The sequence below is a fragment of the Brienomyrus brachyistius genome, chromosome 1, assembly GCF_023856365.1.
Source record: "Brienomyrus brachyistius isolate T26 chromosome 1, BBRACH_0.4, whole genome shotgun sequence".
Classification (NCBI taxonomy): Eukaryota; Metazoa; Chordata; class Actinopteri; order Osteoglossiformes; family Mormyridae; genus Brienomyrus; species Brienomyrus brachyistius.
The window spans coordinates 41,863,833-41,935,921 of record NC_064533.1 but is presented as its reverse complement, the minus strand read 5'-3'; the positions used below and the strand labels follow the sequence as shown (position 1 = coordinate 41,935,921).

General features: G+C 42.3%; 1 protein-coding gene across 1 annotated transcript; it reads left to right on the top strand.

Moving 5' to 3' along the window:
- The first annotated feature begins 23,205 nt into the window (after positions 1-23,205).
- LOC125716504 (uncharacterized) lies at positions 23,206-66,985 on the top strand. Its single transcript, XM_048989289.1, is given in 6 exon segments — positions 23,206-23,440; positions 23,443-23,641; positions 23,710-23,765; positions 23,768-23,808; positions 60,758-61,203; positions 66,955-66,985. Coding segments are annotated over 6 exon segments (1,008 nt in total).
- The last annotated feature ends 5,104 nt before the right edge of the window (positions 66,986-72,089 follow it).

Below are 72,089 nucleotides of genomic sequence, written 5' to 3'. Positions count from 1 at the left end.
TAAGAATTCTAATGACATTTGCACAGTAAAATCAATCGTCAGGTCTGTCAGTGGACAATTTGGTAACTCCAAGTCATCTCAGCAGGTTTTTGGAATGTTAGTGGAAAAAAGAAAATTTGGAGGAACCCCCAAGATGACATAGGGAAAGCATGCAAACACACAAAAAACCAGGTCAGGGCAGAGACTGATCCGCGTTCAAGTCTTCGCCTGGGTTACATGTGTGTGGAGTTTGCATGTTCTCCCCATGTCGTTATGGGGTTTCCTCCGGGTACTCCGGTTTCCCCCCACAGTCCAAAAATATGCTGAGGCTAATTGGAGTTGCTAAATTGCCCGTAGGTGTGCAAGTGTGCGTGAATGGTGTGTGAGTGTGCCCTGCGATGGGCTGGCCCCCCATCCTGGGTTGTGCCCTGCCTCATGCCCATTGCTTCCGGGATAGGCTCCGGTCCCCCCGCGACCCAGTAGGATAAGCGGTTTTTAAAAATGGATGGATGGATGAAAACAGACCTGATGACTGATCCTACTGGTCATACAGTATGTCATTAGAATGAATTTTTAGAGTGGATCAAGGAACATTTAATTTGGGTTATCTGGCATGAAAACACATTTTAAAAGTAGTTTCTTGCATTTTGTTCTCCACTTTTTTTGGAACATTAACTTGGAAGTGTCATTTGTTTGTAGGGGATTTTCTAAATATGTCCACATATTCTCTGTATGATACCTGTCAAAACCTGGGTTGGTGAAGGCAATTTTCTTCTGTAATTCTGGGTAGAGTGCTGACCTTTGATTTGGGCTGTTTTATTTGAATGGTTCGCCCCATGTCACCTGAACACTTCCTGAACAAGACCACTCCACTGAGTTGGGGGGGTGACAAGGATACCTGTGAGTGATGTATCGGTGACACCGGTCATACCATCTAAAACACTGTCTCTACATTTTAGTATTTAAATCATCACTGAGGTTATCCCAGAGACATTTTCCATATGGTACATTTATATAAAATTCTGTGTACAATATCTTGTATAATAAATTGCAGTAGAACAATTAATTGACTACCTGCAAGAAAATGATCCTTCGCTATACCTCCTGCTATTAAAACTTCAAATGACTTCCCTTTAGCAACTGTATGGTCATGTGCCAAAAATCTTCAATCTTTGAGGTATTTTGGCTTGGAGATATTTAAGTTATTAAATGATGGAGACATCAGTGGAGTTATTAATTGCAAACACTGGCTTTGATTCAAACCATTGGAGTTCTTAAATTCCCTATGGATCACAGGAACTCTATGCTATTCCATCCTAACCGCATTGCCAAAGTACAGTCGATCCAGTGAAAATCAGGATTTTATGTCTTTGTATAAGAAAATTTGTTTGGAAAAATCAGCCCTAAAAAAATGCTGTTGCAACTCCCATCTTCTTGGGGCACCGGTAGGTCCTTATTCCTGTTTGAGAGACAAGGCCCATAAATCACTTTGGTGTAAACTAAATGGCCTTTCCACTTTTGATATATTTGCAATTCCACACATTCTTTAGCAACAATCTCAGAGGCCTGTCCAAGCTTCTGCATCTGCCCAGCTGAATTGATTCTGCTGTTGACTTTTGTGATAACAATGCAGAGCAATAAAGGAACAGTCCCTGTTTTTAATATGGATCCAGAGTGCTGTATGGCATGCTTGAAACTTAGGCTTTGCATAAATCAGCTGCGCTATACACTTACCCTGAACTGAAGGTGTTATCACCTATTCATTGGATGGTGCTGTGGCTCAGCAGGTACGACCATAGTCTCACACCTGGGGGCTGATGTCTGATTCCTGTCTCTCGCTTAATATTTGCAGTTTTGTGAGGCTTTATGAATCTTTCCTACATTCCAAACTCATCGTAGGCAAACTTATGTCTCTGTAAGCCCACAACAAATAGATTTACACAAGGGTTTAACCACTTTTAATAATAGTGGACAATTTACTTATACAATCACATGAGGGAGACACCTGACAGCATTCAAACTTCTCCACCCACACGAATAACTTAACACCACAGCACATCTCATAGTGATAAGCAAAGCAGAACATGGCAGTACCCCTTCTGGTTAAAGCATATCTAATGGACTTGCATCCTGTCCTAGGTGTCCAGTTGCCTTGTTTGCTATGGTTCACCATAACTGTATGAAAGAGGTTATAGGGCAGAATAGGCAGAGCTTAGCGGAGAGCTCTGATGACATCATAGGTGGGAGGGGGGCGTGTTCCTTTATGCTGTGAGATGTGTTTGACAGATAGGACCACGTGGGTGTATGTACCGTTATCGCAGATATCTGATCACCAAAGTCTTGGCTACATAAAGATGATGAAATGGAACATTCAGTTGGATAATTAAATAAGAAAAACCTAACTCATGTCACTATTTCTGGCCTCCTTCCATTGAATATATAGGAGCTGTCATTTGTATGCATGAGCCATTCACACCTGGCCACATCCTCCCCCCCCCCCTTTTATGGTGCTGATGCGGATGTATCTGGATCACGTTTCACATTGCTTTGTTCATCATATTACCATGCAAATGCAATTTGTGGTAATGCGGCTATTGAGAATGTGAATAGCGATCTTCAGGTGAGGGCAGTGCTACACGCCCCGATGCAGGTAAAACAATATAAGGTGACATTGTTTACTTTCTTTGCCTATTTAACCTAATTTTAAAAACTTTAATACTTCCGACAATTGACGTTTTGAAAAGAAGACAGATTACGGATTTAGTCTGCGTTTTTTCATGATTCTACATGAAGATTTCAGAAAGTTATGAACTGAAATACACAAGAGATACGCGGCATTGGCAATGATGCTCTCCCAGAGGGTTAAACTATTTATATTTAATCAACAGGTTTAAAGAAGAAGAAAAACTTTAGCAATATTTACCAATGTTTTATTTTGGTGTTAGGTATAAGGCGGAAGAAAGCATTTAACCAACAAACTTTAAGGAAGAATTACCATTGACCTGTCTTTGTGGCGGCTGTAGTGGAAATCAGCCGGATACCCAGCATGCACTCACTCAGCCTGTGGCGCATGCGCATAGAGACACGGCCCCCATATACCCCGTATGCACTCTCTTTCACCCTGTAGCGCACGCGCATAGAGACACGGCCCCCACATACCCCATATGCGCTCTCTTTCACCCTGTAGCGCACGCGCATAGAGACACGGCCCCCACATACCCCGTATGCGCTCTCTTTCACCCTGTAACGTATGCGCATAAAGACATGACCCCCACACAATAATCCTTTATTGAAAACAGCAGAGGCAACTAGTTTTTTGAATTTTAAAGTATGTATAAAAAGCAGTGTTAGAGGGTTATTTTAAAATACATATAAAATGTAATCCACATACGAAAAATACCCCTCCGGTCTTATCGATAACGACACATTAGTTATTGTGCTGGGAGCCCCATTAGCCATGTGTGGCCATTAGCTGTCTGACCTGGCTAAACTTGTAAATGCATAAATTCACCCTAAAACTTATTGGCTAAGCTTTATTTTACTCATATAAATAGCGCATTTGTTTAAAATAACACATTAACAAAACACAACTGATGTTTTTTTTTACCATTTAAAACCACCAGTCCCTCTTTCATCTCTAGGTAGAATAGATTTACGAGCCCGGTGCAACGTTAAAATCATGCTGCTAAAAGTTTTATTATTCCTAAAAATGCATTTAAAACAGTACATTAACAAACACATGTATTTTTATCTTTTAAAGACTAACGAAACAGTTTTGCTGACATACCGGGCTGCCTTGCTGTTTCCGTGAAGCGCCATTTGTTTTCACTATGCGGCTCCATGTAAACAGTTGGTCTTATCAATCATAATACATATTAGCTAAATGTGTGACAATGCCCCAGTCAGTGAAAATGTGTTCCCTACCCCTAGTCCCCAGAGGGTTAAGTGTTTTTTTCTTTTAAAATGTGGAAAGTCGGGACACGTGTCAATTCGGACTCCTAACAACACGTGGCTGCAGCCTGACACCCTTTATAGAAGGTCTGTACATGTATGAGTTAGTTTACATTCATCCTGCTAAGTTATATTATTCCTTAAAACATATTTTAAAAATAGCACATTAATAAATACATATAATGTGTTTTTATTCTCTTAGAGTTTATTGGTCCCCTATCTGACAAAGACATGTTCCTCATCAGCATAATGATACATACACCCACGTGGCCCTACAGTATCTCTCTAACATATCTGACAGCATAAACGAACAGGCCCCCCTCCCGCCTATGACATCATCAGAGGTCCTGCTAAGCTCGTGCCACATAACCCCTTGTGTGCTAGATTATTAGTAAACTTAGGTCACCTTCTTTTTCTTAGTAAGGTTAGTACATCCAGGGATGGGTACAATGCTGTTTTTTAACATGGCTTTAAAACAGACGATACTAACGACATTGACATGAAATGTACTGAAATATACACTGAATCTTCTCACTGCAAAATGATTTTAAAAAAAGAAGATATAAATCAGACTACATATCATAATGTCATTTTAGATTTTATTACTTATCTATGGAATTACTTATTAAAATATTAACTGTTTCTCCTTAGAACAGCAATTGCTTCAGGGGTTACAACAGTCCACGACTAGTTAATGACACTCTCTCGAACACTGAAATTCCTATAGGAATTGAACCAAATCATTTATACTGTATGACATAATTCACTTTTAGGCAGGTTACATTTGTAAGCACATTTCCTGTTGGTAGTTTTACAGTAACTTTAAAAGATTCAACATGCAAGATTTGATTCTGCATTGTCATAGTATATGACAGCACAACAAGATTGGGTTAGCAACTCAAAAAGTACAAGACATAACAAAACAAAGGTATTTGTTTGAATCATTTTTAACAGTGCATTAAATATAATTCTATATAAAACTATATTAAACTATTCGAAATTATATATAGATACATGAAACATATATACATATATACTTGAAACAGCGGGTGAAATTAGGTGATATCCAAATTAGTTCTTTGGTTACACAATTAACAACCCATTAAAGAGTGCTAACCGAATGAAGACCAGAGCCCTACAACAGCTGCAGACCCTTGTAATGGAAGTCTGGGGAGGATTCAGTGATTCAACATTCATCCATCTGGAAGGTGATGAAAGGAACTTCACATGGCAGTCCTGAGAGATCGGGGGGAAAAAATCAATGAGGCTTCAGACTCAGAGATACACCAACACACAAACATGCATGCCCACACAGGGAGCAATGACGTTTTAAGACGGATGGATGTCTTTTATTAAGCTAGTCATTGTAATTACTAGCTTAATAAAAGAACAAATTTTCAGCCACCTGAACGGCCTATCTGGGGGCCTGTGCAAGTTCAACAGTTCTTTCTGCAGATATCAGATAAATACAAGATACCCAGGGGGCATTTAAATGCATCTATCTCACTATGTGGGTGTCGTTTGTAAAGGTACTAAACATTTTTGTACTTGCCACTTTTTCAACATTTAGTGCAATTTTCTGACATTTACCTAAAAGTCAATAGTGTTGTGGATTTTTTTGCTTTGTAGATTATGTTCAAAATTGTTTATCATATGTAAATATAAATGGTATGTCTATATATAAATATTAATGTAAATATAAAAGTTAAATATAAATCTTAAATGTTAACTTATATCTTGTATCGCTCTGGATCAGGGCATTTTATGGCTAAATGCCATAAATGGAAATGGACTACTGCTTAATCTGTCTACAAAATCTGAAACCGTACAGTAGATGCTCTGTAATAGTGGTGCATTTCTTTGCTGCTTACTTCAGTTTTCTGTTTGTCAGATGAAAATCACTAAACACATTACATGAAACATCGCACGTTTGCGTGTCAGTATTTACCAATATGCGAACGAGCAACACGTAGCCGTGGCTGATAACCGCAATAGATTATCGTCCTCATAATTCCTGCGATTAGACTTGCCGTTTTGCAAGCGATTTCTTGATATTTCCAAACAAAACGTTCAGGAGCAGCATCTTATGAACTGCCGCCACCAAGGAAAGCATGGTGGTAAATATTTAAGGCCAATTTATATAATACTACTGATCCCCCTCCTGCCCAAAAATACATTCATAACTTCCCGATGTCACAGTGGAAGGTGTATATGAAGTTTCTCCCAGCTGTGTAGCAATACCATGTAATGCAGCGCGAACACTGCCAAAACTACACGTTCAATAGCCTCTAAGTGAGCGGATTTCGCCATGTTGACCTGCAACCACTTAGCAGATGGGTGTGGCGAATTTGCATATGTTCTCAACATTTAGAGTCTACATTTAACATTTATATTTAACATGCGGCATGGTGGTGCAGTGGTTAGCACTGCTGCCTCATGTAACGCACGGCTTGCCCGATCCTCCTGTGTGCCACGCCTCCTGATTCTCCACGTGTGCTTCCCCGATCTTGCCCAGCTGTGTCCTATTATTTTCGCCCAGTCTTGTCTATTTGAGTCCACGTCTTGCCTTGCCTGTGGTCCGTCACTGATGTTGGTTTGGTTGTGTAACTCTGTCCAGTCCGTAGCCCTGAATAAATTCCCCGTTACTCCGTCTTTTGGCTGCCAGCTTCTTCCTTCCCTGCCTCCTGCCTGCCAGCTTGCCCGTCCGCCCCCACCAACCCTGACACCTCACACCTCTGGGACCCAAGTTCGAGTCTCCGCTTGGGTCACATGTGTGTGGAGTTTGCATGTTCTCCCCATGTCGTTGTGGGGTTTCCTCTGGGTACTCCGGTTTCCCCCCACAGTCCAAAAACGTGCTGAGGCTAATTGGAGTCGCTAAATTGCCCAAAGGTGTGCATGTGTGAGTGAATGGTGTGTGAGTGTGCTCTGCGATGGGCTGGCCCCCTATCCTGGGTTGTTCCCTGCCTCGTGCCCATTGCTTCCGGGATAGGCTCCGGACCCCCCACGACCCGGTAGGATAGGCGGTTTGGAAAATGGATGGATGGATGGATTTATATTTACATTTACATTTAAGTTTTACATTTAATATTTAGATTTGTTAACATTTAAGATTTATACATTTATATTTACACTTAACATTTATATTTAATATTTACATTTAATATTTATATATAGAAATACCATTTATATTTACATATGATAAACAATTTTGAACATACTCTACACAGGGAAAAAATATCTGATGATCCACAACATCATTGACTTCTAGCTAAATGAAAGAAAATTGCACTAAATGTTGAAAAAGTGGCAAGAACAAAAATGTTTAGTACCTTTACAAATGGCGCCCCATAACGTGGGGCCTTGCGGTACAAGAATGAATCAGTGTGTTTATATGTTATAATCTGGCAGTGAGCTTTAGGGTTAGCAGCCCTACTACTGAGCTGACTCCAATAATTATGCCCCATCACTGCACACTTCGATAATGAAGAACGGTGTGCTGGGAGATGAGCAATGTAAATATGTAAATGATGATCAGATTTGCTCCCGCGACCCAGTAGGATAAGCGGTTTGCAAAATGGATGGATGGATGATCAGATTTACCTTTTATGGGGGGGTGCAGTCATGTCATATGAGACTTCTCAGAAAGAATTGTTTATTATTGGGTTAAACATCCATTTTCCAAACCGCTTATCCTACTGGGTCACGGGAGTCCGGAGCCTATCCTGGAAGCAATGGGCACGAGGCAGGTAACAACCCAGGATGGGGGGCCAGCCCATCGCAAGGCACACTCACACACACCATTCACGCACACATTCACACCTACGGGCAATTTAGCTAATCCAATTAGTTTTTGGACTGTGGGGGGAAACCGGAGCACCCAGAGGAAACCCCACGATGACATGGGGAGAACATGCAAACTCCACACACATGTGACCCAGGCGGAGACTCGAACCCGGGTCCCAGAGGCGTGAGGCAACAGTGCTAACCACTGCACCACCATGCCACCCCATGGGTTAAACATGTGGGAAATTATATGAAATATAATATTCAAAGATGTGAAAGATGAAAGCCACACTCGCTTCTGAAGCCATGTATCACTTCTGCCCAAGAATTCCAGGAATGTTGGCACAGCCCATTTTGTACGGCTCATCAGCCAGCCCTGCAGACCAGATTTGCTTGACCTCCCCAGTGTGGCAATCATCCACAATCTCCCTTCTTCTGTACTCCTTAAAAAGGCAGTGCAGTACAGATGCCGTGGAATGCCTGGTGGGGGCCTGCTCTGCACAACGTGCTTCCTGTCCTCTGGAGAAAGTCACCGTGCTTGTGATGTCAGCCTCTCAGCATGACAGCACCGCTACTGACACATGAAAATCGTAGCAACAAGACTGGTGAGGATGTAGCTCGTTGCTCAAAACACACTCACATCAATGCAAAGTATGCATCTCGCAGCAGGCACAGTAGGATCAGAATTATGCATGATTTAATCTAATTATGCGGTCAGGAGGAAAGCCATCTCTATGGCAATAATGTGTCACAACGAATGAGAAAAAGGCTGGTCAATTCACATGGCATTTTTAGCATGACACGTAGCTGTCAGACAGCCACCCAACTTAACAGAGGTGGCTGTGTGGTATGGTAAAAACTCACACTTTCATTATGTTTCCTGTTCTCTCTAACAATTAAATATTTTTTTTATATTTACCGTGCAGTGCAATTTACTGAACATTTGACAACCTAATCTGATAGATATTCATTTTAAAAGGTTTTCTTCTCTCTGCAAGCACTATTTATTGCACTCGCCACATGCATGTACCACTTACATTTGACAGACATTTTAATGAAACCTCTACTTATTTCCTTAATTCAGCTCATTGTTCAATTACCTGAAGGGGTAGATGGTAGCAAGTAGAGAGGCAATTCAATGAATAGGTTAAAGAATTTTAAGTGTTTTCTGTGCATATGTGTCTGGGGGCAGATGATTAAACCATTGCAATAAGTTTACATGAGTAATCTTTAGATGTGTCACTGTAGTTTGTCATGGAAATGAATCCCAAAACCAGGCATAAAATTGACACCCCAGTGAAATACCTGCAGTCCCGTGCCTGAGCAGATCAAACCCTGTTGGCAGTGAGGTTTTCCAGCCTCCGAAAGCACCGCCGTGTCTCAGCCTTTGGATCTCGGCATCTCGCCAGTTTTTAATTACGGGGCGGCCCAAGAGCGACACCTGACAGGAATCCACCGCCTGCTCTTTATGTGAACTGCGAAAAGCGATAGCTGTGTGTGGGTATGATCACTTCTTAATTCTGAAGCAGGAAGCTTCTCTCAAGAAAGCTTGTTTTTATGTACCCACTCTAAAGTGTTTCCCGGCTCTCTCTGTCTTTCACATGCTTTGCCATTTATGCATTTCCTTTGTACCTAATACCTATAATCATTTATCATTTGTCATCATTAACATAAAAAAATTAGTCTGCTTTATCTCAAAGTGGAACAGACCTAAAACCTCACTCTGTGGAAAACTCAAAAAAATACGTCTGTTATTCAAACTCAATACTGATTTTCAAACTTTCGACTTTTGTGGAATTAATATAAATATAGGTTATACAACACTAGAGCAAAAATGGGCGATACTATTTTTGACCAGTGACCCGAATTCAGGGGGCTCTTTGTCAAAGGAGACAGAATCCAGAATTGTAGAAGGTTGTGAACCCTTCTCCCTGCCCATGCAGTTTCCGCTAGTTTACCACCCCCCCCAAATTAAGGTCTTTGCAAATGGCACTTCAGAGCGGAGACTTCAGTGAAGTGCAACCCTGCAGATCCCTTCCCCACCACTGTGCTGGATTCAGTAATACACTCTGTTGCAGGATTTTGTTGTGGAGGCTTCGGTTATGACTGCATTGCTGCTGCATTGCTCTGATTTACAGACAGTGGCTTACTCATTCAGAAGTGTTATTTTTAGCACTGAGCCTGTGCTGAAATCTCCTCCATTTGAGTATTTGTGATACAGAGCAGTTGTTTATGTGGGAGGTGTCTTTTGTGTGTGTGTGTGTGTGTGTGTGTGAATGTGTGTGTGTGCTTTTACACCTGCCTATTAAGTTCCATGTCGTCAGCACAGAGCACAAACGCTGATTGGAGCCACAGAGTCTTTCTCGTTTCCAAAAACACGCTGTACTCTCACACTTTAGTCAAAATGCATAAAATCAATTAATAGGATTATTGTGTTTCTCCTAACAAGCAAAATTAATGGCATATTAAAATGTTGGCAGTGAAAAACATCATCTGTTGATGTTATAGTTAAAATGTAGAAATATAAAGCCTTCCCTCATTGGCTTTGGACATTTAAAGTCATCACAGCACTTTGGTGCATGCTTATATTAAGAATGCTGATTTGAGGACATGCATTTGAAGAGAGAGCCATAATTGTGCTACAGAAATTCTTTTTTCCGCGGCTAAAAAGGAACAAGATAAGGGCCATCTTGAATGTTGTCAAGCAGAAAGAGGGAGATAAGCGCACATGTTTCATTGGGCTGTGCTGTCATTCCGAAGGGGCACCACTACCTACAAAAAATCCAATACCAGCCTTTATCTCTTAAACTGGATAAGGAACTTTTTCATTTGTAAATCAACTGTTAAAGATTAGCCAAAAAAAAGATTTCTTTTTTTTAAAAAAAAACTTTGCCATACATCTGACTCCACAGCCACTATGTACAATAGAACTCTGGGTATGATATACATTTTTTTAAGTGCCAGAAACCTGTAATTAAAAAAAAGAATTCTTTCAAGTAAGCTGCTGGCAAATTTCAAGGAACTTACCTGATGTTTGATGCTGAGCTTATTGTAATAGAAATGTCAAATGAATTACTTTGCTTTAAAGTGGGACTGGACTTTTCGCCACCCCTGAGCCTGCTCCAAGCTTCGAATCAGAGATGTTTCTTTAAATTCCGGCTATGTTAAAGGTTTGTGACAGACTGGCACCTGACTCTCGCAATAACCCCAATACAACCCAGTATTAATGAGACAAGGTTTAAGTCCTGTCCTGACTGAGCTGAGCATTAATGACACTACTGCAAAGGCAGTGTAAATGCATAATTAAATAAGCATATGCACATGGCTGATGCTGGAAGTTAAAATCATCAGATTGAGTTTCTTTCCACAGGTGAGTACCCCAGGTAATGGATTCATTCTCCTAAAGTCCCGACAAAGAGGGATATTTTTATCCTAGGAAATATATGGCACAAGCACACAAAGAGACCACACACAGAGGTGAGCACAGAATTGTACCACACAAGTTTGGGCATTTGAGGTTGTAATGCTTACCACCACACGGATCATAACCTCTCTTAAACAGCTTATTTTTTATCCATAATTCTTATCCAGTAATTAAAAAAAAATATTTGTTATATTCTGTTATGGGGGTGACATGGTGGTGCAGTGGTTAGCACTGTTGCCTCACACCTCTGGGACCCAAGTTCGAGTCTTCGCCTGGGTCACATGTGTGTGGAGTTTGTATGTTCTCCCCATGTCGTCGTGGGGTTTCCTCCGGGTACTCCGGTTTCCCCCCACAGTCCAAAGACATGCTGAGGCTAATTGGACTTGCTAAATTGCCCGTAGGAGTGCATGTGTGAGTGAATGGTGTGTGAGTATGCCCTGCGATGGGCTAGCCCCCCATCCTGGGTTGTTCCCTGCCTTGTGTCCATTGCTTCCAGGATAGGCTCCGGACCCCCCGCAACCCAGTAGGAATAGCGGTTTGGAAAATGGATGGATGGATATTCTGTATTCTGTGCATGATGCATGAATAAAGTCAAAGAAATCCTTTATTGATGGACAAAATAGAGCCCGTCCTCTTGAGGTTTTAATATTGCAATGTGTTGCAGTTCTGTAGTACATGTTAGAGAGGGCTGCTGAACTGAAGCTTCATGAAAAGTGAAACTTCAGAGAGAACACAATAGAAACAATCAAATTTCTGTTTTCTCCAACAATTAAAAATCCACCTTAAATAAGAAATCTGTCATCGTCATTCAAACCTCTCTCAGAAAATCAGTATAAATCATTCACATTATGGATTTTCTGTAACCCTGTGAATCATTTAAGTGCTTTTAGAAACCATTGTTGTCTCTTCTGTAACACATCCACTGATTATTTTCATAGTGAATTTGTGTAATTAGCAAAACTTTTTAAAAAAGTATTATTATGTGTATTTTTATGTTCACTCTGCAACACAAGTGTTGGGAAATTGTCTTCTGTAGGTGAAGCAAGGAAGAGGGACAACTAGTGACCAGCAGGAATGTTTTTATCTTCTCAAAGAAGACAAGCCAAACACCAAAAGATTATTGACATATGCAACACAAATGATACATTTGTCTGTATGCTGTGTCCCAGGAAGGAGAGGTCAGCTGCTTTCAAACTCAGGAGTTGTCTTCTGTGAAGGCATATTACTTTGATTGTTTGGAGTGTAGAATACTTGGGGAGCCGCTATTTTTCAGCCTGCCCAAGCTTTTCCAAAGGCCTCTCAATATGAAGCATGCTGACTTAGGATAGACGAGTCCAGTTCCATGCTGCTGATTCTGATTAGCATTAAATGCTCAACTTACTTTGATAGTACATGATGGCATGATGGTATTTATGACAATGATGATATTTTCTCAAACCCATTTGTTGTAAACTTTAAACTCAGTGTGTATGTACTTGTATCGGCATGAACTGGTGTCCTGTCTATGGTGTGTCCTGCTGCACTCCCCATGGGAAAACTGCAGGTTTTTCTGGTGTCTGATGTATTTCCATCCATCCATCCATTTTCAACCATTTCCAACCGCTTATCCTACTGGGTCGCGAGGGGTCCGGAGCCTATCCTGGAAGCAATGGGCACGAGGCAGGGAACAACCCAGGATGGGGGGCCAGCCCATTGCAGGGCACACTCACACACCATTCATGCACACATTCACACCTACGGGCAATTTATCAACTCCAATTAGCCTCAGCATGTTTTTGGACTGTGGGGGGAAACCAGAGTCTGATGTATTTCTCTGATACATAAAAAAATTATGGATGCTGTGATGTTTGGGACACAATTATTACACCAGTTCAGTGTTGTATGCATGTCCTTCTGTTCAGGAGGAGTGAAACCAGTAAACTAATCCTTATGTTCTGAGCATGCTGTCCTTAGTTGGCCATGTATATGTGTGCATGACCTAGTACATCACGGTGATGACCTTCCTAGTTGCCAAAGGGCTTTGCTCAATGCAGTGTTGCAGTTTTTGTATTCTGTTAGATATTTTGGCCTTCTCTTTTAATCTCTTTTACATTTCCTCCCCTTATTTTTTCAAAGAAGACCTTAGATTCCTCCGTGGTTCTTTGATGTCTCACGCCAGTCAGCACATCCTCTACAAGCCTTGCTGCCCGCTGTTGTGTCAGCAGTCTCAAGCCTGTTTATCTGTGCCCTCCATTGAAATGGGCGCTGGCAGTCTTCAAAAGAAGGTATGATTCCATGACATGAGATGTCAAGTAAGACATGGCTGTGAAAGGGCCCTGTCTCTTCTTTTTGAGAACTTCTCAGCTGGGTAGCAATGTCTGAAATTGTTTTCTTTGACGTACTTTCCACACTTGTGCATAAAAATACAGCTCTGCCCAAATATAAGCAAATAACATTAACATTTCGAGGGAGAAAAAAGTTTCAGTATCCCTTATGGGTACTCCACTAAAGTATCATGCAATAACTTGCCTTTAGTTTTAAAAGCCAATTGTGCTAGCTCCCTTTATTAATCTGATATTAGTCTCCCTGGATGTCTAAACCCTTGTCCACTCTGACTCCTCCGCATCCTTTACTACCTTAACTTCTGGATCTTATTTAAGGGTCTTCTGCTTTCTCTTCACAGCTATGTTCCCCTGCATCTGAATCATTCATAGCCCTTGAGAAGTTTATGTTTTTCATTTGATTTAAGACCTGAGACTAAACCTCTGATTCAATACACTTCTGTAATCTCTCTTGAGACAAGTATATTTATGCCACACATATACTGTGCTGCTGTTGTAATGTTCAGGTAACACTTGCTAATAGTTTGTTTGGTTATTATCTCATGGAGATTCATTATTTTTAGTACAGGTACGAGAAAAGAGAAACTGTGTAGGTTTCTTTTAACTCAGGGTTCCCTGCTTGGAGTCCCTATACCTCCTTACCTGATAAAACAGATGTGAGTAAAATGCCAGTTCCCAAGTTCCCAGCCTTGCCGAAATATGACTAATGATATGGTCAACAGCTGCTTCACATTTTATTTGGATCAATTCCATGCTGAAGGTTCCACTGATGGTGGTGCACTGTGGGTTCCTCTCATTCCTCTCACTCTGTTGTGGTTGCTTCATTCTGCCCTGTTCTCTCCTCCTTCTAACTTTGTCCCACATGTTTTCTCTGTGGGCTTTAATTTGGAGCATCTGTCATCTCTGTTGCCAATATATGTACTTGTAAGTCCCTACTGCTGCTCAAGCAGGCTCCTCTGCTACCATCTAGCCACACTAATTACTCCCCACAAGGTTGAGTCTTAAGTCCCACACTTCCTGAGTGACAGTGAACCCAAGTTGTGTTACTGTATAACACACAGAAAATGTGCATTTGTTATGAGTAGTTATGTGTTTATTTATTTAGATTTTTTATAGGCCAAGTATCAGTCCTAGTGCAAATTAGCAATTCAGATCCTTCTAGAATTTGCTATTGAAATCATGGCTGCAAACCATTCTGTCTACCATTCATTATCTGGCTCAGCAACAACTGTTGGCTATTTTGGCAACCAGTTCCCCTAATATCATCTGAATCCCAAACAAACATGCATTATCACAGATGTCTCCATGCGTATAAAGAAAAATGGCATAAATTGTTGCAATTATATCAAAATTTCTACCCATGAGATAAAGATGAACCATAAACTAATTTTGATGTTTTTTCTTATCTTGTCACAAATTCTGAGATAAATATTATTTAATTATCTTTCCCAGTTCTTTAAGGAAGCTACAAGAGAAATTGATCACAAAAAAGGCCTACAGTGTGATCTACTTAGATTTCCAGAAGGCCTTTGATGTTGTCTCCCACAAACAGCTCTTGCTTAAGTTCAAGGCTGCAGGGATTTTAGGAACTGTAGCAGCCTGGATCGAAAACTGGTAAATAGACAAGGAGCAGCGAGTAGTTATTAGAGGCAAAATGTCACAGTGGGCCTGCATTCATAGTGGGGTACCGCAGGGTTCAATTTTAGGACCACTATTGTTCCTAATTTACATTAATGATATTGACATCAATACGTAAAGTGAATTTGTAAAATTTGCAGACGACACCAAAGTGGGTGCTGTAGCAGATACTGATCTAGCAGCAGAGAGGCTACAACGGGATATGGATTTAATTGGCAGCTGGGCTGATACCTGGCAGATGATATTTAACATAGATAAATGTAAGGTAATCGATGCAGGGAGGAGAACTATAAAGTACACATATTTTATGGGTTCCATGGAAATAAAAGTAGCTGATTACAGGAAAGACCTTGGTGTGTATGTTGATGCTTCCATGTCCCACTCTCGCCAGTGTGGGGAAGCAAAAAAAAAGGCCAATAGGATGTTGGATTACATCTCTAGGTGTGTGGAGTTTAAGTCCAGGGAGGTGATGCTACAATTATATAATTCCTTGGTAAGACCCCACCTAGAATACTGTGTGCAGGTTTGGTCACCATACTTTAAGAATGACATTGCTGCCTTGGAAAGGCTGCAATGTAGGACGACGAGAACGTTTCTTGGTCTTAGAGCAGTGGTTCTCAAAGTCGGTCCTTGGGCCCCACTGCCCTGCTTGTTTTCCTGCTATCCCTGCCACACACACAAGTCCCAGCTGTCTTTCAGCTTTTGATTGACTGAACACATCGGATCAAGGTAATCAGCAGTGTGTAGGGCAGGTATAGCTGGAAAACAAGCAGGGCAGTGGGGCCTGAGGACCGACTTTGAGAAAAATTGTCTTAGAGGAATGCCTTATGAGGAGAGGTTAGCTGAGCTGAATCTGTTTAGCCTCAAGCAAAGGAGACTACGGGGGGACATGATCCAGGTATAAAAGATTCTAACAGGTCGGTATTGTCAGGATCGCCGTTGAAGCAGGTGATCGCACGGGCAGGCAAGCGGGCAAGGAGCAGGCAGGCAGGCCGAATACGGGGAAAAACTGGGGATTTATTAGGTACGGGCAAGGCAGGACAGAACAACAGCACGAACATCGACTAACATCAATGACGGACGAAAACCAAGGCAAGACATGGACTGAAATAGACAAGACTGGGCGAAAATAAATCGGACACAGGTGGGCAAGATCAGGGAAGCACACGTGGATAATCAGGGGGCGTGGCACATACGAGGATCGGACGAACCGGGCGTGACAGGTATGCTGTTCAGCCAAATGTTAGTTTAAATACTAGCACTCGTGGCCATAAGTGGAAATTAGTGGAAGAACATTTTAAAATGAATTTGAGCAAGCACTTCTTTACACAGTATGTAGTTGGAGTATGGAACAGTCTCCCTGCTAGTATAGTGCACACTAAAACCCTGGGTTCTTTTAAATCAGAGCTAGATAAGATTTTAACAACTCTGAGCTATTAGTTAGTTCTCCCCAAATGAGCTTGATCGGCTGAATGGCCACCTCTCATTTGTAAATTTCTTATGTTCTTAAAAATGTGCATGCTATCAGCAGTATCAAACTATCAAAGAATCAACTCTCAAAACTACTGCCATGATTCAAACACAGATATAATGCATAATTTCTTTTAAGGGCATCCCAAAAAAGCAGTTTTAATTCAAACATTAAATTGTTCCATAAATAGGGTAAAAGTTGACTTGTGATATGAGTTCAGAAGTCTAAAGGGTGTCATACCACAAAATCAAAATAGGGTGATCAAGGCAAAGAGGTTTATATTCTTGATTCAATATCCAGCCCTGGTGTGAGCAGCCTGCATTTCTCTCAGCCCTACCTACCTCAAAGACTGCCATGTTTCACTTTCACAGCTGCTTTGTTTGTGGTGCTGGGAATGGGGAGGGGAGTTGGGAAGGTCATTTTAGCACCTTGAGAATGGTTCCGCAAATCAAAAAAAAAAGAAAGAAAACGAAATGGCAGAAATGACCTTGAGTATGCAATGCCCTCTTACACGAACATCATGCAGACAAAAAGCAGGACTGTCACCAAACTCAGGGGCCATTTAAAAGAAGTAGAATGTCACTTGAAAAATTCACATAGGCATGCATCTTTTTGCCCAGTAGTTTGGATCAGGGAAAGAACAACACATCATGCAGTTTAATGAATTCCATGTCATGGATTTACATTAGGCCCCATTTCACTCTTTGCCTCCTTATCATCCAGTAACCTGAATATGGTTTCAGGCTGAATAGTCCTGGCCATTACCCCCATCATGAGAGAGAGAGGTTAATTGCAATTGCATTCTATGTAAGTGTAATGTCTGTGACTGAGATGGCAAAATTAAGTGGCTCAAGTTACACATGTGGGTTGACTTTGTTGTTGCTATCCTGAAACTGATAGTTGAAAGCTATAATCTATATGGACTATTTTGTGACTAAGGCACGGTTTGAGAAATGTGTGAATCAAGAACACGAACCCCATTGTCCTGTGTAATTATGATATTTAAAAATACACCACGGGGCGGCGTGGTGGTGCAGTGGTTAGCACTGTTGCCTCACACCTCTGGGACCCGGGTTCGAGTCGCCGCCTGGGTCACATGTGTGTGGAGTTTGCATGTTCTCCCCATGTCATCGTGGGGTTTCCTCCGGGTACTCCGGTTTCCCCCCACAGTCCAAAAACATGCTGAGGCTAATTGGAGTCGCTAAATTGCCCATAGGTGTGCATGTGTGAGTGAATGGTGTGTGTGTGTGCCCTGTGATGGGCTGGCCCCCCATCCTGGGTTGTTCCCTGCCTCGTGCCCATTGCTTCCGGGATAGGCTCCGGACCCCCCGCGACCCAATAGGAGAAGCGGTTTGGAAAATGGATGGATGGAAAAATACACCACTTCAATATGTAAATATGTTACACATCTCCTATATCCGTATTTAGGCTGTCTGAGTAAATATATTTATAAATACATTTTTGTTAATACAATGATACACAAAGAAACCCAATTATCTTTCTTAAAATGTAGTGCTTTATGACAAATAGAGATATGATTAAACATGTAAAAGCCACAAGCAGAGTCATTGTTTTTCAGGTCAGGTTTGGCCTTAATTCATATTAATATAATAATTTCCATTACCAATAAGTTATAGCATGGCTGGTCAATCCTATAGGAGACATAGGTAGTCGCTGCACCCCAACTTCTGATAGGGTGCTGACTTGCCAGCCAATTTCACTTTGCCTCAGATAAAGGGCGTTGGCGGTGATGCTCACCTAGGGCAGCACCTTGGCTAGGATTGGTCCTAAGTGGGAGATTGCCTTCTTTATGTGTGTATATGTACTTTAGCCCCGATACAGAGTTAACAGTACCTAATAAAATGGAGCATCCTAATTAGTATGGAAAAGGAGGTTGAATAAATTACATGTTTAACATGTTAGTGTGTGCTAGCCTAGGAAGTAAGAATGTTATTCCTGAGGCCAAGTGAGGCCGCTATGGCAGCGTGACTGGCAAAGAGAAATCAATACTGCAATAATTCTTACACCAACTCAAGTGTTCACTGAATAGGAAAAAACAGGCTTATAAAACTGACCCAAACAATCTGCTTCTGTGTTTGCAATATCATTGATATTTATTCCACGCTGTTAGGCATCTTGTCTCTTTCTATTCATCTTGCTCTTGTTCACATGTGGGAAAACGGCACCTTGGCGAGGTTGGGGGGGGCAAACACTGGGCATAAAGAGCAAAGTAAACTTATCTTACCAAGTCAAGGTCTTTCTGGCATTACTGCACGCTCCGCAGACTAAAAGCCACAGAGAAGATGTGAAAGCGCACACCTGTGCAATGCCTGGCACTCTGGTCTTCTAGCCACTCACTAATCATTATCACAGCGGATGCTGCTATAGACTGTGGTTTCAGGCTAATCTTACAGCAGAGCACTGTGGTGTCCTGGCAACTAGGTAATGATCTTAATTGATAAAACCAAAGGAAAATCACTCTGGGACTTGATCCCTTAGGGGATAAAAACATTAATCTGATACAGTCTCATTACTGGTGTTAATAAGGGCTTTGTATGTTCTAGCTAATGAATGATGATGAAGTGAAGCAAGAGTGAACTCCCAAAGCAGCCCCTTTAGAATGTATTTTTTATATATATATATATGTATGTATGTGTGTGTGTGTGTGTGTGTGTGTGTATATATATATATATATATACTAATTCTTGTAGCTCCATTTAAGAGGATAAAGCATAGCAATAACAAATCTGCCCCCTGGTACTCTGATAATACACGTGAACTCAAACAGGCATCACGCAAGCTAGAGCGAAAATGGTGCTCAACTAAACTAGAAGTTTTCAAATCTGCCTGGAAAGAGAGCCTCTCTAAATACAGACAAACACTAGTGACTGCTGGGTCTGTGTATCTCTCCAGATTAATAGACATGAATAAAACCAATCCTAAATTCCTATTTGAATCCGTGGCTAGGTTAACACAGAATTCCTCATTAAACTCACAAGTCCCGCAAACTCTTAAGAGTGATGACTTTCTTACATTTTTTAATGGTAAAATAACTAAGATTAGACAGACTATCCAGTGCACACCCTTACCTACTTACGGCTGCCAGCCTCCTGCTAGTCTTATGCTTACCAATAATGAGACCTTTGAATCATTCATTCCTATTACACACTTAGAACTTTTGAGCTTAGTTTCCTCCTGTAAATCCTCTACTAGCCTTGTAGACCCAATTCCTACAAAATTCTTCAAGGAAATTGCACCACAGATTGGCACTACCGTGTTAAATGTGTTAAACTCTTCTCTTAGACTTGGATATGTTCCAAAACCTTTTAAAATGGCTGTTATTAGACCCGTCCGAAAGAAAGCAAATCTTCAACCCAGCGTTTTAGGAAACTATAGACCTATCTCAAATCTTCCTTTCATTTCAAAGATCATGGAAAAAGTTGTAGTTCGTCAGTTGGCCTCTTTCCTACAAAAAAATAATACCACTGAATTATATCAGTCTGGCTTTAGACCAAACCATAGCACAGAAACTGCTCTAGTCAAGCTAATGAATGATTTACTTGTGGCTTCTGACCGTGGTTGTGTATCTCTGTTGGTATTGCTAGATTTAACTGCAGCGTTCGATACCGTGGACCATAATATCCTCTTGGACCAGTTAGAAGGTGTAGTTGGCATTACAGGGACAGCACTTTCTTGGTTCCGCTCATATTTAACTGATCGCTATCAGTATGCCCATGTGAACAATGAATCATCCAAGGCCAAAAAAGTTGAATATGGTGTCCCACAAGGATCAGTCCTGGGCCCGCTACTGTTTACCCTATACATGCTACCTCTTGGTAACATTATTAGAAATCATGGTATTGGGTTTCATTGTTATGCAGATGATACACAGTTGTACATATCTGTTAACCCTGATGATACATCACTGCTATCTCAATTAGAAGACTGTCTATTGGATATCCGGTGCTGGATGGCAAAAAAATTCCTTATGTTAAACACAGAAAAAATAGAAGTTCTGGTAATTGGTCCCAAGGCTGCAAGAAATAAGTTTCACCACCTCAATGTTGGTAGCCTTCCTACACAACCTAACATGGTGGTTAGAAATCGTGGTGTTCTTGTTGATTTAGATCTATGCTTTGATGCTCACATAAGAAGTATTACTAGAACTGCGTATTATCATCTACGAAACATAGCCAAGCTTCGTAAGATGCTCTCATTTAATGATGCATAAAAACTAATACATGCCTTCGTAAGCTCCAGACTGGATTACTGTAATGCCCTCCTATCGGGTTGCCCGTCTGGATCCTTGCATAAACTGCAGATGGTACAGAATGCTGCAGCCAGAGTTCTAACAAACACAAAAAAATTTGATCATATTACACCGGTCTTATCCTCTCTTCATTGGCTGCCAGTTAAGTCCCGAATTGACTATAAAATACTGCTATTAACTTATAAAGCACTCAATGGCCTTGCACCAGAATACCTTAGTGATCTGCTGAGCACATACAACCCTCCATGCTTACTTCGCTCTCAAGCCATGGGATATCTGTTAGTACCTAAGGTAGAAAAAGCTACGGCAGGCTGCAGGGCTTTCTCCTACAGAGCTCCTCAGCTGTGGAATGGTCTTCCACCGGATGTGCGGGTTTCAGGCTCACTCTCAATATTCAAGTCTAGACTAAAAACACACCTGTTTAGTTTAGCATATAGGGACACTAGTTCTAGTTCTAGCTAACTCCTCACTCCCAGTCAGACCTGTAGTATGAGGTGTAGAGCTGGGTGGGGATCGGTGCCATTGGCTTTGGATTAACTGGACAGTCAATGCTGTCACTCTAGCTTCATAATCCCTTGTGGAGCTGGAGTGCTGACATTTCAGGGACTCCCCATGCCTGCATTCCCACTTGCCTCTCCCTCCTACTGATGCTGCCATAGCCATATCTGCCGGAGCTTGTACATTGGACTTCATATTGCACTCATCTAGCTTTTAGCACTGCCGATAGCCTCCTCTTTTAGTGGCAAACTTATGTAACTATTTCTTCTGTGTTCTCCTAGGATGATGATACAGTGAGATACAAGGGAAATGGAGCACGGATCTGAAGCGGATGAATTTGCTTGTTATTGTTGACTTTAGAATGTTATTGTTATTAATTGTCAATGTTATTATAGTTTTGAATGTAGTTTAAAAAGTGAGATAACTGAAATATGCATTATTCATATTTAAATACATAATATTATAATACATAATTATACTTGGGGGGCGGCATGGTGGTGCAGTGGTTAGCACTGTCGCCTCACACCTCTGGGACCCGGGTTCGAGTCTCCGCCTGGGTCACATGTGTGTGGAGTTTGCATGTTCTCCCCATGTCGTCGTGGGGTTTCCTCTGGGTACTCCGGTTTCCCCCCACAGTTCAAAAACATGCTGAGGCTAATTGGAGTTGTTAAATTACCCGTAGGTGTGTGTCTGAGAGTGAATGCTGTGTGAGTGTGCCCTGTGATGGGCTGGCCCCCCAACCAGGGTTGTTCCCAGGATGGGGGGCCAGCCCATTGCTGGGCACACTTACACGCCAGTCACTCACACATGCACTCCTATGGGCAATTTAGTACCCCCACAACGACCTGGGGAGAACATGCAAACTCCACACACATATGACCCAGGCGGAGACTCGAACCTGGGTCCCAGAGGTGAGGCAACAGTGCTAACCACTGCACCACCATGCTGCCCCCAGATATAAATTTTTTTATGGTTAATTGTTTGTTTTTTATGTTAAACTGCTTAACAAATTGTTTAGATGTTTCTGCCAAGGTTAATAAATGCTGTTTTGTATAAGTTTTTATATATGTGTTTTATTTGATTAATAAGATATGTTTTAAATTTGTCTTTCTAGATTAGGAATATATATATGATATATACATAAGTTCCTTCGTTCTCTGAAGGGGGGTGGGGGAAATACTGTCAAGTCCTGCCCGCCACGCCTGCCATAACCCTCCTGTCTCTTCCTTCACACAGCCTGAGGGGCTAGTCCTGAAGCTTTTTGCCCCTTGTTAGTCCATGTATTTAAGCACCTACTTGTCTTGTTGTTGCTAGTCTGTTCATGGACATCATGCCATCTCCTGTTCCTTGTGTCCAGTTCTCCCATTTTGATCCTCTGTGATCCCATATATTTATAGTCTTGGTTCATTTAAGTTCAATAGAACTACTCATTTCTCCACCATTCTTGCTCCTCATGTCCTTCATCTTGGCATTTGTGACAGAATAATTTCCTTGAATGTGTCTACCTGGAAAATGTTGCGAAATAACTATTATTAGTATAATTTCTCTGCCCCATCTATGCTAACCCTTTAGTCCATTTCTTTCCTGTGTTTTTTTTGCTCTCTTTCCCTCTCTATCTTGTATCCTGTACTACAAAGTGGGGTAACTGGCTTTTCGGGGTAACTTTGCGAGTAACTTGATGACGTGTGGTGTAACTTCACGATTAACCCGTACTACGAAAGGTAGTTTTAGTCGAGACATGTTGCTATGGCAATTTACGCTAAGTCTCAAAACTGCTCCAAGCAGTTTTTGTTCTTGGTTAAGTCAACGTTTCCGCGTAAGCCAGCTCTATATGAGCACCGCCCCTCCCACTACAATTTCTCCAAAGACAATGCCAGCGTACCTGGATGATCCGTATGACATTGGCGCGCGACTCGTGAGGGGCTCTCTCCGCAGGGCGAGGGTTTTTAGAGATCGCCAGAATCCGCTGGCATACCCAGACAATATTCTCCATGAAAGGTATAGATTTTCATCTGAGGGAATTTGTTACCTTTGCCAGGTGCTCGGTCCAGAGGTCTCTAATTCCACTCGGCGCAGCAATGCCCTCACGATCGAGTGTACAGTATGCCTCTGCGATATTTTGCCAGTGGCCAGTTTATGTATTCCATCGGTGATGCTGAATATCTGAGCAAGAATACTGTTTGCCGTGCGGTTCGCAAAGTGGTACTTGCGCTGTCTAAACTGTTGGATGCATTTGTGGTTTTCCCTGGTGATTTAAGTGCTCTGCGGAATAAAGAAGGGTTTCATGCAATCGCAGGTAAATCGCAGTATGAAATTATTCTATTGTCATAGGGAAATTGCTTCTGCTGACACAATTTCTCATATGATTCCCAAGGGTCATAGTCATTGTCGATTGCACACACATCCCAGTCAGTGCACCCCTGGGAGAGCACATTATGTGAATCGCAAATCTATTCACAGCATCAACGTACAGGTATTTTTCTCATAATATGGTTTTAGATCTAATATATGGGTTAGTGACTACAAGTGTACCTTAGGTTCACCTTCTCCTCACATAAGGTGATTTGGAATTTGTTAGCTTCTTCTGTAATGTATATTTGTCATGACTGATGCACTAACTTGATAGTACAGTGCTACCTTAGAATACATCCTGTTAGGTGTAAGTCGAAGGATATGGAACAGATTAAGGATGCATACCGAGGTATCACTGTATTTCTCTTTAAGGAAAAGTTAGACAGGTTCCTATAGTTGTTTCCTCACTACACATATGCCTATGTTTAGTCCTGTTGTACATCATTTGATTGTGAAACACTGGCTCAACTTCTATTACGTGTCATATGAACATGACTTTAGAATAGCAGAATAAGCTTTGGAATGGCTTTCAATCTTTAGATGACATGCGATCACCAGTTAATGGTCACAAGCCTGGACGCACAGTCGCCAGGCTCATTACATGACTCTCGCAGATTTTAAGAAGGTAAGGGAATCAGTATTCTACAGATTTTGTTGCACAAACTTGCGTGTGACAGTTGCTCTCAATTTCTTCAAAGGGCATTTTGATGGCCTGTTGCTGGGGGACCGGGGATACCCATGCCTGAAGCACTTGGTAACTCCTTATCTTGACCCTCTAACAAGGCCCCAAATACAATTCAATGCTGCCCACAGCCTAACAAGGGTCAGGATAGAAATGACATTTGGCATTTTAAAGGCACGTTTTACTTTCCTCAAAGGCCTACGAGTACGGCCAGAGAGGGCCTGCCAGGTGGCATCAGCCTGTGTGGCGCTACATAATATTGCAACCATTAGGAAAGAAAAGACCCCTACTCCGCTGCACAAGCCTCCAGACATTGTTGACCCTGTGACCCTCGACCACCCCACAGGACGTGCAGTGAGAGATGCAATCACAAACCAGTGTTTCACTCATTAAAATAAAACTCCATGACTACATTGAAGTCTGATTGTTTTACTGGTTGCCACTCTCCCTCTTCTACAAAGTAAAAGTGATAATTAGTCTGTTATTGTAGCTCTAATTTCATCAGTTAGCATGGTTCTTTCTCTTCCCTTTCCTCTCCGTCTTTTTGCTCTTCCTTTGACTCTTGCTGCATCCATTTCCACTAGCTAAAACAAAATGCCAATGGAAAACGCCAATCCAAAGATGGCCCCTTTTGTACATTTGGCAAATTGGCACTAACCAAGCAAATTCCTAGATAGGTGCTGAGCTGAAATTACAGGCAGATGTGTGTTTTCATTCAACTTTCCAGCTTCAACCATTGTAAAATGTTTGGTGGTGATCTAGGGGGATGGTGGTGGTCTAGTGGTTAGTGATCTGGGTTCCTATTACTGTAGGAACACTAGAAGATTGTGAGTTCAATCAGAGCAGATGACACTATTGTGCCCCTGACAGTTCCTGTAGTTACAGTACTTCACTGTAAGTTGTTTTTGATAAAAGTGCCTGCTAAATGAATAAATGTAAATGTTTTACTGTAATATATGTGTAGCCATACTATACCCACTGTTTTTGCACAGAATACATTGTGTTGCCTTGCAAAAAGGAAAGGGACACTCCATGGCCTCATTTGTATAGATGGTGTAGATGGTAAAGAAGCAGCAAAGAAAAACAAAATTATGAAATTTCTACTAAAAGCATAATTATTTGTGTTAGTGGAAGTGCATAGTGTCCTTTGTCTGTCAAAATGCAGCATGTTTCATTTTACAGTGCTCTAAATTTCATTAGGTTTTGACCTAATTGACCTAACTGTTTTGAACAGATTAGCTTTTTTTTGTGACCAAATTTTTATTAGAGATTTTTTAACAAAGAACAAGACGGAACAGAACAGAACACACTCCACCCCCACCCCACCCCACCCCACCCCACCCCACCCCCAATACACCCTGAGACAGCACCTCAAAGGAAAAGAAACAAAAGACCAACAATTTTCACTGGCACACCCAGCCCCGGACAGCGCAGCTAAAAACTGAGGAGAAAAGAAATAACACACTTATATCAGTGAAAAACATCAAAATTAGGAAAGTAAAAATCAAAACAAAACACAATGAATATGGCCTCAGGACATGACCAGCTGCACATCATGGAGCCAGCTGTGGATCGTAGAACCAGACGAGTTGTTAATCCAGGTTGCAGAGAATTCCAGGAGAAGCAGATCAAGAAAGGTGACCTTCCAAACCAAGGGAATGGCACGATCGGGAGTCTTCCAACGAGAGGCTAATAACAACTTGGCCACTAAGGAGGCAGACATCAGAAGCCTTTGCTGGAAGCGAGAGAGAGAGAAGAGAGAAGTCCAGAAGAAGAAGGATAATGGGAGACAGGGGGATGGGAGAGGAAAGAATTGAAGAGAGAGATCTGGCCACGTAATCACAAAGAGCAGCCGCTGGAGGACAGTCCCATAACATATAGAGAAAGGTACCAGGGACCTGGAGGGGACAAAGATGACATAAGGGGTCAGGCTCTAATCCCATGAGATGGTGTTTCCTGGGAGTGGGGTATAATCTGTGAACAAACTTAAATTGTGTTTGCTGGTGATTGGGATTTTTATTTTTTAGTTTTTAATATTATGAAAAATAACACTCCAAGATTGGAGAGAGCTCCCCCTGCCAGACAGAAATTATGGGGAGAGGTTTCAGATTATATAAACGTCAGAAAGATTATTAGTTGTTCAAAGTTTTGCTGGTGGTGAACATTGATTGAGAGAAGTATTCATGATATTTGGGGGAAGTGGTGATTGAAAGCATTTTGTGTCAAAGCAATGCAAACGTATACATAGTTTAGCTCACATGGTTCAATGGTATGGTGCATGTGTTAAGTGTTGTGAAAAAGTGGACATGGTATTGAGACATGCGTTAAAATGATTGGGAAAAAACTGTTGCAAACTCTGGTTTGCTATTTTTTTTTCATTTTCTGACTACTCATTTCCAAAATAGTTTATAATAAATACAACTTGATCGAATAATTTTATCGACCGATGAACTAAGGTAAGAAGGATGAATCGCACTGATGATGGGGCTACACTGTAGGAGAGGCGGGTGGGGGGAGGTGGGGACTGCTGTGATTGGTGGAATAAGGGTAAGGTGGGAGAAAAGGTTATAGGAGTATTCAGTACAGGGAGACTGGATGGTGAAAAAGGTCAGGGGACAGGGGATATAAAGAAGGTGATTCACATTACTGTTTATGTGAAAAAATGCAAGTGGGGAGGGGGATGGCTTGGTGGGATGTCCTCATTGTAGCTGCACTGTATTGGTGTTGCACGCCAGGGCAGAGTCCATGCAAAAAGCCTGGAGACATTAGTGGCAACATATTCAGTGTGTCTTCGAGCCACAGCTTTAAAATACCAGTGACATTTTTTAGCGTTCCAGGTTAAGCACTTTCTGAGGGAACCTTGGTATTGCTCTCCAGGAATTTGAACCAGCAGCCTTGTAATTACAGTCCAGGTACCTGGTTAGCTGCCGACCCATCTCTTGGATATTTTCAGATCTATAGTTATAGCAGAAGAAATGTTAAAGATTCAAAAGCCAGGTACACAAGCGAAAATTATTGCTCCTTGGTCATCTCTAGGCAACGCAACTGTAACATAAGACACCTTCAGTTATCTCTGCTGAAAGGAGGAGCTTACTGTTTTGTTCCAGCTTAAAACTGTTCTTCAAAATCCTGCAGTTTGAACAGTGTGACCGAATAGACAAAAATAGAACAAGTTTACAACATTTTTCTTAAAGAGTTTTTTTTTATATAATTGCAGAGTATATGGACTACAGGAAATAATCCTGATCACAGCTTCACTAAATATCTGTTTCAGCTTTATTCCCCCATTTCTTTAAATTGATCCAACAAAGTGCAATGCATACTTTCACTCAGGTATTTCTACACTAAAAATGTCATTAATGTGCATGAGGCATGGCCTCCTTCTATTTGCTGTATTATTTTATATTTTCTTCTCTCTGGAAAATTTAGATTAGGCATAGGATAATTATTGATATATTGCATTGTGAAAAAACTATGACAAAATATGAAAAAAAGCTTTTCTTGGCTGCATTTGCACAGTCTTTACCAAATACAGTTAACATCAAGCATTGGGGTCAGAAATGAGTCTGGAGGTGATCTTCTAAGTAAAACTGGTCTCAAAAAATGATATGAACTTTGAAATGAACTTTATTAATTAGTAAAGAGCTGAGAAATATGGAAAATTGTGATTTTTTTTTCAGGATTGCCTCTGCAATATGAATTTTATGCTTAAAATATATGAGAATCACCTTCACAGAGGGGAGCTCACAACAGCCAAAATCTCAACCAAAAACCCTCAACAGAATCCAGGAAAGAAAGACCTCATCAAGGGAGAGATACTTCAGCAAATTAAAACATTCCTCACAATCTGGATAGGATTCATTTAATTAAATTATAGCTCTTAGCTTTATATTGACATATGTATTATGCACCATCTTTTTGTAAGTAGTTTTATTTTAAGAAGAGCTGTTATATGTGTCATGACCTGCGCATCCAGCCCTTGTGTGTGCCACCCCCCTCATTAATCTCGTGTGCTGCCACAATTGTGATCACCTGTTTCACTTTATTTTGGCTTGTCTTGTGTATTTCAGTCTGTGTTCAAGTCTGTTTCCTCAGGTCTGTCATTGATGTAGTTTTCCATGTGCAAGTGTTCCTCTTTAATAAACCCTGTGGTTTTGGATCTCCGTCTGCCTGATCCTGATTTCCCCGCTCCATCATCTCCCTGCACGCTCGGCTCGGTGCAAGCTATAGGGCTATGTTTAAGAGTTTGTAGGCATGTATTCTAGTCATATTTAAGGATTATTTTGATATTTGATATTTTTGATTAATATAATTGTGACAGACATAACTGAAATGTAAGAGATTTTGCTGTTTTGGGTCAATGCTGTGAAATTGTCACCACACAGAAACTCAACATGAGCTGAATTATAAATTTATTGTAAGGCACAGAAATACTGAGTGGTTTGCATATTTATGTTCATTGAGCTGAGTGAAATATATTCTGCCTGGACATTGAGTGACCCTCCCCCCAGTTTATTCCATAAGCGTGGGGGTTAGTAAAACACACAGCTGAAGCACACCAAGTTCATTTTACAGCCACCTGAGGAGTTTCAAAGATCCATGTGCCTTAATGCCAACTTTAATACTTCAAAGATCTCAGAAACCCATTTTTAAACATGAAAAGATTGTTTCTTGTTGATTTTCCAATTAAAATCAGTTAAATCGTTAAAATTAGGCCCTTGTTTGATTAGCAAGCATACAAGCGATGTCAAGAACCAGCTGTCCAAACACAGTTGTTAATCAAGAGTCCTTATGCTCCTTGCCTGTTGGAAAAGAGCCTAAGATTGCTTACCGTATTTTTACGCATATAACACGCACACGCGTATAGCGCGCGGGAACAAAGGAATTATGTAAAAAAAATTCTGCATAGCGTGCCCATGCGTATACCGCGCATGCTGCCCATTGAACTGAAAACTCCTCCCGCCACCCCCAGAGTAGAGCTAATCAGCTACAAAGAGTCAATTACAGTATAGTGTCAAGATGCATGGCCCGAATGAAACAAATTTAATGAACGACTTCAATTAATTGAGTTCTAGTAGATTTTCTCGATTAAGTTTAAATTTAAAGTGTTTCTAAAACCCCATCATGCCAGGAGTGAAACGAAAGTCATATACAGCGGACTTTAAGCTTAAAGTCGTTGCGAAAGCTGAGGAAATAGGCAACAGGGCAGCAGCGAGAGAGCTTGATGTTGGAGAAGCATCGGTGTGTGAATGGAGAAAAGAAAAGAAGGAACTGGAAAAATGCAATCCGCGAAAACGAGCACGTCGTGGGGCCAAACCAAAATGGCCTCAGCTGGAGAATAACTTAAAGCAGTGGATTCAGGGGAAAAAAGATCAAAATCAATCAGTCTCTACCGTCGCAATTCAGATGAAGGCAAAACTACTTGCCAATGGAAGAGGAATACCAGACTTCAAACCTGGCTTCACATGGATCTCGGAATTTATGAAAAGGAACGGACTATCGGTGCGAATGAGAACAACTGTAGGTCAGCACCTTCCGGAAGACTGGCAGCAAAAAATGATCGATTTCCATGACTTTGTCACCAAAGAAATGTCCGAACTTGGCATCACTGCAAAGAACGTCACCAACATGGATGAAGTTGCAATGGCCTTCGACATTCCAGCGACAAGAACCGTAACCCTCACAGGTACCAAATCTGTTGCCATCACCACAACTGGGCATGAAAGAGCGTGTTTTACAGTAGTTCTTGGTTGCTCAGCTAGCGGGATTAAGTTAAAGCCCATGGTCATTTTCAAAAGGGTCACTATACCCCGTGAAAAACTGCCCACCAGTGTGGTTGTGCACTGCAACAAGAAGGGATGGATGGACTGCAATGTAATGAGATTGTGGGTAGATAAATGCTTTAGGGCAAGGCAGGGTGGTTTTTTTTAAAAAAATCCTTGTTAATTTTCGATGCAATGGCTGCCCACAAAGAAAAAAATGTTCAGGGCTACATTAATTCTACTGGTGCCCACATCGCTGTGATACCTGGAGGCCTTACTTGTAAGCTGCAGCCACTAGACATCGCAGTGAATCGTCAGCATGGGACAAAATAACACCAGATACCATTCGAAATGGATTCAGAAAAGCGGGCATAGTTTATGAAACCATTGACGCTAAGCATGCAACGGAAGGAGGCAACGACACGGAAATCAGCGATGATGATGATGAACATGACGATATCACTTCACAAATAAATGAGGATCGTCTGCAGACCGTTCTGACTTTATTTAATGAAGACGATGATGACATTTCTGATTTTGATGGATTCAATGATTCAGATGACTGTGATGATGATGACTGAATAAACCAGTAAATTTTGTTTATTTACAACTGTAATTAACTAATTAGATTAAATTGTACAGTTTATAAGAATGAACATGTGATTCCTGTTCTTGTTGTTGAATTCATATTCTAAACTCGAGGGCCCCTACATAATACATATTCTTTGTTCCAACATGGAGTCTCATTTCCACGACGATGATGACATACAAATCATAATCATGATCAAATCGTTTCATTAGTTTTGTTTCGATAGAACATTTTCATCTCCATTAAAATATTAACAGACGACATCAATCATGTAAAACAAATTTTGCATAACGCGCACACGGAGATACCGCGCGGGAGGGTTGAACGGTTTGTAAAAACACGTATAGCGCGCACGTTATATGCGTAAAAATACGGTAATTTGTTGGTTCTCTGATTTAAGTCAGCTCACTGGCTAGTGTTTTATTCAGACTGTTTTGTGCACGATTTCTGCTAACCGAGAAGATTGTGAAACCAAGTTAGACACCTGAATATGCATCCTCTGTGTTACTAGTGAGTTTACTAATGTTTGTGCTAGGTTTGCAGCAAGCTCTTATTACAACCTTGAACAAACAGATCAGGGGTATTTTTTCCTGCATTGTGTCACACGCGTCACACACGTCGCTTCTCCCCTTTACCTGTCTGGTTTCTGGTTGTTCCCTTTGTCTTCTGCTTCACCTTATTCTTGTGTATGGCTCTTAGAAATTCTGAACTTTAAAGTATCCTGATGCTCAGCGTAGCCTTGTGCCAGCAGAGCCAGAATTAAACTGGGATTGAAGAATGCAAATGTATTTAAAAATATAGAGTGATCTCAATTTTATCCATGACTGTGTGTATATATATTAGGGATGAGCGAGTACAGCATTATCTGTATCTGTTAACCATATGAATTATCTGTATCCGTATCTGTACTCGGACTGGGCAGGGCCTAACCCGGAAGTGGGCAGGATTTAACCTGGAAGTGGGTCGGGTTGTCTTGAAATGGGTGGGGCTTTAACCGGTATGTTATTTTAAGCATGCAATTAATATGGGTTGATCAGAAATTGTTATATTTATTGCTGATTAGAAAACTATTTACATGACAGCATCAGCATTGAGCTTCAGATCAGTGGTTTTGATCAAGATAACAAACGAGCTATATACAGAACAAATTTTGCAACAATGAATACAACACATGCGGTTGCAATTATGAAGTAAAATGTAACGAACAAGAGTTTTCATCTCAACATAACTTTCTTTTTTTAATTTTTTTTATGAAATACGGCAAGAAAGTGTCAGACACTCAGTGCGTGAAGTAAAAAAAAACTGGTTAGAGCCAGCTGACGGTTTAAAAAAGAAAAAAAAATCGCGAGTCGCATTCTACCAAGCACCACGTCTGAACAAACCCCACGTTTACCAAAACTCTACTGGTTAATAAGTAAGTACTACAAACCAAAGTAAAAAACAAACCTGAAGCTGAAGAAACCCTAAACGTTAACGGAAAAAACACGCGAACCTGAGTGACTGAGGGAGAGACAGAGAGAGAGAGCGCGCTGTTCTCTTCTCAGTGTTCTGTATGTGAGTGAGCACAGCGGGACACAGCAACACAATAAATCTGTATGCGTGTAGGGGAGGAGCGCTGTGACTAGTGTATCACAGAACGCAGACACAGTCAGCTACCCAATGAAAATTTTTATTAAATCCGAGCACAGACATTGACTCGTATTACTCGTATGATACTCGTACTCGTCAAAAGTGCTTTATCTGTACCGGATACTCGTTTCAGCCGAGTATCCGGCTCAACTCTAATATAGTTGCTGATAAGCATCAGATGTTACGTAATATAGAATTATTTAAAGGAAAACTACTTTCATCTGTTAAATCCACTTTCCTGGCGTGCGAGCAGCGAGCGGGGAAGCAGATCACGGAACCACGGAAGTCCAACAAACGGGGTTTATTGCAGGCACAGGTACAGTACAAAAACACGGTGGACAACGTCACAAACATCAATGACCGATTTGGGGAACTGACTCAGATGCAGACTGATATACACAGGACAAGGCAAAATAACAGGGAACAGCTGGGCACAATCGGGGAAGCACACGTGGATGATCAGGAGGGTGTGGCACACACGAGGACTGGACACGCAAGTCATAACAGAACCCCCCCACAAAGGCACGCACTCCGGACCAAGACAACACCTGACAAAGGACAGGAAATGCGGACAGACAGATAAGAAAAGGAGACATAGCGTGAACTGGCAGAACGAAAGGGACGAGAGTGAATGGAGGGAACACAGGGGGACGAGAAGCAGAGACAGGAGGAACACCAGGAGGAGGAGCAGAGACGGAGGACCAAAATGGAATGGACGGGGGACAAAGGGGAGCCTGAGGGAGCCACAGCGGCCGACAGGCGGCAGCCGGAGGGGCCGCAGGTGACCGGGAGGCCGGAGCAGGAGGGGATCTCTGAGGGGTCGAAGAGGTAGGGCGAGGGACAGGCGAAGGGGACGAGGAGGGAGCCAGAGGGGGCATCAGGGGAGGCGATGAGGGAGCCGGAGGGGACACTGGCAAAGGCAAAGATGCGACGGCGTAGCCACAGCTGGCCAGGGCGACGTCCCCTGACGTGCCGGAGTGGGGGGACCCGCAGGTGATGGAAGACCCGCAGCGGGGGAACCTGCAGGCGACCGACAAGGTGTCGGAGGTGGGACCGAGGCAGGGCGACGAGGCGTCGGAGGGGGACCCGCAGGCGACCGCTGAATCGGAGCCCCAAGCCCCAGTCAAAGCGAGTGAGGGCGAACTCGGGGGCAGGGTGGGTGGTTTCTCTTCCGGGACTGACTGGGGTCGAACTTGCCCGGGCGAGTCATCAGGAAGGTCCCCGAGGGGTCCCGCTCAAGCTCCTCCTGGACTGGTGCTGGAACCAGGGGAACTGGAGCAGGGTTAGGGACCAGGACAGGAGCCACAGGGGCTGGAGTCACAGAGGTAGCAAGGGGAGCTGCAGGTGGAGGCAGAGGGGCCTCGGGCGGAGATGCAGGCGGAGGCACAGGCGTGAGCTGCGCTGCAGACAGGGGCGCAGGTGTGGGCTGCACCGAGAACTCGGGCGGAGCAGCAGCAGCCTCAGGTACTGGAGTGGGCGTAGCAGGAGGCGGGGCCATAGCAGGGACCACGGGCATAGCCAGGACCTCTGGCGCCGCAGCAAGCGGAGGTGGCGCCTAAGGCGGTGCAGCAGGCGGAGGTGGTGCCTCTGGTGGTGCAGCAGGCATAGCCGAAACCTCCAGCAAGAACAGAGCTGCAGGCGGAGGCGGCACCTCGGGCAGCGCTGGCACTGCCGACTCTGGACCAGCAGGGGGCGCTGCAGTGGCCGGAGCCTTGCTGTGCGGCCCGGCAGCCGCCAGGACAGGCAAAACAGGCATAGGCATGACAGGCAGATCAGAAACCAGCAGGACAGGCAGATCAGAAACCAGCAGGATAGGCAGATCAGACGCCGACAGGACAGGCAGATGAGGCACGGGCTCCAGTGTGGCTGCCTGATAAGCGGGCATTGCCACTTTAAGAGCCCGTGGAACTCGTGGGATAGCATCCTAAATTGCCCTGGCCCCTTTTACAGCCAGGCGAGTTCCCTGGAATGGGGAAGCTGCCCAGTAGGCAACTTGGAGGCAGTGGGGACGTCTTGTCACCAGGAGGGAGAGAGAAGCAGCTCCCAGGAGGACGGTCGGGGATACCTCTAAGCTCTCCATCCGCTTTTTCCTCTTTCTCCTCGGGCTTGCGGTTGTGGTGGTGGGTTGCACCTTTTCTGCTGAGATGGACGGAGGATTTACAACCTCGGCGGTGTGCAGTGCGACCGGCTGAATCCTTTTGTCGGTCACGCGCTGTACCAGTAACCGGAGGTTTTCAGGCACCTGTCTCATTAAGTGCATGTTCCCGGACGGGGACATCTCCTCCAGGAGGGTCCCGCTCCGGCTGGCCAGCTCCTGCGCTATAGGCTCTTATTGGACCTCGGGCTGGCTGAGCCAGTAAATCACCTCCCTGAGCAGTCCAATGCACTGGCTTTCGACCCACGGAGGTGAGTCTCCTGCACTCTCCTGGCGTGTGAGCAGCAAGCGGGGAAGCAGATCACGGAACCACAGAAGTCCAACAAACGGGGTTTATTGCAGGCACAGGTACAGTACAAAAACACGGTGGACAACGTCACAAACATTAATGGCCAATTTGGGGAACTGACTGAGACGCAGACTGATATACACAACTCAACGCAAAATAACAGGGAACAGCTGGGCACAATCGGGGAAGCACACGTGGATGATCAGGGGGGCGTGGCACACACGAGGCCTGGACGTGCGTGTCATAACATCACCTTCCTGCTCAAAATGCACTGCAAATAAACTAACCCCTAACAAGCGTACTTTTAACAAAAGCATTCCTGCCAGATTGTGGTGATTATTTTTTTGTACAAAATGGGATTTTGTAATCCCATAAATTTTAAATCACCTAACACAAACAAATCTAAAAATAAAACGAGTGATGGTAAGCACAAAGGCAGATATCATGTTTCGTCACATTCTAACTTGGTTTTTATGTGAGTTTAAGACTGTTAAAGCTTTACCATTTACTTAACGCTATACACACCAAGACCATACAAGGATGGTAGTTACAGATTTTTTTTCTAACCACTTACACCAATTCTGAAAGGAAATAAAGGAAAAATGTCACAACAATCTTCTGTTAGAAAGAATAAAAATATGGAACTTCAGGTGGTGTGTGTCTGTCTCTCTATGCCTTTGTATGTGTGTGTGTGGAAATCAACCGTGGTAGAAAAATCAATGATAATGTAAATACAATTGTAATTCCAATCAGTAATTACCAAAGGAATTCAAAATAACACTGTTGATTTAACTATAATAATTACAATTGTTAATTTCTACTTTGAAATAGTTATTATACTAAACATGTAAAGCAATAATGCAAGCTTGCTTAAGTAATGGGATTTCACTCTACAAGTAAAATGAAGAAAGTAACTGAAAACACCTGTCGAGGTGGGGTTGGGAGACCATAAAAACAAGCGACTTCTAACAGGTTGACCTTGCCTCGAACTGATAACAGGCCCCTGTAAGCAGAAGCACCTGGTGTCCAAGGATATCCAGCCCCTCCTTTAGCTGTCTGTAAACTGTTGTGTTTTTTTTTGTTATGAAAGAGGTATGAAATTGTTGTTCGGGGAGCAGAAAGACTGCTGAGTGTCTGCTCCCCCAAAGCTTTGTGGTAATAAAGTTTTGTCAGAAGCTTAAACAAATCGACTTCAGCAAAATTTCTACCACATATCTGGGGGCTTATCAGGGATCGGAGAAAGGGAACAGCCAGTGCGGATGGACGGCAAGGACCGGGGTGTCCTGATAGAAGGAGACGGTTGGACGTCACCATCAGCCAAGGAACGAGGGAAAAAAGTTACTTGATCCGGTTCAGCATTCCGGCCTCATCGGACGAATGGCAGGACATCCCAATCTAATCAACGGACCAAAAACAAAGGGAATCTGTAAGTTGTTTTATTTATTTGAGGTTGATGTTTAAGCGGCGTCATGAAAGTGTGGTTTGACAAACGGGAAAAGTGCTAGTAGATTGCGGTCCATGGGAGGATATCCTAGTATTCACAGGGAAGCGAATACGGGTATTTGTGATGAAGCAATTACGGGTGTCTACACACGCTTTCACAGGAAAGTGAAAGCAGGGTTTCCACGGGAAAGTGAAAGCAGGGTTTCCACGGGAAAGTGAAAGCAGGGTTTCCACGGGAAAGTGGAAACAGGTTGCTGGGCCCACCGGAGTGTGAATGGTTGGTTGACTACGGACCCACAGGGTTATGAATGAGTGATTGACGTGTACACTGGATGAATGTGTAAAGCATGTGGAATTGACGAATGTGATGAATGTGAAAGTATTGAGTTGTCAAGTAGAGACTATCAGGTAAACACACTAATAAGTATCTGGAAAATGAGACATTATTATGTCCCAATAATAAAAATAAGAACATGGATTGAAATTCATATTGCAGACATGCATTTGGCACACATAAGCATTATAATTGATTGCCTATCTTTCTGCAACGAAGTATCTACTTATGCTTTTTATAATAAAGGAGTGTTAGGGCTTTGAGTTGCAAAAATAGCTTTCACTATCGCAAGGAAGAAATTTGCTTTTGCTTTCTCGCAAAGAAGAATCCCTTAAATTCCTGAAGTGCTTTATTCAGTGGGTAACGGAAGAGAGAAGTCATGAGCAGTTCAAACAGTAAAGGGAGTAAATGTGCCCGAGACCCTTCATATGACCCAGAGGGTGTGACAGAGTTCGAAAAGCAGATGAGAAATCACGCCTGGAGCAGGCCAAGCAAAAAAAAACGCACATGCCACGATATAGTAGACACTGAAATGGGAGAAAGCTTTGGTACGCATAATAGTAGGTAAAAAGTGATGTTGTAGGAAATGTCGGGATTTCGGAAAGTTTGAGAAATGGATATATGTGGCTAAGGTAAAGGAGTTAGAGAAAGAAAAGGCAAATAATATAGGACTGCAGGACAAACTGATAAAGGAGACAGTGGAGCTAAAAGCTGAAAGGGCCAGAATCAAAGCTCAAACACAGTCTTTCAGTATAGTGTTACAGGGCAATGTTCAAAACAAGACTAAGAAGACACAGGAAGAGATTCCCTGTGCCCTCGGTTGCCATCCCCATCCTCTCCACCTCCCCCTCCCCCTACTTATCATCCAGCAGAAGCAGCTGCAGCAGCACCAGCGTCTGTGAGAGCTGCTGCCCCTCCACCGGAGGAGGAGGAGGAGGGGGAGGGGGAGATTGTAATCTGGGGAGAAGAGACCCCAGCGCAGAAACAGAGCCAGAGACTGCTGGACAGGAGGAGAGCGAGCTCAGTCCCTCCATCTGCACATCTTTACCCCTTGGTGGAAATGCTTGATCCAAGGGGCCCCAGTGCAGATGGAGCACCAAGGATGGCGCATGTCCAGTGCAACTGGGACCTGGCCGAGCTGAGGGAGGTGGTCAGCTCTCTCCCAGATCCACGTGAAGAGACCTAATGTGCAAGCTGGGATGCAGCATAACGCTGAACAAAGAAGGTATGGAAATAATCACACCCACTTTAGGCCTCTTTCCCCTCCTACATGTCCAGCCAGCCACGAGGGCCCCATCTTGCATCGCCTGGACGCTGCGAGATGACACCATTGGTGAGACCTGGTGCCAGCTGAACAACAACCTGCACCACGACTCCATTGCATAGCTACTTATTGTATGTGGACAGCACCACAGAACGCGATCTGGAAAGCATGCAAGACTTTGTGGAAAAGGGATTTCCTACAGATACAATCCACATAGATCACATATATGTGGGAAAACAGACTACCACTGTTTCTGTGTCACTCCAGGAACAAAAACTACGCTGGTTCTGCCCTGACGGTAAAAGTGTTCCACATGTCTCATTAGGAAAATGTGAAGGGGAAAGCTGGAAGTTGTTAGGATTGTGGGTAAGAGAATGTAGAGAGCGAGATGACTGGGTGTATGTGGAAAAAGGTAGATGGGTGACTAGAGATGGGGCTGTGCAAAGATATGACAGGACTCTAACTGTTGAGCTGAAGCAGGAATTTCACAGCAAGAGTAGAATACAAGGGTCACCTGAGGGGAACGAGAATCCACCAGTTTTGCTGGGTAACATCCCAGATTAATTTTGGAATAAATTGAAAAATGATTTTGGGCGAATAGCAACCGCTGAACCTTTTCAGGTGAAGTCTCAGTACAGGCCGCAGTCGCGCAGTACTCTCTCCCTAAGGAAGCAGAAGAGGGAATAGAGAAAGTGCATGGTGATCTACTGGCCGGCGGGGCTATTTGGGGAGCAGATTACGAGATGCATGAAAGACTGCTGAGTGTCTGTTCCCCCAAAGCTTTGTGGTAATAAAGTGTTGTCAGAAGCTTAAACAAATCGACTTCAGCAAAATTTCTACCACACAACAAAGATGTTTTCTACCTGAATTGGACTGACAAAACAAAATGATTAAAATTGATCAACGAAATGGTTGTTTTTTTTTATTAGATTGCAACAGCTAGCTTTCATGTGAAATACCAAATTTCTTTGGTTGGAAGAAATGTTCATCTGTTCTCTGTATGTCAACATTGTGCTCTGAAGTGAACCTGACAATTGAAAACTGATGATGGATTTTGAGCTTGGTTTAAGTGGGAAGGGTGAGATGCAGGCAGACATCTGTGCCTTCTATGCTACATGGTATGTACCACTGCATGCTGGGCAATCAACACAGTATTAACATCACTAAAAGGGTGTTAAATCCATCCATTCATCTTGTATAATATATAGTATTAATTTCTTTCATCTTAAAGTGTGAATTTATTAAAAGTCCACTACACACATTTGTATATTTCTAATGTTTTGCTACACAACCATAAACTGACAATACATTCCAAATGAGAAATCACACTAGAATAATATTTTCCATGCCTCTGCAGCTGCAGGAGACTGATTTCATTATAAAAGAGTTTTAAAGCCACAGCGTAAAGTCCAATAATTTACTACTTCCATCCATCCATTTTCCAAACTACTTTTCCTACTGGATCGCGGGGGGTCCGGAGCCTATCCCGGAAGCAATGGGCACGAGGCAGGGAACAACCCAGGATGGTGGGCCAGCCCATCACAGGGCACACTCACACACCATTCACTCACACACAGAGGTGGGTAGTAACGCGTTATATTTACTCCGTTACATTTACTTAAGTAACTTTTTGGAAAAATTGTACTTGTAAGAGTAGTTTTAATGCATGATACTTTTACTCTTACTTGAGTAAGAAATTTCAAGAAGAAACGATACTTTTACTCCGTTATTCTAAGACATATGTTGCTCGCTACTCGCTACTTTCATTTTAATAATCTGTTATTCGCTACAAAGGTGATTTTTTGTCATACTAGTCCAAGGGTTCAAGGGTTTCTCGCCAATCAAATTTAGTTAATAACAATGCGTCACTCAGTTTCACCAATCAAATGGAGCCATACAGTCACATGACCACACAAAATTTACGCTGCGCCGCACAGAGCAGTGACTGAAAGGAGAAAACAATGGCGCAAACAACGGCGTGTGATTTTGAACCAGAAGAAGCAGAACACCCCTGGCCGCACATTCGATCAATGTTTTCATTACAGATTATAAAACAGAACAGCCATGTGCTGTCTTACGTGTCTGCCTAAGCGTGTCGACATTTCAACCTACAAGAACTCGACTTCGAACTTGAGGAAGCACGTTGCGGTATGTTGTAGTATGTTGTAGTATATGTTTTGGCTGTGGATTTTATAACGTAATAACATCATAAATAACTGTCAAATGTACATTGCTTTTGAGTAATTTATCACACTGCAGCCTCACAGACAGACAGACACACACACACACACACAATGCACAGCCTGTTCCTCCGTATAATCTCTGCCTGCTGAGCCCATTGTTATTGCTACGATGTTATTAGCATTTCCTGTGGTTGAATTTGCCTTAATTTATGTTTGTTAATATTTTTTGTCATTTTTTAATTTTTTTTTTTTGTCATGTTATTTATTATTGTTTTAGTTAAAGAATTTGCATTGCTATTTTGTTTTTGTCTATTTGACTACATTCATGCTCTGAAACAATAAATCAAAAGTTACTCAATAAGTTACTCAATACTTGAGTAGTTTTTTCACTAAGTACTTTCTTACTCTTACTCTACTATACTCTACTACTATACTCTACTACTACTATTCTCTTACTTGAGTACAATTTTTGGCTACTCTACCCACCTCTGCTCACACATGCATTCCTACGGGCAATTTACCAAGTCCAATTAGCCTCAGCATGTCTTTGGACTGTGGGGGGAAATCGGAGTACCCGAAGGAAACCCCACGATGACATGGGGAGAACATGCAAACTCCTTAAGTGATTCACTTCAGTCACATTAGAATGGTTATAGTCTCCCTTTCATGGGATGTGTTCTGTGTTTTCAACTGAGTGCAGATAAAAAGCTTTATCTTCTGCCAAGATGAAAATTACAGATGCTCCTCTATTCACGAATTAGATACATTCCGAACAGCCGGTCGTAACTTGAAATGTTTGTCTTTATTCAACATCATTTTAAGAGTATACGCAAGTACAAAGAACTAGGATTCTGGGAGTACGCACGCTACGCTGCTGTGCGGCGGGAATAGCGGCCAAAAGTCGTACTAGGTGGAATTGGCGCACAGAAAAAAAAATTTATGTTGCGGACAGGAAACGGGAGCCCAATGGACACAATTTGGACTTACAGTCCTCTTTGTTAATATGTCTGAAAGTTCGTAAGTTTAAAGTTTGTAAGTAGAGGAGCCTCTGTATTATATTAGAAGATACTTGTCAGGTCCTGCCCTCTCTGCATGCCAAGTCCACACATATCCTCTAGGGCATGGTTTGAACGGGACACACCTTCTGCTTGTTAGTTCGTCCTAGTGTTTCTACCCATTTATGAACCATCCACAGCTGCCTTGTGTTGTGCCCTATTTAGCAATATATATACAGTAAGTGCCCCAATCCTATGAGCTATAGTTCCATCTTTGTGTTTTCTCGTGTTTCTGTGCCTGCCTGTTCCTGCCCATAAACCACCCTGTAAAGGGTCTCTGCACTGCTACAGACTGCCTTTGAATCATGCATTCCCCTCACGACGTGACAATACTGCAGAGGCTTTGTTTTTTGTTATTTGTTAATGCCTTATGGAAAACTGAGTTTTGCAGGTAGCCAACTGCAGATTTCTCCACAGTACCAACTTGTTAAACTTATTAAACATGACTGGATGTACAGTATTAATGTAATTCTTCATGGCAGGGATACCTGGATACCATGAGGGTCTCCAGAGAGCAATCCAATAAGACTTCAAATGGTAATAAAGTTTTGTCAAGACACCAAGTCTTGGAGGGCCTATCCAACTTTTTAAACTTTGCAACTTTGTTTTGATGATAATAAATGAATATGATTTGGCAAATTGGGCATAATCTGTATGAAGTTTGAGTATGTTTCCTCTGGATACCCCAGTATCCTCCTCCAGGCTCAAGCACCCCCATGACCTTAATCGAATGGATGGATGGGTGATGAGTAAGGTAGCGCCCTATGTAAATGGGTAGCAGTAATACAGGAAAAAGTGTGGGATTTTGCAGGGGTTAATATGGGGGTTTGATGTGTTCATATTATGATAAATGCACCCATTTTTTTTTTCAATGGGTGAAATGTTAGTGAAATAGAATGCTTGAGATATTTTCTTTCCATGCTGAAGTTTATGCATTGACTGTATTAGTGTGGCATTCTTGCTCAACAGAGTTGATATGTTCACATGATATGAATGGTATTGCCCTGATGGACACTGTTATGAGGTGTTTTTTTCTGTTTTGGCCAATCAGATCTGTGAGAGAAAGGCTCAGGAAAAAAGAGGGGATGATCATGTACGTAGCAGGAAAAGCAAGAAGAGAGCAGGAGAGAGCCCAGGGTTGTTGGCTGCTGGTGGATTGGGGTCGCCGAGTGGGGGTGGCTACAGTAATATATGGAATTATTCATAATAGTATTTTCTTGGAGAAAAATTTACATGATATGTAGGAAGCAGTTGGATACAGTAAAGAAGGCTCTGGAGATGTCTGCCAAAGAACCAAATACTTCATTTACCCCGGTGACCCTCAAGAAGCACACATTGAATTTCCAGTTTCATATTTTAATTCAATGACAAAGAGTTTATCATCTGAGATACACAACATTGTTTCAGAATATTTTTTCTTTTCTTCACAATGTATTGCTTGGTCAAGAACAATACTATTGACAAATGCCAAATGCTGATGTAAAAAAGTGAAATATTTTTGCTGTCCAACCTCATATTTGTCTATCCAAATTCATCTTTGTAAGACTGCATATGGTCCATTAATTCCTATGGCAGCAACCTACCCATAACAAACTACCACACCACATTTACAAAAAAAAATATTTTTCATTATCTTTACTTGATTTTACTGTAATTCATATATTCCATTAAAAATAGTGTCTTTTACACCTAGATAAAACCTATGCAAACACTTGGAGGACAGGCATACTGCATGGAGAGGGAATGAATCATCTTCAGTCTTCAGAAATGATACTGTACTTGGTGCAAAAAATGAACAGTCAAATATTACCTAGAAAATGTAATACACTTGAAGTGTTTGGATTGCCCCAGTATGTGTTACATGTTAACATAGATTTAATGAAGAGCTCATCCATGCAATGAGCTCAAAGAAGAACTGAAATAAATAAGGACAGGATCAATGTACAATGATCAAAACTCTGTTATTATTCTTCCAACAGCAAACCACCCTGGAGATAGTTATTATTGTGCACAAAATTTGGGCATCCATTACTGTCATGATGATTAACTTTTAATTTAATGCATTGCTACTTTATTGCCATCCTCCCAGAATACACCCATGTCACTCCCCTCCTTATGTCAGTGGTTTATTACAGAGCTTATCAACAATGCAAAACACTGATTTTAGGCTATGGGATAGTCATAAGGACATAAATACAAATATTGAAATGTATTTCAATTATGGCATGCCAAACAATACATATTTAATCATCTTTAATATATATGGAATGAATATGGATATATGCAGGGCTCCTTGAAAGTTAGTGAACCCTTCAGGTTTTTCTGTATTCCTAAAAATATGACTTAAAACATTATCAGATCTTTACACAAGAAGGTAAGGAGAACACAGTTGGACAAATGAGACAAAAAATATTATACTTGGTCATACATTTATTGAGGAAAATGATCTAGTGTCACAAATCTGTGAGTGGAAAGTATGTGAACCTTTGCATTTAATATTTGGTATGACCCCCTTTTGCCACAATAACTGCAATGAAATATTTCCAGTAGGTCTTGATCGGTCCTGCATGTCAGCCTGGAGGAATTTTAGCCCACTCCTTCATACAGATTTACCTCAACTCAGAGAATGTTGCTGGGTTTTCTCAAATGAACTGCCCATTTCAGGTTCTTCCACAGTATTTCTATTGGGTTAAAGTCAGGACTTTGACTTGGCCATTCCAAAACCTTTAGTTTATTGTTCTTCAATCTTTCAGTCTTTGGTAGAACAACTTGTGTTCATGGGGTCATTGTCTTGCTGCATGACCCAGTATCTCTTGAGACGTAGTCCACGGACAGATGTCCTGACATTTTCCATTAGAATTTTCTCGTATAATTCAGAATTCATTGTCCCATCCACAATGGTAAGCTGTCTTGCCCCAGATGCAGCAAAACACGCCCCAGAGCATGATACTACTGCCACCATATTTCATAGATGGGATGAGGTTCTCATTTCTCATTTGAACAAAGCTTTTAAGTTTCAGCAAACTGTAGACAGGAAGCAGTTTGTAACCTTGCACCCTTGCAGAGGTTGTGATCTTAGGATTGTTCCTGTGGTGTGATCCTGAAGTAAAACACAGACTTCTAAATATCTGAAACACAAAATTGCTTATTTTAATACTATTTGGGTTTTACACATTTACATAAAGTATGTGTCACGATCGCTGTGCAGTACGCAGGTGATCGTGCGGCAAGCAGGAAGCAGGCAGGCAGGATACGGGACGAACGGGGTTTATTAGAGAAGACGGGGATCTCATGCGTACAAACATCAATGACAGACCAAGGGTTAGTGCACACCAGAGACTTAAATACACTGAACTAAACAGCAGAGAACAAGACACGACTGGGCACGATCAGGAAACCACACGTGGGTAATTAGAGGGCGTGGCACACACGAGGAGCGGACGGAGCGGGCGTCACAGTATGCAAGTATTATCTATTTTATGTTTAACACTGAAGGTCACCTGTCAAATTCCTATCATCATTAAAAACTTTTTTATATTTCCTAAAAAGTAACAATTTTGGACATTTGAGGTTTCCTCTGCCAGAGATGGTATATGTGCTTATGTATTAATGTATTAATTTTCAGTTGCTTTAGAGCTCCGTCCACTGCTCTGCCATCAGGTCCTGGCTGCTCTGCTGCGACAACTCCTGTACAGCTGAGATTATGTTCCATGATCCAGGCAGGTCTTGTGGTTGTGTTCTTTCCCCAGGTGCTACAGGCTTCCCCCTTTCTATGATGCACGGACACCTTCATCCTCTGCTGCTGACAGCTGCGGTCACGCTGGAGGGCCTCGACATCTATGCTGAGGTGGAGAGCTGCTCCCAGTACATTTATATTGGTGCCAAACTAAACCAGCAAGGTCAGAGCTGGCAACCAACGTGATGTGGTAGGCAGGGACAAAATTTCCTCAGCTCTCTCCACCTCAGCCAAAGCCTCATGAGCATGGCTGGTGCATGCAGTTGGATGTGTTGGCGCAGTCTCTCTGGTGTTTATGCCCTGACAAAGACATGCCGAACCAGCTCTACCTGTCCAGCACCGGGGAATTCTGGGTACCTCCATGCAGAGGTCCCCTTCAAATGCCCTCAGGATCTCCCAGTCCCACCTTCACCAGTTCACCAGCTCTGCCCTCTCTGCCTCCACCAGCTCACTTTTCACACTCACACTTTTCTGTCTGGCAATCCGATGGACGAGTCTGGGTTTGGTGGTCGCCAGGAGAAGGGTACTTGCCTGACTGCATTGTGCCAAGTGTAAAGATTGGTGGAGGAAGGATTATGATGTGAGACAGTTTTTCAGAGGTTGGCCTTGACCCCTTCCAGTGAAAGGAACTCTTAATGCTGCAGCATCTGAAGCCATTTTGGACAGTTTTATGCTAGCAACTTTGTGGAAACAGTTTTGGGGGTGGTCCTTTCTTGTTCCAACATGACTGCGCACCAGTCCACGAAGCAAGGTCGACAGGGACATGGATGAGCGAGCCTAGTGAGGAGGAACCTGACTGGCCCAAGAGTGCACCTTTGGGATAAATTAAAGCAGAGACTGCAAGCCAGGCCTTCTCATCCAACATCAGTTGTTGCAGACCATTTTGGAGTGACTAAGTCTACAGTAGGTGATATTTCGAAGAGTAAAGAAAAAAATCATCCAGCTCACTTGATGCTGGTTAAAAACTGAATGACCACTGCAAGAATAAAACGGGATGATTCACTAGCTCAGACTGAAATAACATCCTGCTGTAAGCCTTGCACCTCATAAATATCATGTAGTTTGTATGTGTACACATGTACATTGTACTGTACTGTTCATGTATTTTTAAGTTACGGGTATTTCTTACTTACGGGCACCCCTCGGTCGCATTCTGCCTGGATGGGAGGTTTGACGACTGTGTATATACAGTCAGGACCATAAATATTGGGACATCGACACGATTCTAATCTTTTTGGCTCTATACACCACCACAATAGATTTGAAATGGAACGAACAAGATGTGCTTTAACTGCAGACTTTCAGCTTTAATTTGAGGGTATTTACCTACAAATCAGGTGAACGGTGTACGAATTTCAACAGTTTGTATATATGCCTCCAACTTTTTAAGGGACCAAAAGTAATGGGACAAATTAACAGTCATAAATCAAACTTTCACTTTTTAATACTTGGTTGCAAATCCTTTGCAGTCAATTACAGCCTGAAGTCTGGAATGCAAAGACATCAGCAGACGCTGAGTTACATCCCTTGTGATGCTCTGCCAGGCTTCTAGTGCAACTGTCTTCAGTTCCTGCTTCTTCTTGGGGCATTTTCCCTTCAGTTTTGTCTTCAACAAGTGAAATGCATGCTCAATCGGATTCAAGTCAGGTGATTGACTTGGCCATTGCATAACATTCCACTTCTTTGCCTTAAAAAACTCTTTGCTTTCGCAGTATGCTTCAGGTCATTTTCCATCTGCACTATGAAGCGCCGTCCAATGAGTTCTGAAGCATTTGGCTGAGTATGAGCAGATAATATTGTTCAAACACTTCAGAATTCATCCTGTTGCTTTTGTCAGCAGTAACATCATCAATAAATACAAGGGAATCAGTTCCACTGGCAGCCATACATGCCCACACCCTGACACTACCACCACCATGCTTCACTGATGAGGTGGTATGTTTTGGATCATGAGCAGCTCCTTTCCTTCTCCATACTCTTCTCTTCCCATCACTCTGGTACAAGTTTATCTTTGTCTCATCTGTCCATAGGATGTTGTTCCAGAGTTGTAAAGGTTTTTTTAGATGTTGTTTGGCAAACTCTAATAAAGCCTTCTTGTTTTTGAGGCTCACCAATGGTTTACATCTTGTGTTGAACCCTCTGTATTCACTCTGGTGAAGTCTTCTCTTGATTGTTGACTTTTACACACATATACCTACCTCCTGGAGTGTGTTCTTGATCTGGCCAACTGTTCTGAAGGGGTTTTTCTTTACCAGGGAAAGAATTCTTTGGTCATCCACCACAGTTGTTTTCCATGATCTTCTGGGTCTTTTGGTGTTGCTGAGCTCACCGGTGCAGACTTTCTTTTTAAGAATATTCCAAACAGTTGATTTGGCCACACTAATGTATTTGCTATCTCTCTGATGGGTTTGTTTTTATTTTTCAGCATAATGATGGCTTGCTTCACTGATAGTGACAGCTCTTTGCATCTCATATTGAGAGTTCACAGCAACAGATTCCAAATGCAAATAGCACACTTGAAATGAACTCTAGATCTTTTATCTGCCCCTTGTAAATAAGAAAATGAGGAATCCACCTGGCCATGGAACAGCTGAGCAGCCAATTGTCCCATTACTTTTGGTCCCTTAAAAAGTGGGAGGCACATATACAAACTGTTGTAATTCTTACACTGTTCACCTGATTTGTAGGCAAATACCCTCAAATCTGAAATCTGAATCAAAGCTGAAAGTCTGCAGTTAAAGCACATCTTGTTTGTTTCATTTCAAATCCATTGTGGTGGCGTATAGAGCCAAAAAGAGTAGAATTGTGTCAATATCCCTATATTTATGGACCTTCCCCCCACAGTCCAAAAACATGCTGAGGCTAATTGGAGTTACTAAATTGCCCGTAGGTGTGCATGTGTGAGTGAATGGTGTGTGAGTGTGCCCTGCGATGGGCCGGGCCCCCATCCTGGGTTGTTCCCTGCCTCGTGCCCATTGCTTCCGGGATAGGCTCCGGACTCCCCGTGACCCAGTAGGATAAGCGGTTTGGAAAATGGATGGATAGATGGATGTATATATATATATATATATATATATATATATATATATATATATATATATATATATATATATATATATATATATACCTTTCATATGTCAGTTTGTTGAGATTGTAGGAGCCATTTTTGAATTTCACCTATATTCTTTAGCTATTACTTTTATTTTGTGCAGGACTCTTAGGTTGATAGGGTTTGAAAGACATAATATATATATACATATACATATAGTTCTTTACGGTTATTTACTTTTATTGTGATTTCTTTCTGGACTGTATGAGTTTGTATCTGTTGCTTGTCCACCTGTCTGCTCTACTTGACCTTCCATCCATCCATCATCACTCAACTGGAAACAAGGTACAATTTACAGTTGTTTTCTTGGATAACCAGTCAAAGAGGCCTTGCGATTCATGTTTACTTTGAAATGCATGAAATACACAGTCACAGAGATAATCTGATGAGATTTCACCCCGTGTGTCCTGAAGCATCTCCGACAAGTTCAATTGATGGACACTTCTTACTGTACATAATATTCGGTCAAGCTGCTCCCATAATAGATCCAATGTTTCTGTGTTGGCCACTCTATTACACATAGAATACCAGCTGACTGCTTCTTCCTCCAATAGTCCTGGAATAGTTTGGAGCTGTGTATGGTCATTTCCCTGTTGTAAGATGAAACTGGTTCTATGGTCATTGCCCTGTTGTAAGATGAACAACCCCCCCCCCCCCCCCCGAAGGTCAAGTTAATTTTATTTAATTTTATTTTCTATATAGTGCCAGATCACAACAGTCATTTAAGGTTACCTTTCCTATAGAACAGGTCTGTACATTGTCCTTTTATTAAACAAACTAAATAGCATTATGTTATTTATCTTATTTACACAACAGCTTCTCATTTTTGTCTCTACACTGTTGCACGTTTACAATTCTCCTCTGCTCTCAGTATCGCGCATGGCGGAGCTACACCCCAATGTGCGCACAGACACGTGTGCACACACACAGGTGAACATACTCCCACCAATGGACAGAGAGTGTGCGTGGGAAAATATGTTGCATCAAATACCTGAAAAGCAGACAAAAATATCTGTGTTCCTTTGACTGCTGTCATTAAAATAAACACATGAACTCCATGAATCCTGTCAGTGTCCGTCTGCCCCCCGCCACAAAGAGCTATAAACCTAGGGGAAACACTGATGCCATTGTAAATTGAAATTATGACCTTCCTTCTTCAAGATTCCCTTTACATTGTACAAATGTCCCACTTTACCATCACCAAAGCAGCCTCAGACCATCACATTGCCTCCACCTTGTCCCCACCGTCTTTTTATTTGATCTGCATATCTTACAATTTTTTTGTGATCCAAACACTTCAAATTTGGATTTGTCTATCCATAGCACTTTTTTCCAATCTTCCTCTATCCAGTGTCTATGTCCATTTGCCCATCTCAGTATTTTTTTTTATTGGACATCTGAGATACTTCTGTGCAATTCTGCCTAGAAGGCCAGCATCCCAGAGTTGTCTCTTCATTGTTGATGTTGAAACTGGTCTTTTGTGGGTGTTATTTAATGAAGCTGCCAGTTGAAGACCTATGAGGCATCTGTTTCTCAAACTACACACTCTAACTCCCTCTCCTCTTTCTACTGTGGTTAGAGCCAGTTTGCACTTGTCCGTGAAGGAAGTAATACACAGCATCATATATCTTCAATGTTCTGGCAATTTCTCACATGGAATAGCCTTCATTTCTCAGAAGAAGAATAGACTGATGAGTTTCAGAAGAAGGTTCTTTGTTTCTGAACATTTTGAGCTTTTAATCAAACCCAGAATTGCTGATGCTGTAGATACTCAACTAGTCCAAAGAAGGCTAGTTTTATTGCTTCTTTAATCAGCACAATTGTCATCTGTGTTAACATAGTCAGTGGCGCAGATAGGATTTTTGAATTGGGGGGGACCAAGCTTAGCCAGGCAAGCGCCGCTCAATTTCATTCACCTCTAGGAACTGCGTCAGCAGAGGGAGGGCTGAAAGCAGTAACGCTGAATTCAAACGATGCACTCCAGCACGTATCATATGTCACAACCAAACTGTAGTGATTGGTTGAAGCAGAAAGTATCTGCCACCGTGTAGTGAACACATATCAATTACTAGAAATGATATGAAAGAGGCTGATGCATCAGACTAGACCAAGCTGTCAGCATTTCAAGTGTACCATAATTAGAATTAGTGCTTACAATTTTTTGTGCAATAAAGGCCTTAACTGGTGCTTAATTAGTCTATTTGTGTAATTTAGGCCAATGGTTTGCAATATAAAAACAATAAAAATGAGATACTTATTTGAAACCACAGAGCAACAATGAACACCGTCAACAAAGTCCTACTTGATAAACGCTACCCATACAGGATAAACCTTTCATTTGTTAGTATGCCAATCAATCATGCCTTATGCAAAACATGTTTTATTTAAAGATTAACTGATTTTCAGCATACTAATTGTTTGAGAAAATAGAATGTACAAAAAGCAACTAAATAATAAAACTGAAATAATTCACTCTCCATTTATTGTGCCATGCAAACATGTTAACAACATATTTACCTAAAATTGTAAACAGAACAGACTTCTCTTCACTCATTTTCCTAACGAAACGTTGCTATGCTCACTTAATTATGCACGGAGAGTCAGATTAATCTGCGTCAAAACTGCCTTAACAGATTAACGCTGACATCACTAATTTTAACATTAGCATAATATTGATACCCTAGAAAGGCATTCATATTTAGCCTGTTGTAAGTTAAACAGGCAACAAGGAAGGGATAGTCTACTTACATCATTTGGTTTTTGAAAAAATGCTGTAATTGTTTTTTGCCTTTTCGTTGGCTTCATCCTTCTATTCAATCCATCAGATGGGCCTAGTGGTCACTATGGTTACCGCTACAACTTTGTCAGGCACCAATGAGGCAGCTCGTATGATTCAGGACCCCTTAACAATAACTAAAACAAAAGAAGTGCTGCTAGGAGCTTGAAGGTAGCCGTAATAAAGCATGTTCAAATTTTCATTTAAGATGTGTGAAATCAAATGTTTCAGTCTTGTTTTAACTCAAAACAAGAGTATGAGTTATAGCCATCACTCTCTACTTTAGCCTGTCCCCTCCCTGAATGGTCCATCAGTGTTGCGCACATGTGGATTGATGCTGACGTGACAAGGTATACAGGCTTCTCAGTAAACGCTAATGTCAACTATCTGTGCTGCAACTCAACAAACGCGGTATTGACGGGATATTTTTTCCTTATGCAAAGACGGCAGATGCTCTTTCTTTTGTCCTGTAAGTGGGGGGACGGATCGAGGTCACTCTGAATCTGAAGGGGACCCATCCCATCTGTCCTTGGTGCTAACTGCACGCCTGAACTGTAGTCAAGAAAGGGTTTTATAATGAGCTATTAACCTTTTAAAATGATAAACTTGCATTATCAAATACAACATTCCACTGGAACATAAGACTAATTGTTGCTGCTAATGGGCCTCTGTAAACGTATGTAAACATTCCATTATAAAACAGTAATCTCCAGCTATGATCATTTACAGCATTAACAATGTCTATTCCGTATTTCTTATGTGATTTTACTAGACAAGGAACAGAACTTGCTTGAATGAAATTGTGCAATGAAATTTCTTAGTCAAAGTCTGTACTGTAATGTACATCCTATTTAATTCTATATATACGAGATTTAATTTTATATGTATCTATTTTTTTTATATATATATAGTATTCACCAGGTTTCATTATATATATCGTGTATGTGTGTGTGTGTGTGTGTGTGTGTGTGTGTGTATAATTATATACATGCATTGGTATTCAGTCCATCTACATCAAAGACTGACTAAATATTTCCTGTTTGGCATGCTATAATGCATACAAATATATTCTCTCTATTCAGAAACTGGAGCTTTCATAATTAGATGATGGAAGGCAGTAGTTTAGGTTCAGATATAAGGATGTTTAGGTCAAGGTCGTACTTTTGGTTATGTGATTAAGGAGCTCGGCCTGCAAATCTTTGAGTCCTATTCAAGGACCTTAAATAGTTGGCTTCAAATGGCAAATCAATAGCAAGAGGACGGATGATTAAGCATTGCTTCTGTGGGTAATGACATTAAAACTTTGGGTTTTTGAACATTGGTGGTTTTGCCTTTTGTTTTGTCAGAGAGGTATATTCAGCCAATTTATTATTAACAAAGCCTCCACATTTACTTGATGAATGTTAAGGATGCACAGACAAGGGAACACACTGGGATGTGGATTACCTCAGATGTAAAAAGCTTTGGCTACAATAAATAACAAAAGAATTGATTGCTGGACTTTTGAGTATTGGTATGCATGATAAAACAGCAGATGCAATGAAGTGTGGGGTAATTTGTTAGATGAGGAAACTGAAGGGCATTCAAGCAAATTGAGATCGGTGCACACTGCAAAAGCTACAAATTACAAGAAGTGCTTCTACTGAAGTGATGTATAGCACTGTAATGTAAAACACAGCATCTCGCACACCAGCAGCCTGGCCTTGTGCCTTACTATCATAAGTAATGTAGAGTTGGGTCATGTTTAGCATAGCAGCTACCCTCCTGTACTTTATTTCTTGTACAGTATGCTGCAGATAATATTTCTCAGGGTTCCCCAACTGTTAATTTCGCTCTTAATTGCTTTGTCTACTACTTTGTTCCAAAAAGAAGACTATATGGTTCCCTTTACACAGATTTTATTTCCCTTGAAACTTGAACAAATTCTTTCTTTTTTTAATTATTTATCTATCAAGATACTTGATACTAAGAAAAAGTTGATAAAAACTGTCTTCAGTTTGGAAGAAATAGGCAGAAATGTATGTTCAACTAGTCCCCTGGCCTTGTCATTTTGAATCATTGGGAAATCAATCCATCTCAGGGCACACACTACAAACAACTACAGACACTGCTCCAGGTAAAACACTCTTTTTTTGGCTTCAGAAGGAATCTCACAAGGGGGGAACCACAGACATCCCCAATGCTGGAGATCAGTCGATACCTGCTGAGACACTGCCCCACCCACTACTATAGATTCAGCTTCAAAATTCCCAGAATCCCACGTTGTTGAACCCAAGTGTTGTGTTACTTTACTGTATTCAAAAAAAGAACCAATTTTTGCATTTTATTTTCTTTTATGTTTCTTTATTAACATAGTAAGTGCTCCACCCTTTAGAAGTAAAGTAGCAAGTTCTTCAGATTCTTTGAATAAAATCGACCCTTTCTGCTCTATTTTAAAGCATTATATATTTTATTGATACCTCTTTCTGTAATTCCTATTCATATTAGTTTTTGTTTAAACTTTATCCAGAATTCCTTGTCACAATGCTTGCCTTAGGGGTAACCTCCCTTCCATTTCCACTCCCTTAACAAGTTTCTCTATATATCTTATGCACTTCATATCACATTAAGGGCAAAGACAGAGGTGAAGGCAGGCATGGGGGAAAACCAAAAGGGGCTTTATTAAAGGAAACTACACTATAGGCAGGGCAAAGGAAACAGACCCTGAATGGTCAAAAAGGGGTAAGGAGAATCAGGCAGGAACACTAGGTATAAGGCACACTTAGGAGCACATGCAGGTAACAACATCAATTACTGGACTGAGGATCACAGGACTGAAGGATGCTTTATACAGGGAGCAGACGAGAGGCACCTGGGGTGATCCACACCAGGGCTGAAACAAGACGTAAGATTAAACAAGCAACAGGTGTGGCTTGTCAGAGCCACAAGAGGGAGAGAACAAGGAGGAAGGGATGCAGGGCATGACAGTATCTCCCCCAATACGTGCACTCCGGGCGCACAAGGCAGACTGGGGAGGAGACCCCACAGGGACCAAACAACAGGGCAAGGGACAACAGACACTGGATTGGACAGCATAACAGTACAAAACACAGAACATTAGGGAAAATGTATCTGAACAGGACAAGGTACAGTGGGGAAGACAGCTGGCATTGCCCTGGTATCAACTTCTGGGCCAAATCCTGACTGATGGCAGCCCATTCTTGCATAATCAATGCTTGGAGATTGTAAGAATTTGTGGGTTTTTGTTTGTCCACCCACCTTTTAAGGACTGACCACAAGTTCTCAATGCGATTAATATCTTGGGAGTTTCCCAGCCATGGACCCAAAATGGTGATGTTTTGCTCCTCGAGCCACTTAGTTATAACTTTTGCCTTATGGCAAGATGCTCCATCATGCTGGAAAAGGCATTGCCTGTCACCAAGCTGTTCTTGGACAGTTGGGAGAAGTTGCTCTTGGAGGATGTTTTGGTATCATTCTTTATTCATGGCTGTGTTCTTAGGCAAAACTTTTTGTGCAAAGCAAAGATGACTGCATGTGTTTCCTTGCAGGTACCCATGGTTAACATATGGAAGAACAATGATTTCAAGCATCACGCTCATTTATAGCATCCAGTCTGCTATTATAACTCAATCAGCATGACAGAGTGATCACCAGTCTTCTCCTTGTCAACATTCTGACTTGTGTTAAGAGAAGAATCGCTGAAATGATGTCAGCAAGTCCATATTTTGTGGGGTTGAAATGCTATGGAAATGAGGAACTTTGCAATTAATTGAAATTCAGGCAGGGGACCCGCAGGCGATCGACGAGGCTGGTGACTGGAGGCAGGGCCAGCACCGGCCGACGTAATATTTGGCAATATTACGCAGGTGAAAGAAGGTAGTACGGCTAATGTTAGAAGCATGTACATCAAACAAAAGATCAGAGTCTAGAATAACACCAAGGTTTTTAACAACAGTATTTGGTGCAATAGATAGTTCATCCAGATTGACTATGATGTCAGTGGCTTTAGTGCCAGTAAGAAGAACCTCAGAATTGTCTAGATTTAACTGGAGGAAGTTCTCTGGCATTCACTTTTTGATGTTAAACACTCTTCCATTCTCTGAAGTTGCTGTCTATCTTCTGGTTTAGCCAATATATATAATAATATATATAAAATTAAGGGTGTCAGTTCTGACTGGTTAACCATGGTAAATGCTTCAAATAGGGCAGTTGCAGCATTAGCACATGCCATGTCAAGGCCAGAGAATGTAGTTATTGGAATATTCAAAATGTTCTGTCTAATTGAACATATGTTTTTGGTATAAAAACTGCATAAAGTCATCACTGGAAAATAACACGGGCACACTTTGAGTAGTAGTCTAGCTTGGACACCATATTAAATAGAAATCTAGGACTATTTTTCTTTATTTCAGTTATTAGTTGTGATAGATACTCTGATTTAGTGGCACTAAGAACCTTTTTATAGCTACTCATAGCCTCTTTCCATGCTAGTTTGAACACCACTAGTTTATTTTGACTAATTTCCATGTCTCCTGTTTGAAAGTATGCAAGTGGTCATTATACTAAGGAACAATTTAATTTACTCTGATCTTTTTTATTTTTAACGGTGTAATTTTATTTAGGGTGGAACTAAGCATAGATGCTAAACAATCCGTAATGCTATCAACTTCACCAGATTGAATTCAATTTATTTATTTTTATATAGGGCTTTTCACAACAAAGTTGTGCCAATGCGCTTTACAGGAGTGTGTTGTGGAACATCCTTAACAGAGATAACGGCAGAACACAGAAACAGTGGAAATGGAAAAATGAAAGAGAAAGCCAGATGACAGTGGAGGAGAGGAACCAAAAACTCCCAAGTAGGGAGAAAAAAAACCTCTGGGGGTCCAAGGTCAACTGGCAGCCCAACCCCCCTGGGCATGCTAACATTACTGGACAAAGGTAGAGAAGTAGCTGGATTGTTTGCTAAGAGCAAGGTGTAAACTGTGATCTGGTCCATCAGTGAGACAGTCCTCCACATAGGCCTGTGCTGGTTGGCAGGATGGAAGCTGCACCAACATCGTCATAGATTGCAGGTCACATCTGTGATGGCACTCTTCCGTAGACCCTGATGGCAGCTCAGAAGGTGCCCCCTTGGGCACCCTCCAGACAAGTGGGAAGAAAGGCAGGGAGTACAGGTGTCAAAGAGTGCACTGATTCATTAATGGACAAGCACGGTAGGTAAAAATGTCACGTACAGCAGCATCAGCAGGCATAATTACGGTGTTAAGTGTTAACTTGTGGGTAAGCTAAACTGAAGTAATAAGTCTTCAGTCGAGATTTAAAGACTGAGACCGATTCAGCATCCCAAACATAGGCTGGGAAGCCACTCCACAGTATAGGGGCCCTGTAGCAGAATGCTTTACCACCAACAGTCGCTTTAGTTATATGTGGGACTACAAGGAAACCTGTATTCTGCGACCTGAGTAGACGGTGCGGGCTGTAAACTTATTATCAATAAAGTTACTCGCTGTATTTGATGTGATTGTACGTTTGGCATAGAAGCGAGTCGGGGAATTAATATTTTGAGCAAGGTAAATATTGAATGTGATAAGATGATGGTCAGAGATAATACTGGTCTGAGGCAGTAGAGTTACATTATCTATATCAAAACCAAATGATAAGATTAAATCAAGGGTATGACCACAGTTGAGGGTAGGCCTAATTACATTTTGAATGATACCCCTAGAATCTAGTATATTAGTAAAGGTTATTGTCAGGGGCTCTTGTTCATTGTCTACATGAATATTACACTCCCCCCCCCCCAATTATTGCTCTCTCAGTTGAAATAACTAGGTCAGAAATGAATTCTGCAAATTTAGCTAAAAATTCTGAATAAGGACCTGGTGGAAGGGAAATTGTAATTAGGGGGAGAGAAAGTTTTAAATTTTGAACAGGTGCTTGAAATTGAGGAACAATAATTTGAACGATTTAAATTTAAATCCTGACTTCTGCATTATTGGAAGTGTTTCTTCATAAATTTCTGCAATGCCTCCCCTTTATCATTGAGTCGGTGTCTGTGCTCATAACTATATCCTGGAGGCATCGTCTCATTTAAGGCTAAGTACTTAGGTTTTACTTATGTCTCTGTTAGACAGAGCATGTTTAGGACATGGTCCTAAATCATTTCATTTAGAATAAGTGCCTTAGTAGTTAATGATCTAATATTTAGTAATCCTATTTGTAGCTTAGTGGTGCAGGTGGTCTGCATCAGCTACTCTAACTTAATACAAATTTGAAAGAGATGCTTTTTGCAGTCTGCGTGTACTATTTTTGGTTCAGGGCACAGAGAAAATGTCAATATGGTGGTACTTACAGGTGATGACTCAGGGCAACTCACAGGCCTAAACTTGTACCTGCATAAAGGATAGCTGCTAAGTTCATTGAAATATGGGAGGAACCCTCCCACGAGGGGTGGATACTGTCCCGACTCAAAAGACTAGACTTTCCCTCATCAGTGGACCAGTTATCTACAAAACCTATGCTATTTTCAGAGCACCATAGCACAGCCAGCAGTTCAGCAACCAAAGCCTGCTGTAGGTCTCAGCGCCACGTCTAGCTGGGAGGGGGAAAGAGATATTTACTGCCTGGGACATTGTCTTGGCTCGCTCACACACCTCTTTAAAATTACTTTTTGTAACCTCAGACTGTCTGAGCTTGACATCATTGGCGACGACCTGGACAACTATCTTGGAATATCTACATCTATTTCTGATCAGCAGCTTACGATTGGTCCTGATGTTCAGCGCTCTAGCTCCCGGTAAACAATTTACCTCAACTGCTGGTGCCGCTAACGGTCCAACCATTTTCACATATCGTAGGATTGAATCACCTATCACCAGAGAACTTTCAACAGGCATCTCAGTGGGCGTTTCACTGAGGGGGGAAAACCTGTTCGACACGCTGAGAAATGGAAAGTGGCGCTCGGGAGTAACCTTCACCGAAGATGGGCATTATATTAGCATGCTTCCAACAGAGGGTACCACACCAGCAGATAATTTCTGGAAAGATTGGCTAATAATATCCCTCATCTCTTTTAAAACTATAGGCAAGATGCTATCAGGGCCCTGCGATTTATTCATTTTGAGCTTAGTTTAACCTGACTCCCTAGCCAAACACACAGTAAATACCACGTTGCGCAAAAACAAAAGGCAGTCACTCCGTAGGCACCAAACACAGACACAAGGAAAACACGGTATCCAAAGAGGCGAGCAAAAGGAGTAATCAGTAGCCAGATGAGAGTTCAAAACCAGGGGAGGAAACAACCAAGGCAACAGTATCAGAAAGGGTAACGCGAAAGTCGGAATCCAAGAACAAAAAAAAAGTCATACACAGTAAGGCCCATTAGAAATCAAACACAAACCAAAGTACGCAGGAAACAAGCAAGCGCTCCCAAGGGTTGTGATTGGTGGCCTTTTCTTCATCAAGGCACCGGAAAAAAAATTAACCACTAAGCACACTGAGGGACCACATGCAGGCAACAACATCAATGACTGGACAGAGGATCACAGAACTGAAGGATGTTTTGTACAGGGCAGGCGAGGGAGCAGATGAGATACACATGAGTCCTATAATGAGAGGTAAGATTAAACAAGCAACAGGTAGGGCTCGTTAGAGCCAAACGAGGGAGAGAATGAGGGGGAAGGGATATAGGGCCTTACACTTCATTTGTATTCTTACTGCATAATTAGCTCTTCTCAGTTTTAGCTTAACATATTTAAGCATATTTGCTTCATATATGCTTTGAGTTTCAGCTTGATTTCTTTGGCCTCAAAACCAAGTCAAGGTCTCATGATTAAACTAGATATTTCTTTTTTTGAAGATCCTTTCCATGAAATGATATACACACATTAAATATTAAGAGCAAAATATAACTAATATTAGTAGAAATCAGAATTGTTTGTGTGAAGTGCATTTTGATAACATTACAAATTGATGTTTGTTAATGAGATGAGAATAATAATGATGATGATGTTGATGATGACAATAAATTGTGTGGCTTAAGGTCTGTTAATCAGACAGACTAAATAAACCTGACACATTGGGGTCACAAGCCTGTGGTTATGAATAGAGTGCAAGTTTATTGATAGTTTATTGATATTTTGAATAACTTTTCTTTCTGAAAAGAACCAATTAATTCTCCTTGGTGGAACTTCTCTAACTATAAAGAAAAAAGGAATGGATCTTTATACAACTTACAAATGAAAAAATAGTAATTTAATGGATAAACCTGAAGGGAATTTATGCCCTTCTGCAAAGATATTTTACGAGGAAGTAGTCTGGGGATTTTGGAAACGGAAAATAAAGTCCATTCCGACATCTTTTAAACTTAGTCTGTTGTTTATCTAAATAGATATAAAATTTCAATAAGAAGTAGGAGAAGTAGGTTTATGAGAGCATGTGTACTTGTTAAGGTTGTCACTTATTGATTCAGCAAAGGGATCCAGGTTGTATTTATTTCATAGGTATCATGCTAAACTGAGTAAATCTACATAATCAAAATACATTCATGCTGCATATATAAAAGTGATTAATAAACAATGTGTGAGGACCAGGAAAGAGCATGATTGCAAAAACATAAGACTGTGGTAATTGGTGTCTTTGGAAAGAAAGAAAAAAACTTCCCCAGAATGCTTAGACAGAAAGTACAGGAATGGTAACCAAGGGATCCTTGATTTATTGACTTTGTGAATTTGCTGGACTCCCCCTGGGAGAAGGCTAGCTTAAACACAGACTGAGAAAGATCTGAGAGTAAGACATTAAATCTCATTTAGAGTGCTGCTGATTGTGCTTTGGACAGAGACATTGAGGCCTTCAGAGGTTGGCTGGGGAGCTTAAGGCTGAATACACTGACAAACATATATAGTAAAATCCAGCTTAGGGGAGTTTATGTGGATATGGGCAGGTGAGGGACTAAGGATTTGTGGTTTAGTTTACCAAATTCTTTGCGTTAATGTATTTTATTTTCACTGAGAAGGGCCCAGTTGGTTTAATAATATAATAAACCAATTGGGTTCTATGGCTGCAGTGCAATGCAGAACTCCTTTACTTCTAACATGTTAATGTTGCTGTGGTTAAGATCTTTATCAATGGTGTGAGGGTTTATCATCAACAAAATGATCAACTTAATGCCTGTGTGGATAAATAGCTATAATTTAGATAAATTATTGTATACTGTTATTTATTTAAAATTTCATTTTGAACAATTTATGATCAATTTATTGATTTCTTGTATTATTGTATAATCTTATAGAGCAAAAAATAGAAAAGCTTACATTAGGTGTTTGTAAGGTCCAGCACACTGTGTGCAATGTAAAATGATTATTTAAAAATGTTTTTAAATTAAAATGTATAAATCAATTTCTAAAGGAAATCTTTGATTAGTTAATGTTTGAGGAACACTCTTGGGCAGCGAGAGACTGCCCAAGATTGTCATATAATAATCTCTAGTGCTATACAATGGTGAAAAGATTTTGTTCATGGTTGTATAATACATTTAGGGTGTGATTATTTTCATGTTCAGACCAGAAAGATTTAAAGCTCACTGCCCCCCACAGTAATAATTTCTATTTCAATTAGAGGGTACCTGTCATGCCCTGCTCGTCGGCTCCTCGTGTGTGCCACGCCCCCGGATTACCCACGTGTTCTTTCCCGATTGTACCCAGCTGTGTCTGATTATTTTCAATCAGTCCTGTGTATTTCAGTCCGTGTCTTACCTGAGTCCTTCGTCCGTCATTGATGTTACTTGATGTCTGTAGCCGTCCTGTGTTCCCTGCCCTGGATTTCGATTAAACCCCTTGTTTCGTCCCGAATCCATCCATCCATCCATCCATCCATCCTTCCTTCCTTCCTTCCTTCCTTCCTTCCTTCCTTCCTTCCTTCCTTCCTTCCTTCCTTCCTGCCTGCCTGCCTGCCTGCCTGCCATCACCCGTGACAGAATGACGGACCAACTCAACAAGGCACAGCAGCAGACCGAGAGCCAACATCTCGGTCTGCTGCAAGAGGTATATTATTGGCTAAACCAGCCCGACGTCCGGGAGGACCCCGTCGCGCTGAACTTAGCCACTGACAGCTGCGACCTCCTGCTGGGGATGTCCCTAAAGAAGGGCGGACATCGTTTGGGAGAGGTGCGCTCCAACCTCAACCAGCTGGTTCAGCGCCTAACAGCACGGAGGTTGGGACTGGACGCACGGTACGTCGCGGAGGTTGTTCCCCAGCCGTCCGTCCTGTCGGACGTGGAGCAGCCTCCCGCGGACACCGTGACAAAAAGGAAGAGGAAGAAACAGACGACCGCCCCTGCGATCGCTCTGGGAGCCTGTACGCCTGTTCCCACTTCTTTTTTAACCGGAGAGCTGGAGGACTCCTCGGCCGTCCTTATCGACACCACCGCTGCCAAGCTGCCCGCGCAGGCAGCTTTCCCCGTCTGGGGAAAGCACCCAGCCGCCGCTAAGCTGCTACCCCCCCTCGAGCGGTACTACTTCCGGCCCGAGCGGCTGGCCAACAAGGGGGCCCGCGCAGTGCGGGACGCTATCCCGCGTGTGCCTCGGGCACTTAAAGGGGCCACGTCCGTCTTGCCCGCACGGGACCTACCGGTCCCGCCGCCTGCAGCCCCTGCTCAGCCCGAGCAGCCGCCTCCTGTGCCTGCAGCCCCTGCTCAGTCCGAGCAGCCGCCTCCTGTGCCTGCAGCCCCTGCTCAGTCCGAGCAGCCGCCTCCTGTGCCTGCAGCCCCTGCTCAGTCCGAGCAGCCGCCTCCTGTGCCTGCAGCCCCTGCTCAGTCCGATCAGCCGCCTCCTGTGCCTGCAGCCCCTGCTCAGCTCGATCAGCCGCTCCTGAGGCGCTCCCATCTTCGCCTGGTGCAGCCGCTCCTGAGGCGCTCCCGTCTTCGCCTGGTGCAGCCGCTCCTGAGGCGCTCCCGTCTTCGCCTGGTGCAGCCGCTCCTGAGACGCTCCCGTCTTCGCCTGCTGCAGCCGCTCCTGAGACGCTCCCGTCTTCGCCTGCTGCAGCCGCTCCTGAGACGCTCCCGTCTTCGCCTGCTGCAAACTCTCCCGCAGCTACCCCGTCTTCGCCTGCTGCAGCCGATCCTGAGGCGCCCCCGCTGCAGTCCCCTGCAGTACCCGGGCGAGCGCCCCCACGACGGCGGTCTGCAGTTCCCGGGCGAGCGCCCCCACGACGGCGGCTTGCAGCACCTGGGCCGAGGTCCCCACTGCAGCATCCTGCAGTTTCCGGGCTGATGCACCCGCAGCCTGACCGTGTTCCTGTCCCGGCGCCACCTCTCCCTGCTGCAGCTCCAAGTCCTGACCGCGCTCCAAGTCCTGACCGCGCTCCAAGCCCTGACCGCGCTCCAAGCCCTGACCGCGCTCCAAGCCCTGACCGCGCTCCGCCTGCTGCAGCTCCTGTCCCTCTGCCTGCAGCAGCTCCTGTCCCTTTCACCCTAGTCCCTGAGGTGGTCCCGGACGACTCCATCTTGGCTCCTCCCTCTTCGGAGGTGGAGGAGCTGGAATGGGACCCCTCGGGGACGGAACTTGTGACTCCTTGTCCCTCGCCCCGACGAGGTCGACCCCGACCTAGGGTCGGTCTGTCTGTGTCCCGTAAGGGGAGGGGGCACAGACGACGGGCTAGGGTCCCTCCCTCCCTACCCCCTGGCTCGCCCTCCGTCGCCTGCGCTGGGGCTCAGGGGGCGCCTGCGGGTCCTGGCCCTCCGGGTCGGACGTCACCTGCGGGTCCCCCTCCGCGGCCTCGTCGACCTGCCTCGCTCCCACCTCCAGTGCCTGGTCGGTCGCCGGCAGGCTCCCCGACGGCGGCTCCTCCGTCGCCTGCGGCTCCACCCGCTCCTGCGCGGCGGACGACGTCGCCGCCTGCGGCGGCTCCCCCCCTCGCCTTGCCCTCGCCAGGGGCTCCTCCGGCTCCTTCGTCCCCTTCCCCGGTGCTCCCTCCTGCTCCCTCCCTGGCCCCTCCGCGGGTCCCTCGCCCTGTCTCCTCAGCCCCTTCCCGGTCCCCTCCGGTTCCGGCCTCCCGGCCGCCTGCGGCCCCTCCGGTCGCCCCCCGTCACCCGCTGGGGCTCCCACGGGCTCCCCTTTGTTCCCTCTCCTTCTTGCCCTGCTCTCCTGTCTTTGCTCCTCGTCCCTTCGTCCCGCCCGTCTCTGCTCCTCGTGTTCCTCCTTCTCTCCCTGGGTTCCCTCTGTTCACTCCTGGCCCTTTTGTTCCGCCTGTTCCCTCCGTGTCCCCGTTTCTTGTCTGTCTTTCTGCCTTCCCTGTCCTTTGTCGGCTCCTGTCTCACGTCCTGTCGCTTGCCCTGTTTTGTGCCTCAGTCCTGTTTCCCGTCTCTCGTTGATGGTTCTGTTTTTTTGCTCCAGGTCCCGGTTCCCGTGTCCTGTCTGTCGCCTCCTCCCTGGCGCGCCCGGTGAAGTGCGCCTTTGGGGGGGGGTTCTGTCATGCCCTGCTCGTTGGCTCCTCGTGTGCGCCACGCCCCCGGATTACCCACGTGTTCTTTCCCGATTGTACCCAGCTGTGTCTGATTATTTTCAATCAGTCCTGTGTATTTCAGTCCGTGTCTTACCTGAGTCCTTCGTCCGTCATTGATGTTACCTGATGTCTGTAGCCGTCCTGTGTTCCCTGCCCTGGATTTCGATTAAACTCCTTGTTTCGTCCCGAATCCTGCTTGCCCGCACGATCGCCGCTCTGCCCGCGATCACCCGTGACAGTACCTTTGCTTGTTTTTTTTTTTTTTTAACCCATTAAGAGGAGAGTTATGACTAAGTGCAGGATTTGGTAAATGTGGTGGAACTAAGCAAGTGGTCATTGTGTGCTAACCAGTGCACTTGTGGAACATGGTTGATATTTAATTAAAAAGACCATCTTGTGGTACATTGAACTTAGTTACTTGATGTGCTCATGTAATTCATCCATCCATCCATTTTCCAAACCACTTATCCTACTGGGTCACGGGGGGTCCGGAGCCTATCCTGGAAGCAATGGACATGAGGCAGGGAACAACCCAGGATGGAGGGGCCATCCCATCGCAGGGCACACTCACACATGCACACCTATGGGCAATTTAGCAACTCCAATTAGCCTCAGCATGTTTTTTGACTGTGGGGGGAAACCGGAGTACCCAGAGGAAACTCCACACACATGTGACCCAGGCGGAGACTTGAACCCGCATCCCAGAGGTGTGAGGCAACAGTGCTAACCACTGCACCACCATGCCGCCCTCATATAATTCATATAGTTTAAAAACTTTTACAAACAGAAAATTTACTAAATAAAATCACAAAAACAACTAATCTTTCAATAAACAAATGCATATAGTTTTTTGTCTCATGAAGAAACATCTACAGATTTGACATATCTCCAAATTACACAGAACATCCTAATTTTCTGTAAGTACTTTTCCTATTGCAGGGGCTGCAGAGGGTATAGAGTCTATCCTGAGGCCATGGGCACAAGGCAGGGAACAATCCAGGCTGGGTCACCAACCTATTGCAGGGCACACTCACACTCCATTCAATCACATCTATGGGCAATTCGGTAACTCCAATTAACCTCAACATGTTGTAGGCGTGTGGGGGAGTATTCAGAGGAAACCCCATGATGACACAGAGGAGAACATGCAAACTCCACACACATGGAACCCTGGGGGAAATTTGAACCCTGGTCCCAGAGGTATGAGGCAACAGTGCTAACCACTGCATCACCATGTAACCCATTTATATAGAACATTGTGCAATTAAATTACATAAATAAGTTTAAAAAGTAGTGAATGTAACAAACTGAGACACTTACAAGAGTCCTAACTTCTTGCTCTGCTGTTCCTTCCCTGACAAATTGTTATCATTCACAAAGTGCTAACACTGCTGCTGATTTGTATATAATTGATTGATGCTTTTGGCTATGGGTACTATGCTGTAATATGCTGCCTGCTGCCGAACGTTTGGGGTCAAAATGCATAACTCACTATTTAACAATTCAAATAACCAGAAATGTTAGGTGTAGTAACTGTGCGAGATTCATTGCCAAATTACGTTTGAATCTGCTTGCATGGTTAATGCCATGCCTCCATTTGTAATTGTCATGCCCGGCTCGTCCGCTCCTCGTGTGTGCCACGCCCCCTGCTTACCCACGTGTACTTCCCTGATCGTCTCCTGCTGTGTGTGATTGCTTTGATTAGTCTTGTCCTGTTTTAAGTCCTGGTCTTACCTGTGGTCCTCGTCCGTCAGTGATGTAGTTTGTAGTTAGCTGTGGTCCCATGTCTCCCGCTCCCTGTTTTGATTAATAAATCCCCAGTATTTCCCGACTTTGCTTGCTTGCCTGCTCCTGCTCGCCTGCCGACCCGCACGATCACCGCTCTGCTCGCTAGTGATCGTGACAGTAATATTCTGTTTAGTTATTTTTAAAATTTAGATCCAACAATGACAGAAAGTAAAAATATCAAACAAGATGGCAACAAATAAATATATACACAAAAATATAAGGATAATAATTACTACTCCTACTAATACAGTAGTAAATATAATGGCATAAGCCTTTACCCAGCTGGGTAAAGAAACTCAGAGACTGAAAATGATGGAAGGGAACATCCCATGCATGTCTGCCTCTTATTCAGTGATAACACTTTCAATATGATTGAGGTATGAGCTCTGACTGTCTCACACTCTGCATTCCTGCCCCTCAAACAAGGCATACCTGTTACTAATTTGTCTTAGCTCTCCATTCAGCCCTCGTGTGATTCACAGTAGATGCGTTTCCTTTGTTCCTCATCAGTAGTACAGTATATAAGAGTTCCTCCCAGTCCTGTGCTCCCCAGTTTGGTCATTGATGTTGCCCTGGTGTCCTCCTCCTCCTCCACCTCTTGTTGTTGTTGTTGTTAGTCCAGTTTGGTTTCTTAAACCCCATATTGTTTGCCCCTTACGCCTGCTCCTGCCTCCGTTATTCTTGGCTTGTGACAGACTGGGCCAAACCAGGATGTCAGACCTCTTGAGCTTGTTTTAATGAGGGAAGCAAGTGTTTTCTTTTTTTTCTTAAAATGTTTGATATTTGGAACTATTCTGTTTGCCATTCTATTCTGACCCCCATTCCTACTGAAAAGTAACATCAACCCTGCACCACCATGCTTGACAATAAGTGTCACGTGCTTTGACTGATATGTTGTCTGGCTTCTTTTCGAACGCGTTTTTATCGAACAACATAATGTCTCGACAGAAGCAGTCTCAATCCTGTCTTGCTTCCCAACGTTCAAAAAAAAACATGCAAAATTGTTACATGTATGTAGAGGTCAGTCACTGTGAAAGCACTTCATTTGATTCTCTTGCCCTTTTGGGAACCAATCTGACAGGCTGTCTCATTGTAAAGTCATCTATCTTAGAAGGACACAGATATAAAGACAGTGGTCTGGTGATGCAGTATTTCCTCTGCATCTCGATTATAGTCTGCACTGTGTGGCATGTCATACCTTAAAGACCTCCAGATTTGTACTTCTCATCAACAAGATCAAAAGGATCATTGTGTGATAAGTGCAGCCTATTGTTTTTTTCCCTGCAGTTCTGTTATCATGTCTGTAGGGAAGGGGGGGAAAAGCCTGATTTAATGGGTTTTATTTTAGGCCTCAAGATCACAAACTATAGAATTCAGGCATCCATTGTAACTTCTATTGCTGTTATTCTTAATGAAACCTATGAACTTAATTTTGCTATAAGTGCACTATTTTGCTTTACTTCAATCAGTTATATTTATCACTATAAATTTATTACTGCATCTGAATTGTGCATTACTCAATAAAGATAGATAATTTTACAATTATGTTGCACTTAAGGAAATGCTTATCTCTGTCTATTAAATGGTAACCTAGGAAGACTAGTACTAATACATAGGATATTCTGCCCATCCATTTTCTGAAACCCCTTATCTTATTCAGAGTCCAGGGTCCAGGGTCCAGAACCTATGCCGGAGGCTATGGGTGCAAGGCAGGGAACAACCCAGAATGGGGCCCCATTCAGTCATATGCGCACACCTATGGGCAATTTCATAACTCCAGTTAGCCTCAGGTAATTTTGGACTGTGGGTGGAAACTAGAGAACCTGAAGGAAAACCCCTGATGACACAGTGAAAATATGCAAACTCCACACACATGGAACCCTGCCAGAGACTTGAACCCAGGTCCCAGAGGTGTAAATAATGTAAATGTCTTTGCTTATTAGTGTTTGTCTTTTTTCATTCTGTGACACAGGTGGCTCTGTGCTGGTCGAAGACAAAGGTAGACAGCAGGAAATTTATTGTCACAGAAGAAAATCTGAACTCAAGAGGGGTGCTGCGACAAGGAACATAAATTACACTTTCTGTTCCCCCATGTCGGGCTGGTCATCTCATCAAACAAATGAGCAGGAATATATGTGACAATAAGTCTTATTGTCATTGTTTGGAGTACAGAAGTGCTTGGGGAGCTTAACCCAATAGAAGTATTCTTGCATAGAGAGGTGAGTCCTCATTCATAGTAAATTTATTGATGTATTTCTTTAATATAATAGTCAACATTAGTATATTATTTGAATAATCCACATGAAATTTTAAAGAAATGAGTGGTTTTGAGACTAAATCAACAGATTCAAGAGATTTACTCAGATTAAAGCTGGTTTTGAAGGAGTGCAGATCAAACACAGTGAGGCAGAGGTTATATGGTGGAAAGTCCTTCACTAAATCTTTTGACTTTGATGTCACTCTTCAATCTTCCCTTGTATGGACTCACATTTGTGCGGAATTTCAAAGCATAGGCATTAGTGGGGATACACCCTTTTGGGTCTTTCAATGCTCATAATGACTCTTCAAAAGCCTGAATGCATTGCCCTCCTGGTTTGATGACTGAACTGAAGAGCCACAGGGTTGGAAGCTGTTGGAGGTATGATGTGTTTTGAGGTCACATTTATCGGACACCACAGAATCATTCCAGGGCAATTTGCACAGTAACTTATTTTTGAGAAGAACTGGTTTTCTGTCATATCAAGCTTCATAATAGTTTTATCATCTTTCATGTTTAAACATCAATGCAGCAGCCAAAAATGCAATTATTTAAGAGAAACTATAAAAATATACTTTTTCTGAAGTATATATGAATTCAGTTTAAATATATCTCGACAATTATTTTTAAAACATAACTTCTCTTGGTTCATATTTGCATCTATACTGTACTGCACAAAATAAGAAATACTTCCATGCCTGTCTATAGAACCAAACAGATTTATGGCTTTTCCTGAAGGCCACTGCAGCTGTATGACAAACTAATGAGGAAAAGATATATATTACCATTGTGGTAGAAACTCAAGGGCTCCCACGCCTAGCAACCAGATTACACTCTTGATGAATTAACAGGGATGGAATACAGAAGAGCTGCACAGTGTTTAACCTTTATATGGATTCATTGCTGTTCTTCTATCTGAAAAAAGAACCCCCTTTTTTCATATTGTGGTACTTATGTACTTCATTGGCCGTAGAGGATTCCAAAGCATCAGCTAGAATTCAAAATTCATTAATCTTTTAAATGATTACTTAGTTTATGATCTCAGAGCAGGGGGTGGAGCTTACCTCAGCATTATCTGACAGGGAGGAAACCCATTTGGGAGAGATTTGATCCTAGAGGTGTGAGGCAACAATGCAAGCCACGCAGACCACATAATGCAAAACAGCATAAATAATTGTAGAGACAAAACTGATTGGCACCTATCAGAGTGTAATGCAACAAGAATTATTCTTTAAGAAAAATTACACATGTGAAACTGCAGAGTATCAGATAGGATATACTGCATGTGTCTCTACCTTAAAGGATGTTTTTAAGGTATTGTAAGAGTAGATAAGATATTATATAATGTATTTCTTTCTGATGAAAGACTCAACCCCTACATCATCTTATTCAATGAAACAAGATGTCAAACAATGGCTAAATTCAATATCGACAATTTTTTGACTCCTAACAACATCAGCACCACCTTTGCTCTATGAAAAAAAAAATGCTAACACAAGCAAATCAGTATCTTGGAGCTGAAGTGGATGTGTCCTGGCTTGATGTACTGAATTATACAAACACATTATGGTTTAAAAAGATTTAAAGCAAATTTCTCCAGAGGGGTTGGTTCTGATGCTTTATTTATCATCAGCATCTGGTAGAAATACAGGCCGTTAAGGAAGCCTGTGTGCACATTTCACTCATGCCCTGTGCATAAAATGAATACCTGTAGGACACAATATTTTTGCAGAAAACACTGTATTGTGTCGACCAGCTGGGAATTCGCCACACACCAGCAGTCCTCAATCAGAACTTTGCAAGAAGACAACAGGTCTTTCCAAATCAGTCTAGAAACCATACATGAGGAAGACTGACAGGTTGCTAATTACCCCACCCAGGGGGCAGCATTGTCTTCCCGAGTGCAGCTTAAAGCCCATGTCAGGGACAAAGTCAGGAATCTTGTGCTTCCTCACCCTGCTCAATTAGCCTGCCCGGAGGATGACCGCATTGACAGACCAGGATCTGCCCCTGCCTGCTTGGGGGAGGATCTGCCACCCCCCTCCTCCCATCATCTCCTTCCCATTTCTTTATTTCCTACGTCCTTAAATAAACCTCACTCCTCCTGGGGTATCCTGCACCTCTTTTGTGCCTCCTGTCCCCCTTCTCTGCTGAAACAGCAGAGATAAGAGTATATTGTTATATACAACATAAGTGTAAAATTATCTAAAATATAACAAATATTTTAATGATGGTGCAACTGCATCACCCCTGCTAAGTCCCCTGCATCACATTAACATTACCTTATTTTACTGTAAATCTCAGTGAGGAAAAACATTTTTTCCCCCCAGTTAGACATGATTTTTTTTCTTGGTTTAAAGTTAGATTTGTACCTTAGAAAAAGGTGATCTTTAATTCTGAATTCTAATATTTAAAAATATTATTTAAAGACTTGTAAAAGGAAATGAAGGCAATTATATTCAAGGAATAGGGGTCAATTTGATTTGACCAGAACAATACCGATTAATAATACAATATTATCAAAACTAAATACAAACTCTATTATATTTAATCATTACCATGATAATTGGATACAGAGTTAATGTTTGTGTTTTATAAGGTGTGTTAAATATGTATGACCTATTAATTATTAATTTGCTTTCCGATCCATGGCAGGAGTAGGAATAGTTTAAGTTCCTCACCCATTACCCTTAATGAAATGTGGTTCGTATTCTCATTGGAGTATGATCACTCATGACCTGGCCTTGTTTTCCATAGTCAGGAGCCTTCTCGAGAAGTGAAATTTAACTTATAAACCACGTGACATATCTGGGAAACTTTTGTGCAGTTATGCAGTTATATTGAGTAAAAAACTTTCTTTTTCTATCCACAAAAAAATATATGTCCAGGGCTATTGTCTAACGGCATATGCAAGTTTATTTAGTTATATATTGTATTATTAATGTAAGACAAATAAAACCCATACAGGGATTCTTGAACGTTGGTGTTGGATTAGACTACATACTATTTTTCCTAAACTTTAAACTTTTTTACTTTAAGTTGAGTGAAAGAAAAATACCTACTGTATAAGTTGTGAAAACCTACCACATATTCATATTTATGTGTAGAACAGGTCTGTTTTTTTCTTTTTATAGTGATGAAGTAAAACCATGAAATTTTCCATGAAAGTGATGTTACATTCAAGAAAGCAATGCAAAAAAAAAATAAACCTGTAAGTGTCTATGCATTTGAAACATATTTTTGTTGGTATGTTTACCGCCCCAGTACAGTATTTCACTGCCACAAATCTGACTAGGATAAGCCATTGGAATTTGGATGAATGGCTGGATGGAGGCATGAAACAGTATTCTAAAAGTATCAATTTTCCTCAAAGTCTTGCAGAAGGGCAGTTCTAGGTGCTGCCACACTCTGCTACCCACATTACAACATTACATCGGCTGTATATACAACCCCCTCCCTCTTGCCTTGAGGTCATGTCATTGGTTACAGTATCTTATTAAGAGTCATTATTGGTTGAAGCACATCTGCTTCATTTTATTAGACCAAATTATTAAAAGAGGGGCGTAAACACATTCCTTAATGTACTAGAACCTCCTGGGGACAATCATGGTGAGAACTGAACCCAGAATTCCCACTTGGGTAACAGTAATCTTTTTGCATCAAGAAGGGGCCAGACGCTCTCAGCAAGGTTATCAGGGTTGCAACAGTATCCTCATGCCCCTCCCACAAATGGTATTAACTGCAAAAATTGGAGACAGATAAATTGCAGGTATGAAAACTTTCTTAGATCTTTTGTAGCCACATAAAGGCCTCTTTTTTTAGACTTCTGAACCTTGTTTTAAGGCAAAACACAGTACTGTGCAAAAGTCTTAGGCAGGAAAAGAAAATGATGTTTAGATTATCCTCATGTTGGTGTAAAACTATGATATTATGCATGTCAAAGTGTGTCAGCTTAGCCATTTCAGAACCTCTGCTAAAATCATCCTAGTATTTGGAGCGACCGTGCAGTGCAGCCATGTATTTTTTGACTTGGCCTCTAGCACACCTCATACAGCTAGTCAATCTCTCACTGACTTTTTAAACCAATATATTTAATTATTTAATTGAGCTGTTGGTGAAATTTAACAAAATCATGGAACCACTGAGGTGCCCCTGCGGAGAAGTTTGGGAAATGAGGCATTGTTCATCTAGCCATCCAACTAGACATCAGTAACTTTTTAGAAAACACAAGAAATTATTACTAGTTTTTATTGTGTTACTCATTTGCACATGTTCTAATGTTAAGTTGTGTTTTTTGTTCTAAGCCAAAGTACAATTGCTACCCAGATAAACAGCTCACTTTCTTTGGACTGCCTAAGACCTTTGCACAGTACTGTATATATTCAGAATGTTGTTGGAAACCATGTAAAAATATTTCCGATTAACTGAAGATATGCTTGATTGGCAAGTTAAAATATTTAATGGCTGTCATTCACATTAAGTTACAAAAACAGCTAATGTTACCATGTGTGTAATACTTGTATCACTTTTTTTTAGGTGAAGTTTGACATATATCAGTTACTTTAAATGCTGGCAGCAAAGCATTTGAATGTCTACCTGAAGAAAACTGCTTGCTGAGGAAAAGCACAGAGTATGTCAGGCGACACTATAAGCCTGATTGATAAATACATTTTAAGTTTCACCAGCCACATGTTATTGATTAGTGCTTTCATAGTGAAACAGTAGATACCCTTTAGATGACTTTGCCACAGCTCGCATAAAATTCAATGAGGATGAGAGAACAAGCTTATGTCATCCCATGTATTTCAGCCCCCCAAATGTCGATGAAAGGCTGCATTTTAGGAAATGTC